General features: G+C 39.2%; 1 long non-coding RNA gene across 1 annotated transcript; it reads right to left on the bottom strand.

The window, feature by feature from the left end:
- Nucleotides 1–25141: 25141 nt before the first annotated feature.
- LOC120229436 lies at nt 25142–32150 on the bottom strand. The gene is made up of 3 exons (XR_005527731.1): nt 32086–32150; nt 28101–28180; nt 25142–25202 (listed from the first exon to the last, which is right to left on the bottom strand). It is a non-coding gene; the product is annotated as an uncharacterized LOC120229436 (long non-coding RNA).
- Between the last annotated feature and the right edge of the window lie 39939 nt (nt 32151–72089).

Here is a 72089-nt window from a genome sequence, read left to right as displayed (position 1 = left end):
GGCTCTAAGTCACAAACCCCGAGATCATGACCTGAGCTGAAGTCAGACTCTTAATCTACTGAGTCACCCAGATGCCCCTGTGGGTCTGATTTTAAATCACATTTCAAGGCTAATACAGTATTCCAGAATTCAGTGTTACCTCAGCTTAATTGTTATCCCATTATTTTAATCATATATTTATTTTCATTTTTAGTAAAATTTCTTTAATTTCTGAAGTTGGAATGCCAATGTTTAGAGGAGTAGATCCCTGACTATATGTTAAATGAAATGGTATACTGATTTTTCCTTTTTTTTTTTTGGACATGGTAGGGGGTGGTGTCTGGCAAAATGCCTTTTTCATTAAATAGATCTATGAGAAGAAAAATTCATTATTGCTAATGAATGCAGGGATTTTACTTGCTGGAAGTAGTCTGGTACACAAATGCGCATTGCATTATGAGCCATAACATTGCAAGGTTTGTAATATAGAAGCTGCTAAATATATTTTGAATATCACAAAGTCTGTGCTTCCCTGAGCATGGTCTTTGTTATACCCTGCTTCTCATATTCTTATCTTTTTCATGAGGACTAAATCTCAATAAAATCTATGGATTGTGTTATGTTTAAAGGCTATTTACTGAACCAATATTTTCACAGATAAGATCAATAATATATGTGTAAACCTTTGAAATTTAGATTGGAGAGGAAGCTGCCTAATAAAACTCTGGTACTGAATTTTATACATCTTACCAGCCTTTTAATTTTATATTTGGGTCCCGAAGGATCAGAAGACAAACTAAACACATCTGCAATTATCTGGATCTAGCCTCGATGGCTTTATGCAAAAACTCTGACTGCATTTAAGGTTTATGTATTGTGAAGGCACTGAGTAATGGTTACTCATTTTATTTCTTTGTTAAGAACCTTTGTCTGATGTTAAAATTTTGAATGAAAGGTTTGACATTTATACCTATTTAGTTGGACCATTAGTTCAAGATATAGACTAAGGAAGTGCTATAGTTCCGAAGCATGTTTCATTCTATGATTTTTTTACAGGGTTGGCATCTAAGGCAGTATTCGTAAGGCCATCAGTTATCAAACCACGTAAGTGTTTAATTCCTTTTGAAGCTTTCAAGAGGCATTTTAATTAAGTTTTCAAAATTGCTTCTGGATCATCTTCACAATTCTTTAGTGCTTTATTTCCATTAACAAAATAGTAATTAAAATTAAATTTTAAAGGAAATAACCACAGTAGGTCAGACTTTTATTAACTTGAGGTAGATAATGAACCTGTCCTATATAAAGACTGAGCTAAATCTGCTGCGAGGCTGGGGATAGTATATTTTAATTAAGGTAATCCTTGTTTGCATCTAACAAACAGCATTGCCACTTAGAAATTTAAGATCTTAGCGATGCATATTAGTACATTACCTCAACAATCTCATAGAGGTTTAATACTTGTGTTTGAAAGAGCAATTTGTCATAAATTAAGAGCATTTGCATAGTAAATTTCAAGGATGTTATTCTTTGCAGAGTTTTCTATAATTAAGGAATGCATTAAACATTAAAATTTCGTAATTTTTGTAGTCCTAGGAAAGCTTGCTTTGTTATTAAACAGCCTTATTTTCAGCTGTGTATAACCCTATGGAAAAGTCCAGCTTTAATAAAGACATAATGAATGTACTGTCACTAAGATTTTTTGCCCTCTTAAATCTTGAGCGAAGGCTTGTGTGTTTAAAGATTGTTTTATCATGCAAAATGCAGCTCTGAAGACATCTATTTACTTGGATTGAGAGTATTTAGTCATTTAAAAAGTAGACCAAAGAGACTTACCTCAACCACACTGCTAAATACTTATAACCTGCATCATATATAAATTAAGCGTTCTCTAATTGGGGGTCTGGGTAGAGTCTTTCTTTAGTTAGCTAAGTGTTTTCAGTATTAATATCTACTTCAGTTAGTTAAAGGAATTAAAAAGTCCGTTTTAATTAAGAATGACAATGTTATTCTCAAGGTTCCTTTGATTTTGATGGTTAACAAGATAACTTTGGCATTTGCATTTTATTGATCCAGAGAGAATGATTTTATAAAATATAGTTTAGGATAAGACTCAGCAGCCTAGTTCACCTGTGGTCATATGGATTTTTGACTTGTGGTGAAAGTCTCTGTCACTTAGACATTTTTACCTGAGGATTACCTTAGGGTATGAAAAGATGTGTTCCTCAGAGAAGAAGGATTTTATATACCTTATTCAGTTTACCTTAGATGGCTGTGTATTCTTACCTCTCGTTACCTTCGGTGAACTACCTGACTTCCCTTTGCTTTTTTTCCAACCAAGAGGAAAGGATGTAGAGGGTCTTTGTCACCAGTATCTACAAAGTTCATTGGCTCTAGCTTATAGTAATTTTTAAAAGTTTCCCTTTGGCAGGGAATACAAATGTTTATTGAACATTCATTCAATGAATGTCTTCTATGGACATGATTCAAGTTACTGATTCAAGTTACGTGGGTGTGGACACTATATGGTTTGTGATTTTTGACTCAGCATTGCATCAATTCTAACAATAATTATAAAATATTCAGATTCTTAGTTTTATTGTATATTGGAGCCAGTATGGAAGATGGTGTTCCAAGCTGTTTGCATAATTTACATATTCTATGCTATTCATATATATATCATCATCATCATCATTATATAATTAGCTAGGAGAGTCTAATAGTTATAATGTGTTAAAATTAGTTAAAACTAAGAAATAATAGTAATGAAAGAGGATGTTTGAATTCTTCCTTTGCTTAGAAGGGCAGGTTGAAGTTGTAGAAATAGGCACCTGAGGACAGTAGTCTGTGAGTTCAAATTGCAAAATTGTAATTACTGGCTGGGTTTTTTGGGCCTGAATTTCTACACTTGTACTTTGGGATGTATGAATTCTGTTCAGTTTCAGCTCCCACTTTCCTCAACTTGCAAAGGCTATGTTAATTTGAAAGCTCTGGTGGTTTCATTGACAACTTTTGTGAAGATCCCTTCTCATCCTGTTTGCACAACCACTTGCCCATCTTTACCCCTCAGTATTCACAAGTTGGGAAAATTAAAGCCCAAAAAGATGAAGTGATTGTTTGAGGTAGAACACTAAATAATACAAAAATGAAAATGAGTAGTGGATACAGATTTGAATGATAAGGTCATTCAGTCCTCTGGTTGAACCAAATGCTCCCTCAGGGGTGGAATGCTGAATTTTACCACTGGGACTTTGGGAGGAATTGCCCAATTGTCCATCATGGCAAAGAATCTACAGCCTAAGGTCTTACATTAAAACCACTTTCAGGCTATTTTGTTGTCTAGGTTGTGTTATGTTCGATGCTCTGTAAAACCTGGTGATTGGAAGCTGGTCAGTGAAGATCCTGAATTGTGGGTGACAAAATCTCCATTCCGTTGTAGCTGTTAAGAGCTGGAGATAGCATCCAACAATATTTAGCACTTTCTATGTCAGGCACCAAGCATTTCACATGTACTTACCTATTTAATTATCACAACAGAGGTTGGCATTATTTGCACTCCCATTTTATTTATGAGAAAAGTGAGGCACAATGAAGAAAAGAAAATTGACTATGCAAAGAAGTCAATTGACTATGCAAGGAAGTAACAAAAAGGACTGGGAAGCTAATCTAGGCAATCTGATGCCATAGTCCAACTGCTAAGTACTTTGCTATTCTATCCTGTGGGCTATCTAGGGAGAATTGGTATAAAGGTATGTTTGGAGCCCAGATCTTTCCTTCAGTGATTGTTTTGAGGTTGGTAGTAGCTCTAGTGGAGGGCACCCATGGGAAAGGGTCTGAGAGAAGAGTAGTGGAATAGAGTAGTTGTGTCACAGGGCTTTGAGGCAGGAGATGTGACTTTGCACATGGGTTCTGCAACTCCCTAGCTTGACCTCCGGATGAGTTACTGAAGCTCTTGGAGTTTCCTGCTCAGTAGAGTAGTGATGCTAATGTCCACATGATGGGCTTGTTGTTCCATGTCACCCATGTGGCAGAAGCCTGGTCCAGAGCAAGGGCTTTCTCCACAGTAGGTATTGTTAGAATTTACCCACTTATCACACCTTAGAGAAATAAGGGATCTCAGTTGTACCCTTTGCCCAAGGGAAAAGGCACTTTTTTTACAGTTAATCTCTAAAATAACACTTTATGGGAGTTAGCACTGTTTATGTTAATTTTGGAAGGATGGCCCTAACATAGTAGGTTTTCATTTGGAAAGAGGAGAGGAAGTTTTATTTTTTCACTTCAAGAAATATTTAGAGAGTACCTACCATGTGCCAGATGCTGTGTCTGGGTAGAATGAATACATTTCATTTAAAAAAGTCAGTGAGCAAGTGATGGAATCTGTTTGTAGTACTGTGTTGAGGTGGATTGTGACCCCTAGCAGACAGGAAAGAGTGCCAGGGGTTGAGAGAGGGGGATGATAGAATTCGACTATGTATTTACTGTGAATAATGTACTACAGCAATATGAGTGGAATCCCAACCCAAGTCATGTTGTATTAGAATCTTCCTATATTGGAGCGCATGGGTCACTCAGTCGGTTAAGTCCAACTCTTGATTTCAGCTCAGGTCACGATCTCTCAATTTCATGGGTTCAAGCCCCACACTGGGCTTCATAATGACTGTAGGAAGCCTGCTTGTGATTCTCTCTCTCCCTCTCTCTCTGTGTGTCTCCCATTTGCATAGTCTCTGTCTCTCTCAAAATAAATAAACTTAAAAAAAAAAAGAATCTTCCTGTATTTATAAAGTGTTTTTCATATGTTGACTATTTTGGGTCTTTTTCTGTTACACATAATTTGTATTATGCATATATCATATGATCATTGGTATATTTTGCTTCACCCATACCATCATTTTATCTTCAGGGAGAAGTTATTAATTATTTTCACGTATATAACAAAGATGTCGACCCTTCTCTTTAGCACTTTAGAGTTTAAACTAGACAGTAGTAAGACCAAAGCATTCTATAAATATCAAACAGGTACTTACATTGAATAAAACATTTTGTATTTCCAGAAATGTCACTTACCTACCTTAATCAGCATGTGTGCTAGTAATTTTTGCTTCTGTTTCTGCAAAAACAGAAAGAAATAATGATTCAATCCTAATGGAGAAAGAGCAAAGATATCACAAAATCATACAGTTCTTTAGGTTTTTTTTTCCTACTTCTTATTAGGATTATGCTCTTTATCCATGATTGCTACTTTAAAATATTAACCTTTAAAAAAATTCATTGCACAGTCGGTTGTAGCTCTGTGATCTGCCCAATTACAGCATTCTGAATGTTTATATATCTTTGGGAATCCCCAGTAGGTCTACCTAAAGTCCCTGAATAGAAAGAAAAATTCCAATCATTGTTCCCCCTTTCCTGCTTTTGTTCCCGGTGAGAACAGACCTGTTCATCAAGAGCAAACACACTGGAGGTGAGAGATCAGTGAAACAAACTGTAGGACAAGGCAGCCGAGTTGTGCTTTGCTGAGCATTATCAGAAAGAGTGAGCCCTACGGTCTCCATGAGGTGTCTCGCCGTCTGCTGAAGATTTGTGTGAACTGTCAGTTGAAAGCATTGACAGTGTTCCATTAGTAATGAATTATGGGAGTAATTTCATTAATTTCTTTACCTCAGTCAGTACATGTTAGTGTAAGTTGCTCAACCAAACATCAAAAGAACCAGTGCATTGTATGTAACCTTTTAGTCTTTTACCGTGTAACCAGGAACAGCAAAGAAATAAATTAGTGTAACGTTCCTTTAAAAAAAAATGACTGGAGATAAGCAGTGGACATAATTTTTCCTGTTTTTAATTTAATAGCAGGTTTATGGTTTTATGCAAAACCATTCACATTACATTTGACCCTCTGGGAGCTGCCTGTTTTTTTTTTTTCCTTCTTCTTCTTCTGTGGGTATAATTTTGAGTCTTTAATAATCTGTTGTTAAATCCGGTCTGAGTTTGATTAATGAATTGTGATGAGCCAGTGCATTAATTTGCAGGTTTGGTCCAATGCCCTAAAAGGCTGCTTTGTTGTGGATGTTATTAATGCTAAACTCCTCAGGAGGAGCCATGGGATGGCAGTGTGCCCCAAATAATGGACACACTACACCTCGGGAAATCCCAATGAGGGAACGATGGCTCTACAAGTGACTACAGAGCTATGTTATTGAAGGAGAAAATCCTGACTGAGCTTCATGTCTTAGAGCAGGGGGCTGCAGCCCAAGGGTTCCCTGGGTGGAATTCAGGGACGCCTGTGGATTTAGATAGTAAAACAATTCTTTACTTTCTTTAAGCTCTAACTGGAATTTCACATTCTGTTCAATTATAAATGTCGGCACGAGACCACAGAATTATTAATAGTTTCTGTGACTTTGTCATCAATAAAAATCACAGATATATTTATGACATAGGGTTACAAGTAGCTCAGCATGCCATTTGTGCTCATCACTGCTTCAAAATTATAGTTGTTCTTGGGACAGCTGCTCGATCTGGTTATTTAATGTGTTAGTAAAGAAATGCACATACCACCTATTGTAAAAATGATAACCATATTTCAGTGTAATTGGTTGCATTTGTACTCTTATTTTAGACATTAAATACATGATTCTGAGAAGGGGGTCTATGGTCTCCAAATGGTTCAGAACTCCCCTTTCTAGAGTGGCTCTTGTCTTTGGTGCCATCTTTCTCTTTGGTAAATTGACACTTTACCTCTTCTCCAGAGGTCTTTTTAGGAGCAGGTCCAAGGTCCAGGCGTGTTACCCATGTGGCCAGATGATAGCAATGACTGCATGGTGCTAACAGTACCAACTTCTCAGTTACTTCCCTACTTTCCTCCTTCTGGGCTCCTGGAAGCTATGGACTGTTTGTCTTTATTTGCTGATAATTTCCCAAGCACATATTGTACTGGTTGACACATAGTAGGCGCTTAGAAGATATTTAATGGATAAATGATAGTTTAGGTGGAAATCATTTTTTCGCCCCGTTGCAATGAATCTGGGTTTTAAAATCATTTTTTAAAATGAAATAGAAGTCTGGTATCCACATTCTAAAGAATTTATTGCATTATAAAAGGTATTTACAAGGCATCAGGAATGCTTATAGGAACTAATATTAGCCAGTTTATTGTCTAGCAGCTCAGCTTATCAGGGAACTGTGGACTCTTGTAACTGATTTTTAAAAAGCATTGTTATCATTAAACAAAGAAAACTGGAATTCTCCAAAGGCAAATATAGCTGCAGAGAGATAAGAAAGTTAGATTAAGGAAAGAGATTAGCATGTGTGTTGGGAGTATGTATAAATGTGTGGATGTGTTTTGTGTGTGTGTGTGTGTGTGTGTGTGTGTGTGTCTGTGTGTCTGTGTGTCTGTGTGTCTGTGTGTAAAAAGACCCAGTCCACATGAGAGAGTCTTTAGAGCTTTAAGTTGCCTGGGAGATTATTTTTCAATTTAATTTAACAAGTATTGAAACTGAAGCACAAAGAGGTTAAATGATCAGTGACCTCCTAATTGCTAAATCCAATAAAGCCTTCCCAGACCTTCTTACTTGACCATGCTACTGTATTTTATGTTGTTTACCTTTTACTTTTTCTTGAAGTCTATGCATATGGTGTTTGTGCCACCCAGAATGCCTTCCTTTCCTGCTCCTTTCTATCTCTGCCCCTTACTCTTCTTCCAGAAGAACACACCTGTCATACCCACCTGGTCTCCATCCCTCAAGTAGAACTTTTCTCTAGTTCCGTGTTTATCAATTTTTTTTTCATTCTGGCTATTCCTAAGTAGGCTTTTTAGACATATTTTAAAAGCTCTTCTCATATTCTCTTCCTCTAACCTCTGGTGTAATTTTAGAATCACAGATATACTATAGATCTGTTTATGTACTATAGCCTTTTGCAGGGTAACAAATCATTATAATATCTAAGATATTCTCTCCTCCAAGAATCAATTTCACCTCTCTGGGGGTTGGATCACCCCTGCTGAGAATGCATGCTCTTGTAGAGCTCACGTGTTGCCAGATTGTGGATTCAAAAGAGATTATGAAGGGCACCAACCTCTGACCATTTTGCTAACAGAAATTCTAGCCTTTTCTATGGGGTTTCTTCACTCCTCCAAATTTTCAAGAGTGTTTACCTGTTTTTTATGAAAGTTGGTTTTGTTCTGTCTGCCTGTTTCTACCTGTGGGAAAACTGGGAACACAGTCACTATCTCAAGGATGAACTGGGCTTGTCCTCCATTTTGTCCTTGGTCATGATAGCCAAACCCAGTGAAATGCAGCTCATGAGCAGTGAATCTCAGAACCCTCTGTTGTTGGGGTGCCTGGATGGCTCAGTCTGTTGAGCCTCCGACTATTGATTTCAGCTCAGGTCATGATCTCAGGGTCGTGGGATCAAGGCTGACATTGAGCTCTGTGCTGAGCATGTAGCCTGCTTAAGATCCTCTCTTTCTCTTCCCCTCTACTCCTCTTCCCTACTCATGCTCTCTTTCTCTTTTTCAAATTAAAAAACAACAACAAACTCTCTATTGTTGCTGCCACAACTGCTTGGTGGACGGGAAGATGGTCCCCCTTGCTGCTCTTGCTTCTGGTGGCAGGTGCCTGTGTTTGCTGCCTTTGCCTAGGTCTCTAGTAGAATAATTGCTCAGACAAGTGTGCTTTTAGAGATATTAACTCTTTTAATTCCTATCTCACACAATTATGTTCTCTAGGGTGCATCTAAGATACCAGGTGAACCATGCAACTTCCCAAGTGTCCCAAGGTCTCTGTCCTCTAAACTTGGCCTGTGTTATTCCATCTTCCTGAAATACTCTTCCCCTTTTCAACTAGATAACTCTACTCTCAGTTACAATATTGCTATATCATTTCTTTCAGGAAACTTCTCAAGTGCTCTTCCACAGTCTATGTGTGATACCCTTCCTGCATGCTCTCATGGTGTTCTGGATTCCTAGAATTAACTATATACAGACTGCTTAATTTCTGTATATCTCATTATCATTTAGGCTCGTTACACACAGAAAAAGCATGAGGGTTGTCAGATTTAGCAAATAAAATACAGGATGCCCAGTTAAATTTGATTTTCAGATAAACAACAAATAATTTTTAGTATAAGTTATGTCCCATAATTGAATATTTGCCTGTGGGGCATATATTTGAATGTGGGACATAACATATACTAAGAATGATTCATTATTTATGTGCCATTCAAATGTAACTGGCCATCCTGTATTTTATCTGGCAACCCTAAGAACATGGAATGTGTTTTGCCACATTCCTGGAGCCTAGCACAGTTCTAATCATCTAGGAGGCACTCCATAAATGCTTATGTAGTAGATGCATTTTTTTCTAGAAGCTGGTAATAAAGCAGTGAACAAAACAAACAAAAGTCTTTGCCTTCTTGGAGATTATATTCTAGTGGGCAAATATAGATAACAAATAAGTCTTAAGTGCATAGTATTTCAGTGTGGATAAGAGCTACAGAGGAAAATGAGGCAGAAAAGGGGTTATAACATGTCTAACATAGAACTGATTTTTTCTCTTCAAACTTGCTCCATGTTCATTCTTTCTCATTTTAGCTGATGGCAACTCCATTCTTACAGTTCTTTGGATCAAACCCCTGGAAAGTTATCTTTCCTCTTTCTGTTACACTCCTCATCCAATCTGTTAGGAAACTACTTGTTCTACCTTCAGAGTATATCTAGAATCTGACCACTTGTTATCGTTTCTACTAAAAAAATCATTGTTCCAAGCCACCATCAGCTCTCGCCTGGATTACTTCAGTGGCATCCACAATGGTTTTCCTTCTTTCACCCTTGTCCATCTATGCCCCATTTTCAACACAGCCACAGAAAGAGTTTTTTAAAAAAAATTCCACTGGCTCCCTGTTTTCCTCATTTATTTATTTAAAAAATTTTTAACATTTAGTTTTGAGAGAGAGAGAGAGCGAGAGCACATGAACAGGGGAGGAGCAGAGAGAGAGACAGAGACAGAGACAGAGAATCTGAAGCAGGCTCCGAGCTGTGAGTGCAAAGCCCGACATGGGGCTTCAGCCCAATAACTGTGAGACTGTGACCTGAGCTGAAGTTGGACATTCAACTGACTGAGCCACTCAGGCACTCCTATTTATTTATTTAAAAAATTTTTAAAGTTTATTTTCATTTATTTTGAGAGAGAGAGAGAGAGAGAGAGTATGTGTTTGTGTGTGTGTGTGCGCGCACACACGCACGCATGCAAGTCAGGGAGGGACAAAGGGAGAGGGAGACAGACTCTCAATCAGGCTCCTGAGATGTCAGTGCAGAGCCGCTTGCAGGGCTTGAACACATGAACTGCGAGATCATGACCTGAGTCAAAATCAAGAGTCAAGTGTTTAACTGACTGAGCCACCCAAGCACCCCTAAATGTTTATTTATTTATTTTGAGAGAAAGTGTGTGAGCAGGAGAGGATCAGAGAGAGAGGAGAGAGAGAATCTCAAGGAGGCTCCACACTGTCAGCACAGAGCCTGATGTGGGGCTCGATCCCACAAACCCTGAGATCATGAGCTGAGCTGAAATCAAGAATCATCTTGGTTAGTCAGTCATCTGACTGAGTCACCCACATGTGCTGCTATTTTCCTCATTTTAACAATCAGGGTCCTTAAAATGACCCTCATAGATCTTCATCATCTAGCCCCATTACTTCTTTGACCTCACTTCCTGCAACTCTTTCTCTCTCGAGTGACTGACCAGCCATCTCACTTTGTTCTGGATGCCCTGAAGTCACACATCTCAGGAAATCTCTGAGTCCCTGGCAGACTTGGACAGTTGCTTACCCTACCCACTGCTCTAACCATATGTGCTTTTTGACTGTCCTGCTGACGTGCCAGGCACATTCCTACTATGGGCTTTTGCACATATTCTCCATTTTCAACATTCTTCTCCCTGTATCCATGTGGCTAATTCCCATTTCCCTCCAAATTTTTGCTCAGATGTTGTTCCTTTCAATAAAGCTTGCTCAAAACACCCTATTTATAATTTAAACTCCTTTCTCATCCCTTAACAGTCTGAGGAACATTCCTTAACCTGCCCCAGTATCCTCTCCAGAGTATTTATTTAACTTTAACTCACTGTATAATTAATGTATCTATGCTTATTGCTTGTCACTTCCTATTTGAATGTAGGGCCCATGAAAGCAGGAATCTTTGTTTACTTATTTGTCCTGAGCACCTAAGTGCCTGGCTTATATTGGCACTGGATAAATATCTGGTGAATTGAACTGAAAAGGGATTGGAAGTTGTTGTTGATGGAAGGAATTGCAATGATAATGGCCAGGGACAAAGGTGATATTTATGCAGAGATCTGAAGAATTGAAGGAATGAGCCTCCTGAATCTAGGTGATGAAAGAACCAGGCAAATTGGAGGAATGAATACAAATGTCATGGGGCAGGAATGTGCCTGGCGGTTGTGCAAAGAGCATGGAAGCAGTAAGGGTAGAACAAAGTGGTCAAGATGTGCAGGTAGGAGATGAAGTAGGTGATGGACTGCCAGTCCAGATGATGTAGTGACATAGTCATGACAATTATTTGGCTTTTATTGCAAGTGAAATGAGAAGCCAATTGGACAATTTTGTGGAGAGTGGTACTGTAATTTGATTCAGCTTTAACAGCTCACCCTAATGACTGTGTTGATAATTAGCTATAGAGAGCAAGGGCAGAAGCAGGAAACAGAGATGAATCAAGAAAGAGATGATGTTGGTTTATACAAGATTAACAGCTGGAGGTAGTGAGGAAGTGGCCAGATTCTGGATTAATTTTGAATTGAAGCTGATAGGAAATGTTGATGATCTGGATGTGAGGAGTGAGGAAAAGAAGAGTCAGGAATAATTTTTTATATTTTTAAAGCAAATCTTATTTTGTAGTTTAATCATGCATACATAAAAATGCCCAAATCATAAGTGTGGAGCATGGTGAATTTTTCTCAAAGGGACAACATTCACATAATCACCTCCTCCAGCAAAACATAGAACATTACCAGGGTCTACTCTACTGCTTCTGAGTAATCATCCCTCCTCAAAGTAACCATTGTCACTGATTTTTCCCCACTAAGTGAAGCTTAACCTGTGTTACTAAGTTTTGATTTCATGTTTTCATTATCATTTAGTTGAAAGTATTTTCTGACTTCTATTTTGACTTCTTCTTTGACCAATTTCCAAATATTTGAGTGATATTCTAGTTTTCATCTGGCTACTAATTTCTTACATAATTCCCCTGGGTCTGAGAATATATTAATGGTTTCAATATTTTGAAATTTGGGGGGACTTGGAGACTCATTCTATGGCCCAGACTATGGTGACTTTTAGTAAATGTCTCATGTTCCCTTATTAGATGGAGAATTTTACATATATCAATTAAGTCAATTAATACAACATTTAGTCTGTTCAGTGAGTAATTTTTGAAAGTTTGTTGAAGTCTCCTACTATAACTGTGGACTAATCTCTTTCTATATTCAGTTCTGTTGATTTGAGAGACTATGTATTTAAAATTGTCACATCTTTCTAGTAGATTAACTTTTTTTTACTATTTAAAAAGTTTTTATATTGTCAGATAAATAATATAAACAAAAGAGAGATAATGTATCACATATATAGTTTAAAGAATAATAGAAAAGTAAGAGTCTATGAATCCACCACACAACTTAAAGATACCCCTGTTCTCATTTATATTCTTGCCTAGTTCTCTCTAATACCACTATCTTAAATTTTTTTGTTAATTGCCCATGCTTTTAAAGAATCTTATGATGAATATTAGCATCCCTAAGTTGTTTAGTTATCATTTTTTCAGCTTCATATCTGGCAGATTAACTTTTAAATATTATTATGAAATGTACCTTTTTATGTTTAACAATAGTATTTACATATCTATTCATTCTTTCTCTGTAATTTCACATGTGCTTATTTAGCAATGTACAGTTGAATTTTGATTTTTAAATTTATTTTAACAAACTTTATCATTCAGTTGAGGTATTTAGTCCATTTACATTTAATGTAATTAATGTAAGGATATATTTTGAATTATATTTACTGGGTATAACAGCATGCATCCTTTACTTAATAGAGTCTAATATAAATGACTACTTCTCAGACAATGTTAAGATTTAATAACATGTTAATTCCATTTATCCCCTTTGGCTATTAGAGTTATTGCTGTCATGAATTTTAATCATGACATGATTAAACTCCAAAGTATATTAATACTGCTCTGTAGCTAATAGTCATTTATATTTATACTCATGTTAACCTTTTTATTGCTCTTCATTCCTTCTTGCATTTCTGCCTCCCTATTTGGGATCGTTTTCCTCCTGTCTAAAAACCCCTTCAGTATTTCTTTTTTTTAATTTTTAAAAATGTTTTTTAATGTTTTATTTATTTCTGAGAGAGAGAGAGAGAGACAGTGTGAGCAACAGGCTTCAGGCTTTGAGCTGGCTGTCAGCACAGAGCCAGATGCGAGGCTCGAACCCACGAACTGTGAGATCATGACCTGAGCCGAAGTCAGATGCTTAACCAACTGAGCCACCCAGGCACCCCAGTATTTCTTTTAATATCATCATGCTTATCTACTGACAACAAGTGCTCTTTCTTTTTTTTTTTTTTTTGATGCCTTTATGTTTGAAGGATGTTTTTACTGTATACAGACTACTAAGTTGTCAAAATTTCTTTCAGCACTTCAAGATGTCATTCTATTTTCTTCTGGCTTCGATGGCTTCTGTTCAGAACTTAGTTGTCATTGTTGTATCTCCTTTGAAGATAATACACTTTTTCATCTGGCTGTTCTCATGGCTTACTCTTTGTCTTTGCCATTTGGCAGTTTTACTATGATGTGACTAATACTCTATTTATCCTGCCTGGAGTTTGATATCTTTCATGTATTTTAGAAAATTCTCAGACATGTCTTCAACTACTGATTTGGCTCCCATTTCCTCTCTAATATACTTCCAGGGTTCCAGTTGCACTTAAATTATACTTTTGCTATCTCTCAAGTATCTCTTGCACTTTTTCTGTATTTCCATTTTTTTCATTCTTCTTTGGTCTGAATATTTTCTGTTGAGCTATCCTACAGTACTAATCCTCTTTTTACCTGTGTTTAATCTGCTAGTAAACCCTTCTGCTGACCTCTTAATTTAATTATTGTACCTTTCAGTTATAGAATTTTCACTTGATTCTTTTTTTTTAATAGATTCCATTTCTCTAGTGAAGATATGTTGTCATCTATTTTTTGAATGTATTTTTCTATGTTTGATAAATTTAATATCTGAATTATCTGTTATTATTATCTGAATAGGATTATTTTCTTTTCTTTCTTTTTCTTTTTCTCTAATTTTTGGGTATATCAGCTAATTTTTTATTAAATGCCAGATAGTTTGTAAAAAAATTGTGAAGGCTCTGGATGAGGCTATTTTTCTCTAGGGATGGTTAACTTTATATAGTGGTAGACAGCTGGAATAGGAGACCAGCAATTCTATCCAACCAGTGTATGACTGAATAGAATCTGGGGTTCAGAATTTGAAAAGTTCTAGAGTCATCTGCCTGGATTCAACTTGTAGGCTGGGTCTTCTTGGGCAAGTTATTTAATATTTCTATTCATCACATTTTTTTATTGATAGTATAGGGAAAATAGTACTTTCCTCACAGGGTGGTTAAGAAAATAAAATGAGTTCATATGTGAATGGTACTTAGATTAGTACCTGATACATAGTAAGTGGTCAATAAACGTTTGCTAGTGTAGCTATTAATTCTTGCCCTGATCAGACAAACATCTAAGGATGAAATCTCTCTCCATTCCTGCATTTAACAAATATTAAGTAGAGTGGCTACTGATAGAGCTCAATATGTGGAGAAAGATTAGACCTTGTCAGAGGATAGGATCCGGAAATAGAGTGGACATATAAACCACTTAAAAGCTTTTGCTATGTTGACAAGTCAAAGATGTAATGAAAGCATGCCGATGCTGGTTCTTTGTTATTCCAGGTAATGTCCTACATGTAATTCAGTTCTCATAATGCTAAGTGGAGTTTCAAGGTGCAGGTCTTCCACTGTGGAGGTTATTTTAAAGACTGGTCAAGTTCCCACTCACTATCTCTGAAGTGGGACTGTGAGGGGTGGTTAGAGAAACAAAGCTCAGAAAAAAGGAGTAAGTTGTTTCTAACATTCTCCCCACTCTATCACTTGGGCTTTGTTTTACTTCCTTTTGGAGTGGTGCATTCTTGATGTAGGCTCCAGGAAAGATGTTCCATCAAACCTTGAATTAGATATCATTTCATTAGAGAAGTTCCCAACTAATGTTTCTTCTTCACTTTTACAAGAATCATCCAAATAGGATCATTCCAGTTTGATCTGATTCAAGGTACATGATTATGCCACAGACACTGTACATGAAGCAATCTGTGTTTTGACTGGTGATAAATTGATAATCACCTAGCCGGATAAGCCAGTCCACAGAGAGGCAGTTAATATTGTGAAACTTCAATAAAGTCGGCTGTCAATGCGATAGATATTACAGGTGAACTCCTTGATCTCTCATTGTAATCCTTTGAATCTCTGTTATCCATCACTCTATAATACATTTGTTTAGGAGGAAAATAAGCTTCTAAAATCTCACCATCAAAGTAAGTCTCCACAATAACATTTCTAAAGCTGACATACAAGTCTCAACAACACTGTCAGAACACTATTTAGCTATCAAATTTAGTGTGGTGATGTAAATTTGCAAGAGGATGGCAAGAGATTGAAAAGTGCTCCCCTTTGTTTTCTTGGACAATAAAAATGTATTAGAAGCATATCCTTTTCCACTCCCCTTACCAATCAACCATTTGAGTAACAGGTGTTGTATTAAGCTTCTGAAATTTTCCTACTGCTATGTGTTAAGTGGTACAGAATTAGATTACAAAAGGTACACTTATTTTTATGAATGGAAACAAAACTCTGAAGAAGCAAATAATATTGACAGATGTTTTTTATTTAGGAAAAAGGATTACGTTTTTTGTTTTAGTTATCTTCTACTTGGTTTCATTGTCAAAATGAGTTATCACCTCAGCAATTCTTCCTGGAGAACTTTTATCCCACAAAGGCCAAAACTCAAGAGTAAAACCAATCATGGCTCCACTTAGCATTTCTAGGGTGTTGCCTTTTATGAAGAAGACATTTACTCTTCCCATGGTATATTTTGAATTTATATGAGCATTCTAGTGAATGATCTTATTGTGTGCAGTTTAGTCTCCAGAGGAAAGAATTTTCTTCTATTTAATCTCAGGAAATAGGATCAGCTTTGCCAAAGTATTATAGAGCCCAAGGAAACACTTCCTGTATTTAAATTAAGCAGATTTAAACTTGCTTAAAGGGGTCTACTAATTAGAATTCCAGTGGAGAAAGCTTGGGAAGGTTTCAGAGTGGTGTATCTGAATCCTCTCCTCTTCTACTCCTGGTGGGAATTTTGAAGGGATTTCACGTAGTTTCCCTAGGAGATCAATTACAGACCTTTTTTCCCCAATAACTTTTGAATTCATTATTCTCAAATATCAAATGCACAAAGGAAAATATAGTCTTTAAGGTATGGTATGAGACATGGTGATTGAATCAAAGGCTTCTTATAGTTTAGAAAAAAAAATTGGTTTTCCTCATCTTTATTCAGATTAGGCTGGGAGAAGTAGGGAATCAAAATCTGAGGAAACGGACTTCATAGCAGCAGGCTCCTTGAGGACAGAGACATGTATGTTCATCCTAACTTTTCTCAGAGTAACATGTACAATATTTTGTGCAAAATTTACATTCAATAAGTGTGTGGTTAAATCTACTGATTCATGGGGTGCTTGGGTGGCTCAGTCGGTTACACATCCAACTTAGGCTTGGGTCATGATCTCACTGCTCATGAGTTCGAGCCCCATGTCTCAGCGCAGAGCCTGGAGCCTGCTTCAGATTCTGTGTCTCCCTCTCTCTCTCTGCTCCTCCCCTGTTGGTGCTCTGTCTCTCTCTCTCTCAAAAATAATAAACATTAAAAAAAATTTTAAAAAGTAATCTACTGATTTATATTGCTTGGAAAAATACTTCTCACTTAGATTTTCTAGAGCAGCCTGATCATTTTGAAAGAGATGGATTGTTTCAAGATGTGTTTCAAGCAGTCTTTAGTGTGTTTTCCTTACAGTTGATCTCTGATGCTAGTTGGACTTGCCTGGTGTCATTAGAATGTTTGTAACTAATAGGATGTTTGCTCTGACTTTTGACCTCGCAACCAAATTTAATAAAAGGGCTGGAAAGCAAGCAAGGCAAGAATAAGATTAAGAAATTTTTACATGTGATACATTATTATTTCCATAAAGAAAATTATACCTAACATTGTAATTAAAGCAAATTTTTACAGATTTGTTGGGGCTTTGTGTAATGCTTTTAATCATAGTAATAAGCAGTAAGTTGAAATGCTCAGAAAAGAAGTAGCATTAATAGCTAAATTTATTGACTAGATGAGCCATGCTCTTAACCTTTAGGAGTAGTGTCTTCCAGAGATGGGTCACATTTTCCTTTTCCTTACTTAACAACAAAGTGGCCAAGTGTATTTTAGGCCCAACTTAATTTCTTTCAGTCTTAGGTGTGTGAAGCTATTCTAATTTTTATAGTTACATTAAAGGTTTTGGATCATTTAATAGCATTTCATCAGATGCTTCTATGGCCCTGATAGAAAATTCTGCACCCCATTCACCTTGTGTCTCTAAGCCACATTCAGGTCTTCATTCTGGGACATGTTTAGTCATTGGACTCTGAGGAATCAGGAGAGCTTGCCACAGCACTTCATTTTGTTAACTGCTCCCAGTAAGCCTTCATGTGGTATGTGGAATTCCACTAATTTGGACCTCAATGTCATTGTATTCAGACAAGGCCAGTCCAGAGGGTAGGGTTTCAGAGGAATTCACAGAAGGGAGGATACTATAATACCCAAAGGAGGAACATAGAGGTAATATACCAATATTTTATTTGCCACACAGATGAGCTTCAAAGAATTTTCAAACCATTTTAAAATTCTTAGTATAAAAAAGCTCATGGATAAATAAATTTAGTGGATTTGGCAAAGGCATATGGTTCCTGCATCCTGACATGCAGTGACAAAACTGTGAGCAGATAAACAAGAGAGCAGAAGAAGTCACTTTCTCTCTCACTACTGTCTGAGACTGGTGAGGCTGGTCCAATTAACTTTTGTGAGTGGATGAAAAAACTTGCTCTAAAGGAAGATTTTTTAGGACATTGGAACAAAATACTGAAAACATGATCATCTCAGAAGAACATTAACTCTGGATTTACTTGTGCAAAGGAGAGGGACAGTGCCAGGACAATGGGGACAAGTGATAAAAAAAATGCTTGCTCCCTCAAGAGCCAGTGTGCCCATTCACTCGCATACTTTATCGTGTACAGGAGGCTGGTATAAATGGGGCCGTGTGGAGCCAATTAAGCTTTTGTTTGAATTTTTAAACTTTTTTGCTTATTGTCTCCTAACTTCAACCGTACCACTATGTGAGGACAGTGGGGTGGGATGATCTTAGATGAGTCACTTGACTTGGGTTTTTCATCTTTAAGGAAATAGGATTGAACAGGTGAGACTTGAAGTCTACACTACTTGAAGTCTACACTACTCCTAAATCTTTTTGATCTATTATCTTGGATTTTTTTCTTTCTTTCCCCTTCTATCTTACTTGCAACTTACCTCCACTCACTTGGTTTTATTTTTTATTTATATTGTAGGGGCTCACCCCCATATTATAAAATCTCTAGGAGAATATACTTATGCTTGTCTTTGCCATTTACCATTTGATTAGAGCCCAGGCACTGTGAGCCTACCCCATTAACTTGTAAATTTCTGACTGATAGAAAAAATAATCTCAAAGATTTAATTAATTACCCTGAGGACATTAACCCATTTTGTACCTAACGTGGCAGTTTTAATCTCTCATTCCTTTAGTAGATTGTCTGTAAACCCCAATTCCTCAAGGGCTCTTTGTTTTTAGTTTTTAATTTTTATTCAAGTATAATTAACATATAGTGTTGTTTTAGTTTCAGGTGTGCAATGTAATGATTCACCAATTATATACAGTTTTCAGTGCTCATTAAGATAAGTGTACTCTTAATGCTCTTTATGAACTAACTGTATTGTCTATATGTTGGTGTACACAGAATTTTTTACTTTAAAAATTACCTGCAAATAGAAAAAGCACAGAAAGAAAATGAAAGATTGATTGGGGTGCGGTGGTGATGTATACAGGGACAGCTGAAGAAAGATCAATTCCCTGTTCCCTTATTTTAAGGAATTTAAAAAGATGAAGAATGGGGGCTCTTGGGTGGCTTGGTTGGTTAAGCGCCTAACTTGGGCTCAGGTCATGATCTCCCAGTTCGGGGGTTTGAGCTCCACATCTGGGTTTGAGCTCCACATCTGGTTCTGTGCTGACAACTTGGACCCTGGAGCCTGCTTCAGATTCTGTCTCCATCTCTCTGCCCCTCCTCTACATGTGCTCTGCCTCTCTCTTTCAAATATAAAATAAAACATTAAATTTTTTTTTTAAAGATGAAGAATAGACTCCCCAACAGGAGAGATGGAGCAATGGATTCCTCTCTGTAGTTGTTACATAATCTTTCTAGAAAGATCTTTGTGAATCTCAGCGCTGGCAGTTCTCAAGCCAGAGGGCTTCCCCCAGCTATCTCCTGTGTCCTACCCTGACTCGCTCACCGGACAGAGCAGCAGCCCACTCCTCCCTGCTAGGAACTGGAACAAGATTCCCAAGGTAAAATGGTCTGGAGAGATCAATAGGCTACCATAGCCTCTCAGCTAACATATGTCTGTATTTGTCTAGGTTGAATAGGGATGTGCTTTTCCTTGTTTTAGGAATTACCTTATTGAGACAAGCAGCTGTTGAGTTATAAGATGGAGAAGAAGGGTTATCAAGTTTATTGGTCTGAATTCTCAGTTTTTCAAAGCAATCTATCCTGTAATTACTTCAGATATCAGTTATAAGTTTCATAAACCTAAGCTTATTGAGTTTCGGGGCATTTTTTCCAGTGAGCCCTGGACTGTGTATGAAAAAATGAATGTAACATCTGAGAAGCAATTCCTTAAAAACATAATGGCACCTTATTGTATGTTAGGAGCTTTTTTAAAAAATGTATTTCCAAAAATTAGATTAAAAATATAAATTAGCTATATCCTCCAGTGAAGTATACTTCACTGTATATCCAAAGAAACTCATGCCTTTGATAATAATACTGTTTACTTGGGACTAATATAGTCAGCCCCCTGTATCCCTATACTTGGATCTTAGTCATCCAGTCATGATAGAATATTAATGGTGCATCCTTAGAATAAGCTCTACCAAAGAATCAGCAACTACAGCTGGGGGTCTAAACAGAAACGCTCAGCTGGTCTCGGTAAAAGAGGTCTTGGCATGCAGGAGATGCTTAATAAACGTTTATCGAGAGAATAAACCTAAGGAAACTGCTCACTGTGTGGTGGAGATGAGGAGGTTTCTGCCCATTTTCTAAGGCCTAGCAAAAGTAAACAATTCTTTCATGCATGCAGGAAACGATAGCATAGCAGGATTGGCATGGGTGAACTAGGTGCCAGAGGTCTAGCTCAGCCTCTGCTACAAACTTGTGTCTGAAGACAAATTATTTTAACCTCTGTGGGCCTCAGTTTCCTCTGTGAGAAAGGAAGTGGTTTCCAAACTGTGGTTTTCCTTTTTCAAACTAAATCTTCTGAAGAATTCTCATATATATACTAGGATGAGCAGACTCTCTTGGGTTGAATCAGGAAAGGCAGACTGTAGCCCTGCGGCTCTACCTCCCCTGTCATCCCCACAGCACACAGTTTGAAAGCAATTGGACTTCATCTGTGAGGTCCTCTCTGGCAATGACATTTGTGGGCAGTGTTAATACTAGTGTTATAAGCAGCTGTCTGGAGGTCAATGGAGGGGACTTGAAGACATATTTTGATAAGTACTACTTTAGAGTATCATCTTCTCACCTCAAACCTATTCTGGCCCCTGTGGTCTCTAAGCCAGTTGCTAGTATCACAATCTACTGTGTCTCTTACACCTAGACCCTGGAAGTTATCTAAGACGGCCCCCTCGGTACCGGTATCTGCTAAGTCACTAACTGCTCTCGGTTTTCACCTGTGACTATTTCTGAAACCTACCGTTTATTCTCCTACCCTGTTACTACCGGCACGATTCAGGTCTCTGTCCTCTTTCTCTTGGACAGTCGTATAAAGCCCTGACCAGTCTTCCAACCTCCAGTCTCAGTCCACTCTCTTTTGTGAAACTCCTTAATAAGTCTTTTCATTACTTTCCCTGGCCTAAAGGACACTCTCAAACCCCTTTGGAGGGCAGGCGGGCCCTTCATGACTGACCTTACCCATGTCCCCACGTTGAATTCCTATTGACCATTTTGCATTTGGTATCAAACTGCCCGAAGTTCTTTAGATCTATTGTGTAATTTTACACCCTCACCCTTGGGTCCTAGTAATTCTCCTCCTGTCTTGGTGTCTACCTCTCTTTTCTGTAGTTCATTTATAATCTTTAAGATTTTGTGTAAGTGTCATCCCTATAGAAAGCAAGCTAAAGATCCCACTTTGTCTGTTAAGACTCTGCATGCTGCTACCACGTTATATTAAAATTATCCAGATAGATATAGTTCCTCTACTAGATTGTAACCCATTGGAGAGCAGTATTATTCCTTTTTCTATGTCTTATTCCCCAGTGTCAAATACAGCACCCATGGGGTTCTCAGTAAACAGCCTGCCATGGAATTATCTCTGGTCTCAACCTATCAGCTCACTGATTTGGTTTCACATGAGATTAATCAAGAGATGTAAGCGACCTCAGGGGCAAGGGAAGGGCTAATGTAAAGTATAATACTTTCAAAATTTAAAAACCACTTTTTAATAGAAATATTATTCTAGTATTTATCATAAAGCTATTTAAAGCTTTCGAAGTTATCTTTGCTTTTCCTTTTAATAAACTGCATCATGTGAGAAGTGAAAAGTCAAGACACACAAGTGAGAGATGGTGAATAAATTTACTCAAGTAAACCTTTGGGTATTTTGAGCAAATCGTCAATGGTTCCTTTTTCCTAACATGAGCCTCGTGGAGGTGAATGCCAAACATATCCCCCAACCCCGCTACACTTGAGACTCAGGAAAGCGTACTTCGTCAGTATAGAATTCTCTTTCCTTGTATAGGACCAAGGCCATCTCTAACCTATATGGCTCACACCATTGTGTGAACGAGGGAAAGGCAACTTCTCTATAGTGCTGCAGCCCCAAAGGTATAGGGCTCAGCAACAGAACCATGACTTTGTGTTAAGACAAAGGTGACTGTCATCTAGGCAGATGGCCCCCTAGGAAGGGAAGCTGGATTATTTGAGCACCTTTACCAGGCACCTTTATGAAGCGCACAGACTTACCCTGCCTAATGCAAAGGACCATCTTTGTCCCCAGAGATGTTCCCATCTCCTCCTCCTCCCCAAATGATAATCTGTAGCTGCCAACTAAGCAGAAAAAGGAATGGTCATGATCTCTCTGAAGAGCATTTGGGTGGGCTTCCTTCTGAGTCTAGCTTGCCACTTTGAGGAGGCTAGATAGTGGCATTCTGTGGTACTTTTGGAGCTGTGACCTAGAGAAATCCCTTCTTTGCATAGAATTGTCATTTTGTATAGCTCATTCTGCTAAGTGACAAAGCTGATTCTGTCACAACATAAGCCAGACAAAATGGTGATCGCTGGCTCATGTGTGAGGATCTCCTCGTTTCGAGGCACTCTGTGGTAAGCATTATTCACGAGCAGTTAATTATTGGTCTTGATGCATAAAATGAATGTGACATTTGAGACAGATGTTTATTGTTTGTTACATATATTTTTTTTTCAAAACTCCAGCTACTGCAATTGGCTACAATTACCATCACAAAGCACAGCTTTTGTACACTTGGGGTTGTATCCTAATCTCTGACCTGTAGGAACAGCATGCAGGTGTGGTGATAGGCACATGGACATACTTTTCTGTTTATTGACAGCAGGGATGGAGTTTCTTCAACAACTGTGCTCAGGCTGAAACAACTGCTGAGTTCCACCAGGGGCTGCTGTTGAACTTCTAAAAAAAATCATATTTTGGAGAAGACGAGGGGTGGTGGTGGATGGGGAGGGAGGGATGGGAAGTGGGGAAGAGGAATAGAAGAAAAATCTTGAAAGAAAACCTGACATTTCCGTCTAAGGTGGAGCATGCTTTGCTGATGCCACACGTGGAGTGTTTCGGAAGTGTCAGTAATAAATACTTCTATCAGAAATCTTCCCATTCTATATCTCTGCATATTATACCCCAAGGAGAGTCATACAAAGACGTAGCTGTCAGGGTCTAATTTTGGATCTGAAAACTATGGCGGTTGTCAGGCATCATTTCCCATGTGTGATATTTATCTCCTCTCACAAACAAACTGAGTGCAGGGTTTTTAATTAATTTCCAAGTGTCTCCCATGATAATTTCCCCCCTTAATATATTAATACAATGATTTAAACCTTCATTCAGAGGCAGACTTTTGGTTGGAAATCACTAAAGGCTTAGACGGTGTTTAGTATTATCAATAAGTTACACGTTCGTTGGTTTGCAGGGAATCAATAAAGTTGCCCTTTCCTCATTTTTATTTTTAGAGGCATCAGTGGGATTGTAATCTCTTTTAAGTATATTAAGGAAATCACGAGTGAACTGATTTTGTTATTCTTCTTGTGATTGGAGGCAGTTCTTAGGCTGCTCTTACTGCTTGTGGTAGAGTTACTTTACGAAAAGTTCTTGATTTGATGATAAGGGAGTGAATTTTCTTCTGTAAAGTATTCCCTTCAGAGAAACTTGATTTTTTTTCAATAAAAGAAACCAGAAATAGACCATGGAAAGGAACATATCCCTGAAATGTACAAATCAATGGAGGACAGCAAGTAAATTCACCCCTTCTTTCACTGCCCAATCTCTCTCTTAATAGAAAATAGCATCATAAAAATTCTAAGGACAGGAATAGGTGTGAGTTATAACATATGTTTCTTAAATAGCATATTGTTAAAAAGAAATGATAATAAAAATTGTGTCTTCCATAGGAAGAATTTTATTTTATTTCTTTTGCCAATGTTTATCTCTTTATTTATTATTATTATACTCTTAGCTAAAAGGTTGCCTCAAATTTCATAGATTTTTTTTTTCTCAGTTCACCTTTAAGATATTTGATTACTGGGGTGATAGGGCAGTCCTTGAAGAAATATTTATCTTTCTCTGAGAAGGACATTCAAACAGCATTGGAAAATCATGGCAATAAAAGGTAAATTCCTAAAGTCTTATATGAGAGTTCTAATTATCAGCAATCAAAATATTAAATTCTTGGAAATGCACAAAACTCCTTCTTCTTACAGGACTGCAGCTTACATTTGTTACTTTTTTCTGTATGAGGGTTTATTGCTTTCCTTCTCTCTCCCAACTCCTAGTACCTGCTATACAAATGCTTTCCCTAGGTCCCTTAGGAAAATTTAATAACCAAATATATATGTAGCGAGAAAGGAATTTTTTAAGGTTCGATTGCTCTGTTAATAATTTGTATTTTTTCCCTGTCTTGTAGTTTCTATGTAAGTGCCACAAAAATCAACCTTTTAAACACAGATTGAGTCTGACAGTTTTTATTTTATGTGATTTCCAAGAATTGGTATAGAAATGCTTCTTAATTGAAATAGTTCTCCTTTTTGGCTTTTATTTTATTGTCCTTTACTTCTTGACATCTTGTACATTAAATCAGAGGCTGTTTTAGAGACATGAAATGACAGCTTTTTCAGAACCTGATTCTGGATCCTGATAGATCTGCACTTCTCAAAGCAGACAGGCTGCTCTCCACAGCCTCCGAGAAGCTTCCTGCGTGATGGGCACGTCACCGGGAAACACAACCATAAACTGCAGGTTAATCACCAAGGACCGACTTGTGTCAATTCCCCACCGCCCTGCTTCCCATCTAAGAAGAATAAAGCCAAGAACTATTTTTTTTTCTCGGCTATTTAATTGAACAGAAACTGGGCTCAACTTTAGTTTGAAATTTCCTCTCCACCATGGTGGAAAGGCTACTCACGTAATTTAATGGCGTGTCGTAAAGAAAAATCAAAGCATCCTCGTGGAATATTTCCCCTATTGTATCTTCCTGTGATGAAAGAACACATAAAGTGAATGAGATGTGACACAGGCATGAACAGAGAACCCATTTGTTACACTGAAATTTCGAGAAAAATGCTATTTATGTTACTATGATGTTTTGGAGTTAGAAAAGGGTTATTTGGGGAAAAATACGTATTTATATCAGAGTCGGTAGGAATGACAATGAGACAGGATGCAAAACTATGATAGCACAGGAAAGAACAGCTCCACACACCAGACCAGTTCTCCTTCAAGGTAGCAAGCAAACGTTTCAGAACGGGAATGCTAACAAGATGAGCATTCTGGATTTGTTTTTCAGTTCCACCTAACTCTTTGTAACTTTACAATGTAAGATTCAGAAATTGGAGCCAATTACCATAATATGTGGTGGTTTGGTGGGAGCATGTTCTACATCAGACAGTTAAAAGGTTTTATTGCTATTAGGAGCATGTTAATGCCCTTGATAATGTCTCTACTTGCTTTGTAATGTCTCTCGTTGAAGTATAGAATTCTTTTATCTTCTTATTACATTATGCAAAAACTTGAATTGAAAAGATATTTGCAGGAACATTTAAAGTAGTGCATCAATCAGCTTCAAAGAAGAGAAAATGTTCTCGGAATAGCTTATAAAAGGATAACTGTCAGTTTTATTTTGGATGAACAAAGGCGGCAACGTAAAAAGCACTTTATTGTAAAAGCATACTGTGCAATTCAATAAATATGCCATATAAATATAAAAGAGAAGAAAGTTCATAATTATCTGATGACTTAAATGTAATTTAAGTAATACTTTTAAAATGCATCTAACAGTGAAGTACTCTTTTTCTTTTGGGTTCCGAGTTCTAGCCTCTAAGCCCTCATTAGGTGATAACTCTTCCCCTCTCTCACTTTCTCTCTGAGAATGTAAGGACTTGAATGGATTAGTCATGGTCCTGTTTTTAATATATCTCAGAATGATACAGAAAGGAGTGTGTGTGTGGAAAGCATTAGCAAAAATTTTAACAGCCACTTAATGGTGCAAGCTTTTCAAAATGGTTTGTTCTTATCTGCACAGTATTCAATGTTTCTCATCCTGTCATTGCTGCGATAAGACAGTTTTTAATTTGAATATTACTGTACTGTCACTTGAAATAGCATTTATGAGTGTTTGGTGTTTGTTAGATAAATTTATTAGCATTGTTATGCCTGGACTTTCTCAATCAGGGGGTCCTTTTTACTCTCTATATGAGGATCCTCGCACCCTTCCTTATATCTAGAAATATATAGATATAGATACATATCTATATATTTTAGAAAGTTGGCTTTTAACTGTAAATGTTAACTACATAACCTTATTTTCAAACATATTTGAAGTAGGTATTTCCCAGGTAATAAACTTTAGCCTGACAAATGTTACAGAGATCATTCTTTCTGACAAGGTTTAAAAATCTACAGTGTGAACTGTCTATTAAAGAAAATGTTCAGATCCAGCACATGGAAAACATATGTAAATTTTCAGAATTAGAAAAGAGCCATCTACAGAACTCAACTCTTCTATAATTTATGCTTCTACACATATCTGTACACATCTAGGCACAGACAGCTCCCTGCATGTACAAGGTGCCTGATAAATATTTGTTGATTAAGATTAAAATATGAAAAGAAAAATATCCCAATCAGTAAAAATCTGTCTTCTGTTTTGTAACCTGACAAAGGGATGCTAATCTCTTATCAAATATAGGAATATACATTTTTTCCCAGACTCAGGCCTTTTTAAGATAAAAAAAACTTCATTTAACGTCAAGTAACTGGGCTAATTCACTCCCCCACACTGTTGTAGCTTGTAAAATTATATTAATGTTTGTGACATTTCTAAGAAATAATCTCCATTTATTTTAAAACTGTAAATATGGCACTTTGTAATAAAAAATCAATTCATAACTTTATTTGTAACATCATTTTGCTAGCAACTTCTTTCCCATCACTATTGTACATGATGCCTAATTCATTAAAATAATGTTCTCATTTCAGTGGGTTTCATCCAGACTCCATAGGAAACAGTCCCCAGTCTGTTGCTACTCTCTGATGTACCCCATTTTCTCATCCCTCCTTTCTCTTGGCCGGTTTCAAAACGCTCTCTCTCATTTTGAAAGTACAAGGAAAATTATCTCATAAAAGAAATTTAATAACAACAGAACTTCTGAGATTTCAAAAATGTAGAATTCTTAAGTTATTGAACTATGGGAAAAGCTGTAATTTATAACCAGCAAGTTAGTATGTTGTACACATCTGTTTACTGTTTCAGAAAATAAAGGTTGTTACTATAGCAACTGCCACATAATATGGAACATACGTTATTTGTGAGATGCCAGCCTTCATGTTAAAAAAAAAAAAACAAAAAAACAACTCCCTCTTCATGGCTGCTCACTGATGTTTCAAGGATTTCCACCTTTTCCTTCACTATTGTAGGGGATTCTCATCTTTAATATTTTGTTGTTTTAAATCTTTTTCCTCTTTTAAGTTTCCTATACTTTTGGAGTTTGTCGGCTAAATTACTAAGTTTGCATAGGACTACAAGATTTGGTGACCACTATGGAAATATTTTCTCAGTCTTTGATTTTAAAGAAATTCTAACTAATGTTTCTGATAGAGCAATAAATGTGTAGGAAGGACATATATAGCTACTGTGAATATACAGGTGATGTATACATAGTAACATGTCACTTGAGTTGGCCCTTCCAGGCTTTTGTAATTCTGTATTGTACAACCCTTGTGGCATTAAAACCTCTTTTTTGAAAAATAAAAATGTCACGAAGTATGCACCTACTTTATGGATATCATATTCCATTTGCAAATATGTCATACTTAATTTCACTTGCAACAGCTGTTTAGACAGTATGGATCATTTTCTGATGAGAAAACTTACCTCCTTGTGAGGGGTAGATTTCCCTTCCGGTCTATCTTGGTCCGTGGTGTGTCAGAGAATAAGAAAGTTGACAAAAAATTCTGAAATTTCAATTTGAGGAGAGATCCTTTTAGTTTTTAGGCAGAATAATGAATCAATAAAAGCAATGAGGTAATGATATAAAATAGGGGCTTCTTTGACATGTCTGGACAAGGCATCACAGTGTCCAACTGGTTTGAAGCAAAAGTCTAAAAACAACCTGACACTTAGAACAATGTTTTTTGACTCTTGTTGGGTCTGCTTTGTGGCTGAGATTTTTTGATACATAGATGTGTCTGATATGTGTGAATTTCCTGTGGATAGTGACTTTTTAGTCCAGATTTCATGTATAATTACAAGCATTGACCTATTTTGTCAAGGTAGAGGTTGATGGGGAGCAGTACCCCCTTTGCATCAGAGAGGGTGCTAGGTACTAGCTCTCCTTAGAGACAACTATCTCTGTATCTTCAGAATGGTCTGTGTCATCAAAACATACCATATCAACCTGGAAAACAAAACACATCTGGTGAAAATGGCAGAATGAATACCTTTCCTTAAAAAAGAAAAACAAAACTAAAACACCCTGATAGTTTAATCAGTAAACATTTATTAAACATCTACCACGTGCCAGGCACAGTTTGGGAGACATAAAGACGAATAAGAACTTCCTTGTTTCCAGGGGACTCACCAGTCTAATCAGGGAGAAAAGTGTGCCACTACCCAGCACGGTGACGTCCACGCTGGGACCCGGTCCTCCATGGGCCTCACCAGTCAACAACAATGACTCAACAACAGAACGATAACGGCCAATATCTAACTGAACACTTACTTTTTGACAGATGCCTCAGGTGCGTTTGTAATTTAACTCACACAGTAGTGGTCTGAGGGTTTTACTGACAAGAAAACTGAGGCTGAAAGCGTTGGAATAGCTTTTGTGCTGTTACACAGCCACGTTGGGATTCTCATGCCTGTTATACCTGAGCTAATACACCTTGACTACTTGTCCCCACCTGCAGGGAGAGCCTCCTCATAACTGGCTTCCCTGCTGCCACTTTGCCCCTGCAGTCCTGCTCCATGCAGCTCCCAGAGTGGAGAACGTGAATCAGATAACGCATCTCTCTTGCTTGCACCCTTCTAGGGGCTTCCCATCACATGTGGACTGTAAGCTGACTTCTCTGCCCGGCAGTTTGCTGCCCCTCGGCACCCCTTAACCTTCAGTTCCTACCGCTTTCACCCTGCTTGTCCTCTAGGTTTTAGTCCAGAGATTGGCACACTTTGTGTAAAGGGCCAGATAGTAAATATTATAGGTTTTGCAGGCCATTCAGCCTCTGTGGCAACTATTCAACTCTGCTATTAGAGCACAAAAGCAGCTATAGATGAATAATGAGTGTGGCTATGTTCTAATAAAACTTTTTTTTTTAATTTTTTTAAATATTTTTATTTATTTCTAGGAGAGAGAGAGAGAGGCAGCGTGAGCAGGGGAGGGTCAGAGAGAGAGGGAGTCACAGACTGAAACAGGCTCCAGGCTCCGAGCTGGCAGTCAGCACAGAGCCCGACGCGGGGCTCGAACCCACGAACTGCAAGATCATGACCTAAGCGAAAGTCGGACGCTTAACCGACTAAGCCACCCAGCTGCCCCTAAAACTTTATTTACATAAACAGGTAGCAGGCTGGGTTTGGCCTCCACACCATAGTTTGCTGACCCTTGTTTTGGACTTACTCTCCTTTTTTTAAAAAAATTTTTAATGTTTATTAATTTTTGAGAGAGAGAGAGAGAGCGTGAGCAGGTGAGGGACAGAGAGAGAGACACACACAGAATCTGAAACAGACTCCAGGCTCTGAGCTGTCAGCACTGAGCCCCATCTGGGGCTCAAACGTAAGAGCAGTGAGATCATGACCTGAGCTGAAGTCAGACGCTTAACTGACTGAGCCACCCAGGTGCCCCTGGACTTACCTATCCTTCTTTATGTTCCTCAAATATGCCAAGTCTCCCTAACTTAAGGCCCCACACTCTGTCCGCAGTTCTTCCCAGAGCTGCCTCTTCCTGGCTATTAGACCTCACTAGCCAGGAAAGACTGGATGGAGAGACTTTACCTGGCTGCCATATGTCAGCAGCTCTCTCCACCCCATCTGTACACCATATCATCTATTTTATTGCCTTCGTAGGTCTTAAACACGCAAGATCCCATTAATTTGTTTTCTTAACTTGATTTTTGTCGGTGTCCCCTCTCTAAGGTAGCTCTTTGTGAGGAGGAATCCTATTTGCCTTGTTCACTGTGATATTTCCACCGGCTAGAACAGAGCCTGAGGCATAGAATAGATGCTTAGTAAATACTTTGAGTTGAAGTACAAGCCTGTCTGAAACCAAAGCTTGTGCTGTTAATGATGTCTCAGTATTCCCTTTCTGTAAAAATAAAGCCACACCAATGATAATTTGAGAAATTGATCACATTGGACCCTAGAGGATCTCTGCACCCTGGCAAAAGCCCTCCTCCCAAGTATTTTTGGTTGACCCAGGAAATATTTCCATGTGGGTAAGTCTGATGTCTCACCCCATGGTGTCCAAGGAGTATTGACACCTCTTATGCTGCCATCGCTGTCTTGGTTGACAAGTGTCCAGTGGGTGGCTTCACTTGAACCCAGTTACTCTACCACTTACATTGCTCTGCACTCAGTGAACACCTTGGATGTCTTGCAGCATCAGCTCTGGGTACCACAAAGACCACACAGTGATGGCCATCATTCCTGATGGACACTGCTTCTGTCTCTGTCGAGAATCGACCGCTCTGAACACAGCTGCCCCTGTCAAACACGGGAGCCCTCTATTCCTAGTCCCAATAGATGCTACCAATTCAAAGCACCATGCTGCTTCTGGCCAATGGTGGAATTGGAAAGAACACCTATTTTTTGTTTACTTTCGCCTTAGTGGTTCCAAGTTAGTGCTGCATATGCCCTAAGGCCTTATAGACTTCAGATTTTTACTGAACTGTCATCTCTCTTCCTAAGTATAATAGCTGGTGCTTATTATATGATGCTGATTGTGTGACAAGCACTGTTGGGGAGCTTTGTATTCATTAACTTGTATAATTCTCATGACAGAACCATGAGGCAGGAGTGCTATTATTACCATCTCCGCTGAAGCTAGAGAGGTTAACTGACTCACTCAAGGCAACTAGTATGTACAACTGAAATTTGAATCCAGACACTGAGCTTTGGAATTCACACTCTCACTCCCAGTCTCTGTGACCTAGGCATATGCCCATGGGGTAGACTGGGGACAGATGCAGGAGACCAACACCACACTGTACCAAATTCTCCCTTCCCTTGTCATCCTGGGCCTTACTACCTATTCAGTTAGCCCTCTTAGGGCCCCATGTGCGCAATTCCTGTGTGCAAACCATTGTTTTCTAGATTCATGCAGATATATCTAACCATAGGCCAAGGGAGAACTGCTCTCTCAATACCCTTGTTCAAATAAGGTGCTAAAGTAGATGCTTGAATTATGTTTGTAACACACAAAGGAGAAATCACAAACTCTCAGGGAAGGAAATGTAATTTGAACTGGATTCTGAAAGATGAATATGATTTTGCCATTCAGAGACGGTGGATAAAAGGGTATAACTAGCCTTAGCACAGACCTCATAATGTATAAGGGAACAGGCTAAGACACAATGAGAGGTAAGCTGGGAAAAGGAGAATGGGGTAGATCTTGAAGGCCTTTAATGCATGCTAAGAAATTTGGACATTATTTTGTAGGCAAGGACGGGGTGGAAAGACAGGAGAAGTAGCAATAGCTTTAACACCTGAGTGCTAGAGAAAAGAGCTCTCTAATGTTCCTGTGGAGTGGAAGGTTTCAATTTATGGTTTAAAGCCTACTTGATGTCTGCTTGGTCTGTGGATTAACTTTTATAATATTGATTGAGACAAGACCGTATCTTCATGGTTCTAATGTGACCTGAATACTTACAATGCCCTTTATCAAAATCAGTTCCATTTTGCTCATTCCTTGTGTTAGTTTCCTCTCACTGTGCCTGTTCCCACCCCGTGCTCAGTGGGAATGGGGGTGATTTCTGAGTATTCTATTCTACTAGAATGGCCCCAAGAAGTTCTAGAACTGCTGCTCCAGAGGACTTCAACCATGTGAATGATGTCACACCTGATTGTCTTGAGTGGCTTCGTCCAGGTTAACCGGTCTTCTGGAGACCTTTGCGGAATCTTCCAGCCTCCTTCCCTCTGTGAAGGTTATGAAAGCACTAATTCTTAGTCTAAGAAGCTGCCTGCCATGTACCGTCATCTCTAATGACTTTGGAGGCTCTTCAGTTATTCATGGACACCTAATTAGGCAGTTATTTACATTTCGTTTTACTTACTCTCATGACTCCCTTCTAAGCGGTGCACTAATGAAGTTTCTCTGTGACATCACAACGCTCCAACTGATGAAGTTTGTCTTCCCTTTGGGAATCAAACGCCCATTTGAAATTAATGAGTCTCTTGTACCCAGACTACTTTTGAATTTTGTCAGCTCTGTCTGTAAGAAATATTTAGACTTGCCTGACTCCTGTCAGAATAGGGATCTTATTTCTTTGGCAAATTTACATAAAACTGTAGGGAGAATAACCTAGTCAGTCTCCTCTGTGTGTCCCTTCCACCCTACAAGGAGCAGGGGGTATGGAGAGTGGAAAATTATTTCTAAGGTCACAGAGGAGCAGGATATAACTTAATGAGCCTTCCAAGGAATTAAAAAGAAATGATCGGTCTGGGGCGCCTGGGTGGCTTAGTCGGTTAAGCGTCCGACTTTCACTTAGGTCATGATCTCACGGTTCGTGGGTTCGAGCCCCGCGTCGGGCTCTGTGCTGACTGCCAGCTCGGAGCCTGGAGCCTGTTTCAGTCTGTGACTCCCTCTCACTCTGACCCTCCCCTGCTCACGCTGTGTCTCTCTCTCTCTCTCCTAGAAATAAATAAAACATTTAAAAAAAAAAAAAAAGAAATGATCGGTCTGAAGAAACATTCACCATCCTTATAAAATTGATTCTGTTTTTCCAGGGTCAACCCAGGAACATGAATTTTTCTATTCCCATGATTTTCCAAATTTTAAAAACATGTATCACTGTTATTGGGGAAAAATGGAATCTTCAGTGATTCCCATCAATCAAGCAGGTAACAGTGGAGTTAACAGTGGTCAGAGGGGTAGTGCAGTCCTGAGAGCTTGTCAAATAATGTCTCTTGCTCCTTACCCTATAGCTCCTCACCCCAGCCTCCAACTGCTTCAGAGCTGTGAAGAATTTGACATGAAAATCCCAGCTCTCTTCCATCCATTCATTCTAACATTTATTCTAGGAGGCATAGCTCATATGGAAAAGGGTGTAAAGAAACATTTTAAGAATGATCTATTTTCTCTTCATAGTGAATTACCCTAGATTTCCCTTGATTACCATTTGAAATGTCATGACTTCTTCAAATTACTACAAAGAACACCAAAATACAATCGTTCTCAGAAGCATCCCTCTGAAGGTCTTTGTCTTCTTCCAATCCATTAATTATTCTTGTATTACATGTATACTCTTCCCACCAAGAGGAGGAAAAGGGTCCATTTGCTTCAGCACTAATTATTGCTCTGTTTTCAGTGTTAGGGGTGGGAGGGGCACTGAATCGTACAAAATATATATCCTAGAACCATATATAAGTGAAAAACAACTTAGGGCTATTTTTAGACTAATTCTAACCTTTTTGGATAACTGGAAATATAAAACTTTAAAATTATCTACATTTAAAATTCAGAAGAAAAAATGAAAAACTTTATAGAAAGACAGTAAGCAATGAAAAACTAGATTTCTATGCCCCTATTGTCATTTCAGTTGATGAAAGACAGGAAGAGGGAAGAAGGGCAGAGAGGAGGATGGCCGGAAAGCATAAGATGTGGAGTGGCATGGAGCATGCGGAGAAGAGGATGGCCGGTCTGTCTATTCAGGAACCTTCATTTGCTTCCACCTCTGGGACTCCATCCAGAGTCTCCTTTCTGGGTGGCCCTCACCTCATGGTCAGTATCACCCCAGTCCTGCCCTGATGGGACCTGCTGAGCTACTAAGAACAACCTGTACATTGTTTACAACTTGGCCAAGGTTCTTTGTCCCTGCTTCTCTTGGCTTCTTGTGAAGTGCCTTCTGGAAAAATTTCTGAATCTTCCTGAGAGTGTTTGCTCCCAATCTACTCTCTGCGTTCAAGGGAAATCACAATGCTGTAGTGCTTTTACTCTTTTTGAGAAGTGTTTTCCATGAATCCAGGAGAAAAATTAAAATTAAAATAGTTTATTCTTTCTTGAGATTTTCATTTTCCTTGAAAATTTTTTGAGAAATGCCCTTTTTGTTAAAAAAAAATTAAAGCTTCAGGGTGCCTGGGTGGCTCAGTTGTTTGAGTCCAACTGAAGCTCAGGTCACAATCTAGAGGTCTGTGAGTTCGAGTCCCACATCAGGCTCTGTGCTCATAGCTCAGAGCCTGGAGCCTGCTTTGGATTCTGTGTCTCCCTCTCTCTCTGCCCCTCCCCTGCTCGTGCTCTGTCTTTCTCTTTCACAAAAATAAATAAACATTAAAAAATAATTTTTTTAAATTAGGAACTCAGCCCTAATAGAGAAGTGATTTTCTAGGATACTGTCTCTTTAACATAAGTCATTTCTATAACTCTTTTATGACTTTGCTGTGATGCATACCATCTGTGATATTTTTCTCAACATTTTTCTTTAAGTCAATTTAATTTTTTAAATGTTCATTTATCTTTGAGAGAGAGAGAGAGAGAGCGAGTGCAAGCTGGGCGGGATGGAAAGAGGAGACAGAGAATCTAAAGCAGGCTCCAAGCTCTGAGTGTCAGCAAAGAACGTGAGGTGCGGCTCGAACTCATGAACTGCCAAATTATGATTTGAGGTGAAGTTCGATGCTTAACCAACTGAGCCACCCAGACACCAGACATTTAAATTGATTTTAAATCAGTTTAAAAGGGAGCAATTCTAAGTAATAAAATTGGTGAAATCAAGAGTATGATGTGATGTTATACTTAAGAAAAAATAATAATGAAAATATTTGGATATGTGGCAACTAAAATTATCCCCCCAGCAGTAAATGTTCTACCATTTGGGAAATATCATTCATTATAGTAAATAGTCTGCTTCTGGCTTATGACTTTGAGTATAAACTTAGGGTTTATGCACCGAGTAGAAAAGAAATGGGAAAGTTGTCGGACTAGGAGACTGCTAGGAGCCTATAGGTCCCAGTATACAATTTATTAAAATCCTGGCGTTTTTACAGTATAAATAAAATACATGTGTGATCAACATAAATAAAATATATATATGCATATGTATTTTTCAGTTTGTACCCTACTTTGGTGTGATAAAATTATTCCAAGTCTGGGGCACAGAAGATGACTCTGCACCAGAGCATCGTTTAGGTAATTTCCCTTGTTAGTTTCAGCCAGTCATTCCAAGTCGCAGCGCATTGTCCTGAAGGTGGTGTGGTGGTCCTCTCATTGTCCTGTAGTTGTTATTCCATAAATAGACAGGGTTTCTGTGATTTAAAAAAAATCATGCTACTTAACAATACTCTGAATCAACCAAGCGCCTTTGTGGTTTCTCAGGAAAAAGATAAAATAAGGTTGTGTTATTACTTTATATTTGCCTCTTGCCATAGAATTTCTTTTTCAGATTCCAGGGCAAATAGAACAAAGATGGGTTTTTATAACTTGTTTTTTTCCAAGAGTATGTTCTGGTGTCTCATTATTTGGAAGATTGCTATGAAAAGAAGGATCAAAAACATAGAAAGGCATAGTTAATTGTGTAATTCATAATAACAGCAATTTTTCCTGTTCATATGTCTTTTTGGATGCATTTTTTTTCTGAGAAAGACTGAATGGAATAATTTTCTCCTTTTTCTCTCTTTTTTTCAAAACAATTGATGTGACACAATGCATGTTACATAATAATCACGGTTATCGTGACTTGGGGATGCAGGGTTTCAAGTACACATGCTGTACAAAGTATTTTATGAAAATTTTGATTCTCACGTTTGAGGATAATGAAAGGATTCCTTTGCTTCTTAGAAAGAAACCCTGAAAACAAACGAACAAACGGACTCAGTGCACGGACACCTAGCCGAGCCTCCGTCTGGGAAGAATGACATGCCTTCAGCATGAAGTAGCTATAAGAAAAAGACATGTAATTAAGGAGGGGGAAAAATCAGAAACTGGGGCCATTAAAGAGACTGTGATATGAAGAACACATTGTACAGGAGATGTGACCACAGATTTCAGATCTGAGAGCTGAAAGGAAATGAAACTAGTTAAAATTCCACTGCTCATTCAGTCCACAAGAGAAATAACACTCCTGTTCGATGCCACTTGCCACTTCTGTTTTAGAAACAATTAAAAGATGCAAATATTTGTGAATTGCTGGGTATGTTGCAATCCTGTTTTGAAAACAAACAGTGCCTTGTACCTTAGGTTCTCACTACTGGTTATGTCGGGATTCAGGGGCTAAAGCAAACCCTTCAGAATGAGTTCACTACTGCTACTCAGACAAAGGGCCGCAGCTCTGAGACTGTGTTCTGTTTGCCTGCAAGCTGTTGCCTATGCCAAATGAGCATTTTACAAACCATTCAAATTAAGTTGAAAATTTGTAATTATATTTTCCCTTTTAATTGTAACTTATGCAAATGTTATATTCCAGCTGTACAAATAATTTTCACTTCAGACTACAACATCCACATCAAATCTAGCATGTAACACCCCGATACAAGATTCTTCCCAAGCTGTAGTTGCAGATTTAGAAGGCTGGAGTTGGCGCTGTTAGTTATGGCTTCCATTGCTGTTACCCTGCAGTTAAGTATAAATTGCAAAGTGGCAATAGAGAAGAGAGACACCTTTGCTATAATTTGCTGGAGACAATTTATGAATAGAGCATGTAGAAAGAGAATAGAAGGCAAACAAACAGTCACAAAGTCTAAGAAACCTGGATGTTTGGTAAAGTGAATATTGTATCTTTTCTGTAATTGATGAATCTGGCTTGCAGTGCATTAGATACAGGAAGAGGCTGCTTGTGACTCATTTGTTAATTGTCATGCATTTTAAACCACTTAGTGTGAACAGAAATTGACTATTTTCAATTTTCAATGGAAATTTCACTTGAGGAAATCATGTATAATACCATTAAAATTTTTAACCATGAGTGAAAGAAGCACTCTTTTAAACACACACACACACACACACACACACACACACACACACGATGACATATATGTGAGAAATAAAAGAGAAAAATCCCCCCAACTGCAGTATAGTGTTCTGATTACTCAAGTGCTTTCTTTACATAAATTTGGAAAGGTTTTCATATTCTTGATAGGCAAACATGTGGAACCTTGATTTACTACAATCCAGTTGACTAAATAATTAGCTTTTTGTGTTTAACTGTTCTGGAAGCAATGAAAGAGATGGAAGAAGAAAGTTTACTTCACATCCTCAAATAATTCACAATATTGTTAATAAACAAGGCACTATAATAAATGACAGTTACGTGTTTATAGAATTAGTAGAGAGCTCATCACTTCATCTCTCAGTGGGGCAAACAGATCTAGTGTGGCTTAGTGATTTGTTCAAGGTCATACCTACTAGTGGTGAAAACGTTTCAAACTTAGGAGGTCTAACTTCTTATCCTTCATTTTTTCTTTTTTTCATCATTAAGGCATCTGTTAATTGAAAGCTGTACAACTAAAGAATCTATTGCTAAATATGGGTCCTTCCTATACTTGCCCATGAAATGAACTTCGACTCAGTTGGAAATTGTATAGGTTTTAAAATACTTTCATAGGTCCTAGATAGAGATTGGAAGGTTTTGTTGATCTCTAATTAGCTCTGATTAGTTAAGATTGATTTTTAAACTGGGAAAATCCAAGATAAAGATCCCATGGCCCTGAAAAGGATGCTGTAAATCCATATGCTTTAGGTCAAAGAGGAAATGATTAAAAGTCCAGATTGATTCTTGTGTAAAAGGACAGCGCAAGGAAATGCTAAAAAAGAATGTCCATGGACAAAAACCCTGGTGGTGTGTGTCATTAGCCTGGGAATGCTAGTGGCCTAAGCCCCATTTATTACTGCTTTTGGCACCATCTGTTACATAAGCAGCTCTGACGGTGACTATACTCATGTAGAGATTAGGGACCAATGTCTACAAAAAGGACTGATGGTGGTAGGGCTGGTGTTTTGGTCACTATGCCAGGATTTCCTACAGAGAAGTATGGTTGTGCTTCATTCTTTATAAACAAATTCATTCATTTTAGCAGTTCATGTATTTACCGATTCATTCATCATGCATTTATGGGGCATTTACTATGTGCCGGGCAATGTTATGTTTAACGGTGGGGATACAGGTTGGCCAAATAAAAATTAAATAAGTTATTTAATGACTGTCTACTAACTCCATGTAAGTTACAATCTGATAGACCCAGAAAGTCTTGAATTCCGGTCTCAGTTCTCATCCAGAAAGTCAGCTGTGCTGCCTATGTCCAAAGGCAGGTTAGTTTCCCTAGATGTTCCAGCATCTCTCCTCTAGCCAAACTGACTGTAGACCCAAAGGTGGAGACTCTTCCTCCTGTGTATCTTACCAGAAGGGCAATTTTCAAGTCTAACCCACTGAAGGGATCCAGCATCTTCTGTATGATTGTGGGTAAAAGCATGGCCTTTGGAGTTAGATATGTACGGCTGGCTCCACTAGTCACAAGATGAATGTCCTTACCACATATTTAGTTTTCTCCTCACTAAAATGAGTGTAATCTGGAAAGGTTGCAGTGAGGATTAAATTTAAATAAATTAATGCGTGACACTTAATAAGACCTGACAAATGGCGGCTAACGAGTAACATTTTGCTAAAATTTGTTCTCCTCTCAATACTCATTTCCATTTGCAAATGATGTCTCTTGCCTGCCATGTATTAGCTTCATGTGCTCATGACATTTTGCTGGGTGAGTAGTGACTCAGACATCTGGAGTTTGCAAGAATTTTTCTAGCTCCCTTTGGCTACTTTGATATGCTGCTAATTGATTTTCTAGTGGTCACCGTGAGTGGGACTACTGAGCTCATCTATGGATACTTCCTGGAGGGCATCTGGAAGTGCAGCTTGAAGAAGACTGACCTTCCTTCCACAGGATGACAGTGATTTGTGGTGTGTCAATTGCTTCGGAGTTCCTCAATCTGTTCTCCTCCCCTCCCCCACCTTCACTTTCTACTTTTCTTTTTTTAAATTTTTTAATGTTTATTTATTTTTGAGAGGGAAAGAGAGCACGCACAAGCAGGGGAGGGGCAGAGAAAGAGGGGGACAGAGGATTTGAAGTGGGCTTTGCACTGAAAACAGAGAGCCCGATATGACACTTGAACTCAGGAACTGTGAGATTATGACCTGAGCTGAAATCAAAGTCGGAGGCTTAACCGACTGAGCCACCCAGCTCCCCTTCACTTTCTACTTTCATTTCTCTCTTCCTCCTCTTTCCATCTAGTCTCTGAGACATTTACAAATACACATTAACTCCCCAGCTCCTGACTAGGGCATTATCTGTGTTAACGTTTGCAATTTGTGTGGATTATAGATCTTTCACGACCTCTGCAGTGCCCCAGGATATGCCACTGTCATTTATGTGTATAGTCTTCTACTTTGATGAAATGCAGATAAATTGAAAAATCTGCCAAGAATCGTTGTCCTCAGGATATTGGGAAACAAGCACTTCCACAGTTAATTGCGTGTGCGTTTTTAATCGTGGCCTAATAAATTGGCTTTTCCTTTTTATGCTTTTAAATTTGCTCTCAGAAAAATCTCAGAATGTTAACATTTTTGCTTCACATGTGGTCAAATGTTCATCCTCAGAGTACATGCTGAACTGGGCAGAGCAAACAACAAAATCAGGCAGAGGGGCCAGAGACTTTTTGTAAGGAGGAAGTAGGAGAAATTCCTTCAAGCCTTGAAACTCTACCAGGCTTTGGGGTAAGGTAAATTCACAACATAATATTTTCCCCATCTTGCTAGCCATTTTTTTTTTTTTTTTTTATTTCTAGGAGAGAGAGAGATAGCGTGAGCAGGGGAGGGTCAGAGAGAGAGGGAGATACAGACTCTGAAACAGGCTCCAGGCTCTGAGCTGGCAGTCAGCACAGAGCCCGACGCAGGGCTCGAACCCACAAACCGCGAGATCATGACCTAAGCGAAAGTCGGACGCTTAACCGACTAAGCCACCCAGGCGCCCCTCTAGCCTTTTTTTTTTTTAAGTCTTTAGGGCACATAAGAATCACTGGGGTGGCTATTAAAATGCTGATTCCCAGGCACCACCATCCAGAGATTCTGAGTCACTGGATGACTTGGGTCCTGGCATCCTGCAGTTGTTATTTTTTAATTTTTTAAAATGTTTATTTATTTATTTTGAGAGAGAGTGAGAGAGAGTGAGTGGGAAAGGGGCAGAGAGAGAGGAAGACTGAGCATCCCAAGCAGGCTCTGCACTGTCACCACAGAACCTGATGTGAGGCTCGAGCTCACCAACTGTGAGATCATGACTTGAGCCCAAACCAAGAAATGCTTCACCCACGAGCCACCCAGGTGCCCCTGGCAACCTACGTGTAAAACCACTACGATGCGCAGGGACTGTTTTACTCACTCCTTTGGTTTCTACTCTTGGCTCTGCCCCTTTTTGCAGGCTTGGCTAAGAAAGCCTGGCGCAAGAGGATGTGCCTGGCGAAACACATGCAAGCCATGTCAGAGCTGTTTATTCAGAGCTCACAGCACCGCCTAATAATGCAATGCCATCAGGTTGTTGCTCAGGGAGACACCTATGATTCCATTAATTATTTAGGGATCCAAAGTAGCCACCATTAATGAATTTGAATGTATTACAATGATCCTAATCAGAGTAACAGATGCAAAATGACAATATGATACACACAATTTTCCCCCAGCGAGTTACACACTATTAAGGTCTGTTGCAGTCAATGAATCCAGATGCTTCCACCCTCTTACTGACCATGAAAGATCCTGGTTTCATTACATGAAAGAAAATAAGTTCATCCTGTCATCTTGCAGAGTTAAAGCGGGATCCAATTCAGCAGCTGGTAAGGCATCATAAGTTGGTTTGCAATAATCCTGCTTCCATTTCAGGATTGACTGAGTGGAAGAATTCTATTGCATCTGGGCTTATCATTCCCTTTACATTATTTTTATGCTTTCCCAGATGAGATGGTTTACTCTAGCTAAGAAAGCCTCCGATGGACTAAACAAGTTTTATACACACACTGAGTGAGAAGAAAGTGAACTATTTTTATCGAGGGTAAATTCATTAAAATCAGAGTAACAAAACCAAAGTCAGCCATGATAAAATGGGAAGCATAAAGCTGCTCAAGAGTATATCCCTAATAATGTCGTCAGACTCCTGGTATGCACGAGGCTGTGTGTGACAGCACTTCCCCCCCTCGTCTTAGGGATCATACAAAAGGAAAAGAAAAAAGAAACAGAAAAGGAAGAGGCTCTGTCATTTTCAACGAGGAGACAAATATAAACCACAGACTCGGCAACACCTGTGAGAGCTGCCAAGAGAAGCTGAAACTGTAGTAGCTGTAGAGGAGGAAACAAAAAGAAGCAGCCCAGATGGTAGTGAGACATCCCGGAGATGCGGAACGCAGGGGATGCCAGCAAAAACTACTCTTCCTGAAGGGGAAGGGCTCACTCCAAGTGCTAATGTGAACAGAATTGCGCAGGAATTCAGGTTAGCAGGGCTGGTGTGGGAGTGCTCCTCTCCTGCTTTGGCTCTGAGAAATACAGTAAAGGGCTCAATAAAGAATCCAAAGCTGAGCTGTATTTGCAGGGAATAGCCTAATTCTAGGGCAGCAGAGAAGGAGAATGGAGTCTGGAAGGCTACCCTGGCCCCTCCCCAGTAAAAGAACTTCTTGAAAGTGGCTGATTTGGAAAACTGTAACTCATTCACTGATGAAAAGTTGTTTTTTTTTTAAAAGACATTGCTAGAAAGATCCTGTCATGAAAAAAAAAAAAAGTGGGAAAAAGCAACAAAACTAACCAGCAGATGGAGAACACTCCTAAGTAGATAAAAATCTTGTCCTAACAATTTTCCATGAATTAAATAAAAATATACTCAATGAAGCAATTACCTTGATGAATGAAGATCACAAAGCAGAAATAGAAGAACACAGAAGGGAGGTGGGAGTCAAAAGAAAATATGAAAGATGAGTTGAAATGCAGAGTAAGCTTGCTGAGTCCTCATAGGTAATAACTGACAAATTATTTAAAGCTGAGAGATAAAGTAATAAAAATGAAATGTTTATTTAGCAGTACAAAGATAGCAATTAGAAAATAATAATATACCACTGGGTGATGAAGTGGAGAGAGAAATGAGGAGGAAGAAAAAGAAAGAGGGAGAGTAAGAAAACAGCACAGGTGACTTATCTCTGCTGCACAATATCTGGGGTCTCATCTGAATGCCTGGGTGCTAGAAACATCTGGGAGACTCTTCACTCACATGGTCGGTGCATGGGCTGAGATGACCAAAGCCTGGGTTCAGCTGGAACTCAACCAGAGCCCCAAGGTGTGATATCTCCATATTGCCTGGACTTCCTCACTGCATGGTGGCTTCAGGACCACCAGACTTTTTACACTGGCAATCTAAGAGCAAGTGTTCTCAGAAAAAAGGAGAAAGCCATGTGGCCCTTTATTAAGTAACCCCAGACTCATGTAGTATCACTTCTGCTGTGGCCTACTGGATGAAGTACTGGTCCACCCAGACTCAAGGCAGGAAGCAGAGACACCCCACTTCTCTAGAAGACGGCATGTCAAAGAATTTGTGTTCATGTTTCAAATCTGCCACAGTGTTAAAGGATTGAAATTTTAGTCTAAAAAGGCATTTGTAGATATTTATGTACTCAATAATATAGGGATAGATGAATATTTCCTTAATATGATAAAATGTATCTGCCTCAATGGAAATGCCAGAATCAAGTTGATGGGCAGAAACGGAGGCATTCCCTTTAAAGACCAGTAAAAGTTAAGGATGTCCGTTATTGCTAATTATACTTAACATTGCTTGAGAAGTACTAGCCAAAGCAGGTACCTAAAAAGAAGGAAGTAAAAACACCATTATTTGTAGATAATATATAGTCTTTACCTGGTATTCTCAAGAGAATTAGTTGAAAAAATGCTACAGAGAATTTAGTAATTAGTGGGAACAAAATTAGTACAAAGAAAATAGTTTTCACATGCAAACAGAAAGTAGGATGGGAAAAAATACCCTAGATATAGTAGCAACTCATAATATTAAATACCTAAGAATACATGTTAAAATGAGCTATTTAAACAATAGTAAAAGTAACAACAAACTTTAAAACACCCCTTAGGAACATGAAAGAAGTCTACTGGAAAACCTTGAACAAATCAATAGAAATGCTTAACATCATGAAGATGTCCTTTTTTTCTAACCTAATTCTAATAAAAATAAGAATTTGGGTTTTTGAAATTAGTTTAATTACAAAGTTCATACTGAAAATTAAGAATATCCAACAAAACGCTGAGAAGGAAGGGCATGGTGGTAGACTTGGTGGAAGGGAAATGAGACAGGCAATATATATCAAATCATATTTTAAAGCTTAAGTAGATGAAACCATGTGGTAGGTAAATGGGTAGAAATAGATTAATGAAACAAAGTAGAAAATCTAGAAGTAGTCAAATATACACAAAAATAGACCTCAGTATATTGGAATTTAGTACATGGTGACAGTGGGTTATTCAAAAATTAGTGTTAGGCCAACTGTTTAGACATTTGAAAAAAAGGATCTTCTCAACCATTATAGTAGAATACATTCCAAACGTATCAAAGATTTAAGTTAAGAAAGGAAGTCTTGACAGTACTGGAAGAAAACACGGAGGTGAAATAAATTGTGGGGAATTTTCTGACACAATGTGAAATCTAAAAGAAAAGCGTGATAAATTCAACTACACTAAAAAAATCCTGTTGCATGTAAAAAACACGATAATCAAAGTCAAAAGATAATGTAAGTTGCAACAATTTTCAACTTTTTTTTTTAAAGTTTATTTTCAGAGAGAGAGAGAGAGAGAGAGAAAGAGAGAGCTGGGGAATGGCAGGGAGAGGGAGAGAAATAGAATCTCAAGCAGGCTCCACACTGTCAGCACAGAGCGTGACTGGAGGGAGGCTCAGTCTCAAGAACCATCAGATCATGACCAAGAGTCAGAGTTTTAGCTGACTGAGCCACCCAGGCACCCCCCAAAGTTTAAACTTCTAAAGGGTTAATCACTCTAATATATACGGGTAAGAAATGGATAAGAAACAGGCCAATAATATAGAAGAAAATGAAAAAAAAAAGATACATCTACATTACAGAAAAAGAAATCCCAATGGCTTTTCAACATATAAAAAAATCCTAGACTTCATGAAAAGAAAAATGTAAATTAAATCTACTCTGAGATGACATTTTTTAACCTACAGACTGGCAAAAATCCATGTTTGATGACACAGTGTTGATGAAGTTGTAGGGAATCTCATTGATTGCTGGTGGAAGATGAATACAAACATTGTAACTTATATTTGATTCTCATTTCAATGGCTAAGAAACGAAGAAAAGAAACTACATACCTTCCTCTTGATTTATTTTAGTATTTTGAAGCCAGGAGAATTCCAAAGTTTTTATTAGCTCTTCTGTATGATGATGAGTTGCTAACTTAGTCATTGTACCAGAGTGGATGAAAACCCTAGATTAGTGGAGTGAATATTACCCTTGCAAATTATTTAACTACTCTGACCTCAGTTTTCTCATTCAGGAAATGGACATGGTGACTACTTCATAAATTTTGTGTTGAGAATCAGCAAGAGTTTTGACACATGGTAAGGATGAAATAAATGCTAGCTAATAATATTATGATTTCAAACTGTATTTTCATGAAAGAGTGGCATATTTTGGAGGAAAGAGCAAATTGGAAACCTTCCCAAAAATACCACTTAGAACATTTTCTTATCAATATGGACAAGTCTGTTTTTAAAATTATATGAGAAAGTTTTATGTGAAGTTACGGGCACATTTAAAGGGCAATGGCAGAAAAAAAATAGAGTGATAAAAATACTCTTTTCTTCCTCCTTAGCTGCTCTACCAATGGGTTATGTTGGGATTGGGCAGACTAGAGGAAATGAATACTTTTCCATCAGGTATCCTTTTTACCATTTTCGATCTCATTCTCTTCTCTCCACTTGGTCAAAAGCAATCATAATGATCATGTCTTCCTTACCTTGAACAACATCTTCCTTTGGTCTCATTGTCTCATGGAACTTTCTTTCTGACCTCACTAGCAAATTTTTGGTGGAGGATGCTACCTTTGTTGCCAAAGGACCATCTTCTTACTTCTTACTGCCTGTGTTCTGGCTCCTCTTTTCACACTCCCACTGCATCTGTTGACTCTAAGGACACAACCACCTAATGACCAAATAAAAAATTCCTGGGGGTGGTCTTCCTCCTATACTGCACCTGCATTTAGCAGTTGATTATCCTTTTTTTGGTGCACACTTCATCCTCTTACTTCTCCCACTGTTCTGCTCATTTGTTTCCTGTCTTCATCTGATTTTACTTTCTTCTCATTCTTTACTCATCAGTATATGCACATCCCAAAGTTTACTCTATCTTTCTGTTCTTTTTCGCCATTTTCTTCCTTGGAGATTTTATTCAGTCTCACAATTTCAACTCCTGGAATACTACAGACTATTCTGTACAAGGAGTCAGCCTCTCTCTTTAAAACTATAAATCTTCTGGGGGGTGGCTCAGTTGGTTAAGTGTTCAACTTCGGCTCAGATCATGATCTCACGGTGTGTGAATTTGAGCCTCACATCTGACTCTGCTGTCAGCGCAGAGTCCCCTTCTGATTCTCTGTCCCCCTCTCTCTCTCTCTCTCTGCCCCTCCCTGCTTGTCCCCCCCCTCTCTCCCTCTCTCCCCTCCCACCTCTCAAAAATAAATGAACATATAAAAAACAAAACAAAAAAAAAACTATAAACCTTCCAAGTTAGAGGCAGGGAGAAGAACTCTAAAAGGTGACTTTCTTTTGAGGCAGGGGAGCTATATATGTATCCCAGACACTTGTTCCTCTTTCCCTATTTTTCTTCTCTTAAGGTTTCTCTAAGTGTTTTCTTGTTCCTTAATTGTATCTATGCCTGAGTTTTCCACAATAGGGACAATTTAAAAAAAAAAATTTGGAAAATTCCAAAAAGAAAAAAACATTTGAAACTGTATGCATTAAGAATAATTTTAAAAAGACAGATTTCCAAATTTGATAGTATATAAAAGAAATGTAGCCTTATTTAGATAGGTAGCCTTGGTTGAAATGATGAGGACTGGCCTCAAGGCAGGAAAGAGGGACTAGAGAAGTAAGGGTGGATTTGTGAGATATTTATTGCAGGCAGGGCTGTGATTGACTTGGTATGCCAGTGAAGGCGAAGGAGTTGAAGGTGACTCCAAGGTGACTCACTTGGGCAGCTAAGTGAATAGTGATGATATTAATCAAAATAGAGGCACAGTCAAAGGAACTCACTTTGTAGGGAGGATAAGGAGTTAGATGTAGAACATTTTTAATTGAAAAATTTTTTTAAATTTATTTCTGAGAGAGACAGAGTGAGCAGGGGAGGGTCAGAGAGAGAGGGAGACACAGAATCTGAAGCAGACTCCAGGCTCTGAGCTAACTGTCAGCACAGAGCCTGACGGAGCTCGAACCTACAAACTGTGAGATCATGACCTGAGCCGAAGTTGGATGCTTAAGGGACTGAGCCACAGGCGCCCCAGAACATCGTGAGTTTAAGCTACCAGTCAGGGCTTTGGAAATATGAGTATAGAGGCCATATTATTAATGTGTGTTTTGTAATTTTTTTCCTCCCTGGGAGTAGAAGATCCCATTTATCCTCATAGCTTCAACTGTTGTCTACAGGAGAGTGATTCCTTTGGCAGTCATCAGTGCTGGTTATCCAATATTTTGGGTTTCTGCTTCCCAGACAGGTGGTAGGATGTACTTGCTGCCTTTTTGAAATTAGGTGTGATGACAGGGCCTGGGTTGTTAATAAAATACAAGAAGTGATGTGTGTAACTTCAGTGTGGAAGCTTGAAACCCAATACATTATGGTCCACATTTCCTCAGTGACACTGGGATTGTGAAAGTCCTTTTTTAGGCACAGCCTCCCTCAGCCAAGAGCCCTAGTAAGTATGACAAAGAGCACTTGGGCATGTCGTGATTTTGAAAAGTAAACCTTTGTGATTTTAAGCTAGGTGTTTGTTACCACACCACAGCCTACTCTTCCAATGAATATAATTCCCAAATCTTTATCTCCACCCCCTCCTCTCCCGAGTGATCATAAATCCACTAATTTTTCAGAGTGGACCTCATTTTGGGTAAATTTATCCTTCCAAAAAGGGTCAATTACTAAATGTAAAAGTAGATGTGACTTGTTTTTTATATACCTTTACAAGTTCTTAGAACAATGGCTTTAAAATTCTTTCAACCGTGATATATAGTAAGAAATAACTTTACATTGGGACCTAGTAGGCCCACCAATCAGAAATAACTTCATGAAACAATACTTAGTGTGGAGCATGATAGTTTATTCTATTTTATTTCACTTAAAAATACTTATTGCAAGCCTAGCCTAAGGAGATGTTATGACCCAGTACTGGGTCTTAACCTATAGTTTGCAAAACCTCAACTTAGGGATGTAAGCTTTGGGGCTGGAATGTCAAAGTTCAGTCCTGGCTCCTCCTATTACTGCTATGTAACATTCAATAAAATGTATGTTTTTTTGTTTTGGGTTTTTTTTTTTTTTTTTTTTAGTTTTATTTTATAGTAAAGTGTATGTTACCAGTGAGAGGCACCTGGGTGGTTCACTTGGTCGAACTCCTGACTCTTGATTCTTGCTCTTGTCATGATCCCAGGGATGTGGGATTGAGCCCTGCACCAGGCTCCACGCTGAGAGTGAATCATGTTTAAGATTCTGCCTCCCTCTGTGCTTCTCTCCCCAGGCGTTCTCTCTCTCTTAAAAAAAAATGTATAACCAGTGAGCCTCAGTTATGTCTTCTATAAGATGGGATACTAATTTATACCTAATTACTTGTTTTGTATTTAATTGGATTAAATGAAAACACATATAAATATATAAGCATTTGAATACATATATAAATATAGAAATCAAATTATGTATATGTGTATATATATATATAAACTTAAATTGCTAGGCATATTTCCTGAAACATTTTAAGTGGTCATAAGACCCAAACCTTATTTTTAGTTGAGAAGGTAAGTCCTGGCAAGACTCACAGACCTCAGGATTCAACTTTTCCAGACTGTGGTGGAACAGACATATCCCTTGCTGACATATCAAACCTCCCTGGCCTACCTGTACCCGTGGCCATTGACCTCCCATGTATGTGCTCAGATAACATTCCTTCTATGCAAGTTCAGCTCACACCAGCTACCTATGAATGTGGGGCTTGTATACAGGGATCCCATGCATGTTAGGGACCAGAGTTTGCAGTGCCTGGGGATACTCTGCTCTTATGACCATATCATGTTTTCTCAGCCTTCTTTTTGCCAGTCTCAGTGACTTTGTTAAAAAGAACACCTCCTTGGGGTGCCTGGGTGGCTTAGTCGGTTAAGCATCCGACTTTGACTCAGGTCATGATCTCGTGGTTCATGGATTTGAGCCCCATGTTGGGCTCTGTACTGACAGCTCGGAGCCTGGAGCGGGCTTCGAATTCTCTCTCTCTCAATCTCTCTCTCTCTGTCTCTCCCCTGTTTGCACTCTCTCTGATTCTGTCTCTCAAAAATAAATAAACATTAAAAAAAAAAAACAAACACCTCCCTGCCTCAGGACCTAGCTCAAATTATTGACCTTGATACCACATGATCAATATCATGTGTGGGTCTTTTTTGATGGCCTAGTGGCCTTATCTCCCCACATGATTATAAGCTGATAGAAGTTGCTCAATAGGTGTTTCTGAGGAGGTCTTCCTGTAATTGTCTTTACCTCCTTTGTTTTCCTGGATATCTACTAATCCAGTTCTCTGCTTAAAAACCACCTCTCTGTGTGCTCCTGTCTTGAGCTTCTAAGGTCCCCCTTCATTTTCTTATCTTTTAATACTTTCCAAGCAATTATGAAATTCCTTGTTTAATTGTCTGTCTTTCCTGCTGGAGTATGAGTTTTGAGAGGGTAGGGGCTGTTGTTATCGGTTGTAACCTAGGACCAGCCACAGTACTTTTTATTAAAGAACATTTCAGTATAGATCATTCTAGACCAAGTGTCACACTCTTGAATGTTTATATAGATGTGACAGCTCATATATGTGAGTCAAGTCAGCAGGTGGGATTTGGGGAAAGTGGAGATTGGGGGCCTCACCTAAAGGGACAGCCACTACTTCATATCAGCAGAACATTACCCAGAGGAAGTAGCCGCTTGTTGCTAAAAGTTCTGATTTTTTTTTTCTTAAATTTGAAATACCCTGGGCTTTAAATGTTGACAGCTAATTTTTTTAATTTTTATTTTTTTAAGTTTATTTTTCTTTATTTTGAGAGAGAGATAGAGAGCAAGTGGGGGAGTGGCAGAGAGCGAGGGAGACAGAGTCCTACGCAGGCTCCCCGCCAGCAGCACAGAGTCCAACACAGGGCTGAACTCATAAATGCGAAATCATGACCTGAGCCGAAGTTCAGAGTTGGATGCTTAGCTAGCTGAGCCACCCAGGTGCCCCTAATGTTTTTCTTTAATTAAAAATAAGTCTGTATACACTGCTAGATAATAATCTTTACATTATATACAAGGAATATATGCATATATTTATAAATACATATTTATAATCTGATGTTTTAACTTTATCTTTCTTAGTTTTACATATACTTTTCAGTTCTCTTATTTGTCAGGTGGGGATAATAAGGTATTATTTCACAGGATTGTGTGAGGATGAAGTGAAATCGTGCACGCAAAGCCCGGCGAGCAAAGGTAGGCCCGCTGTGGGTGAGCCACGAATTGGGTCCCTCTTCCTTCTCTTGTTGAGTCTTCATGTTAGAGAATGAGCAGCTCGAGAAGTGGCTAAAGAGAGCATGCTCCCTAGAATACTCTGTAAGGTGTTCATAGATAGTGAGGTGGAGGGGGTTCTATAGGCAAATAAACTTGGAGATTGTGACCTAAGCCAATTTAAGCGTACATCTTTACAGCTTCTTAGAAACTTTAATATGCTAATGTGCCTCATGACTCTTCAGAAAGAGAACAGAGATGCAATATTCCTGAAATTTAGTTGGCCTGAATGAGTGTCTGAAGAAGCACACTTTGTAAAATGCTGAATCCTAATGCCCGAATCCACTGAAGTCTGACTTCAAAGTTTCCTCGGATGCGGTGGTCAGAGCCCAGGACACAGGCTTCCACCATGCGGGCCTTTGTTGCCCAGCTGCCTACCTTGCTAGCCTGCATGGGGTTAGCACTAGTAGTTCTACAGAGTAAGAAATGCAGGGCCCCCAAACAACTTCATTGATCCTGCAATGCTTTTGTAGCAAAGCCATAAACAAATGTACCCACTGAACAGCAGTAAGTTGATGCTGGCTAACGAAGCCACCTCTCTTGCTCACATTGATTTTTATCTTTAACTAGCTATTCTCCCAGAAGAACCAAAGGAGGCGATTTTATTTCTGTTGATTCCATTCTTGAGATCGTTATGTTGATTATGTGTATTCTCTTTCTTCGTGTAGATGTTTGAAATTTCCCTAGGAAACATTTTCTTCTGCCTAAGATTGCATAGAGCATCATTTTAACACATAGTAAATGTTGCTGAGTAGAAAAATGCATGCATTACCATGTATTTTTGCAAAGTAAGAGGTTTATATCTTTGTAATTATTTTCAATGTGTGTTTATTGATTTTTATAATACAGGGATATTAACTTGAAAGGGAACAAATTACATACAACAAATTAAGCACTTGCATGGATTAGAAAATCGAGGTAGTGCACTCAAGGCATGACTAACACGAAGAGTGTTGCGCGATAGAAGAACGGCGTGGTTTTACATCACATCTGGGAGAATTTCATCCAGCCACTTGTCTAAAAGGATCTTTAACTGAAATGCAGGTGCAGGATGGCATTCCTTTATAGAACCGTGGTATTTTAGAACTGGAAGAGAACCGTAGCTAGGGAAACTGAGGACAAGATGAGTTAAGAACCATACACAAGGTCAGGGGCGCCTGGGTGGCTTAGTCGGTTAAGCGTCCGACTGTCGCTCAGGTCATGATCTCGCGGTTCGTGGGTTCGAGCCCCGCGTCGGGCTCTGTGCTGACTGCCAGCTCGGAGCCTGGAGCCTGTTTCAGTCTGTGATTCCCTCTCTCTCTGGCCCTCCCCTGCTCACGCTGTCTCTCTCTCTCTCTCTCTCTCTCCTAGAAATAAATAAAAAAAAATATTAAAAAAAAAAAAAAAAAAGAACCATACACAAGGTCATAGAATGTTGTCGGCATGGCCAGGACGAGAACCTGGGTTGATGGACACTGGCCCTGTGCCAACTTCCCAGCCACACAGAGTGTCTCCCTGTAGCCATTTATCACCTGTGTGTCCTTGGGCAAGTAACTCTTCCCTCATGCATATTATAAGAGCAATATCTATGTGATGAAATAATGAACATGGACGTGGCATTAGTTTAGCATATTCATGATGAATAACGTTTCATGCATTTATTTGAGATGTATATACTGAGTCTCTACAACGTTTCAGGCATTAGTTTCTTGGAGAATAGAATTTTCCTTCCAGTACAGATACTTATTATGAGTTTTAACATAATTTATGTGGCATATTTTTAAATATTAGGCATAATACTTCACATTTGAATGAAAAAAACCTATAAAGAAGGTAAATTGAATAAAACAAAAATTCTAAAATCCAAGCCCTTGTAATATGATCCTAGAACTCATTAGACTAAAGTTGCTATATAAACTACCTTATTAATGTTATTAACCTTACCATCTTCTGATGTCTTTTTAAAAAGGACAGTGATGAGTGATTCTCACCCTCTTAAATAATGGATCAAAAGTTCCAGGGAGGTTGAAGTGCAGCTATCCCAGGGGAGTGTTGCTTTCAAATGACTTAAACATCTCCTGTTTGTCCTATGTCACAGGATTTTCCCTTCAACTTGTTTTCTTCCCAGTTCAGTGATCTTGTTTGATTTATTTTTGAGGTTTGGGGGAAAGATGATTTCAAAATGGAGGATAAAAATTCATCAGAATTCCTGGAACGATTCAGTTTGTGGTGCCCATACCCTGGGTCTGCTTCTTTGGAGAGGTTGGAGTTGACCTTTGTAGAAATAGAAGACATGATGAGTAGTGATCATGTGGGTCACGTATCATTTGTTGAACAGTGCTGGGCACTCCACCAAAGATAACCTTAGATCCGTTAGTAGTTTCTTAGAAGTTGAAGGTGGGGTTGGAAGGAGTAGGGTGTGGGAAACAGGAGTAGATTTATTTGAACATCCTCTTCATCAGGCCCTGATGTATATGACATATCTTGGCTAACTCCGGGCAGGGGAAGTTCTGTTCCAGGACTCTAAGAGACTGGAAGTCCTTGGAATTACCTTACAGTTTTGGGGGATTCCAAGCAGATGACTTCTACTCTTTAGGGGAAAGTCATCTCTTGATAGCTCTGGTTGATTTCATTTTGGTTGACTGTCCTTCTTGGTTTCTAAATGCCACAGAAATAGCGTTGGCTCCTAGAACACTTTTTTTTGTAAGTTGTTTGGAGCAAGTGTCAACTTTTCTAAAAAGGTAGACAGATTTATTCTTCCATTCGTATTGGCAACCCTAGTACTGCAGTAAGGTTTTTCACTTTCATGGAAAGTCAATTATACACTGGTACTTGCTATCACCCAATTCTTGGATATGTCTTCCTCTGTTTCATTAATTTGAAAATACATTTTTCTGAATTTTATTATATTGCCTCAAATCTTACATATTATGTTGGTAAATGTGATGTCACCTAAGGATAGTCTTCAATTTACAGATTATTTATTCCTTATAAGTTTATTTATTTTTTAAATGCTTCTTTGGAACTCTGAAAGCACTTTTCCCAAATAAATTTGGTGAGTTTTCCATACAACTCTTTTCATCCGTAATGCACCTGAAATACTATACATTTATATTGAAAAGTAGAGAAAAAAACAATCACTAAAGTAGCAAAGAAGACTACAAATGTAAAGATTGAAAAATAACTAAACCAATATTTATTTATATTAATTGCTCCATATTGGGAAAAACAATTTTAATCAGGGAAGAATTTTTAAACTTTTAGAAGAACACCTAAAAGGGGTTTTCAGAATCATTAAAAGGGTTAATTATATGGGCTCTTTAATATGTCAGCTTTTGTTTTTTGACTCTTTTATACAAGTGTACTAGCAGCATTATTCTTATATAACCTCAGCTATGACCAGGTCAACTCTTTGGCTTTATATATAAATTTAAGAAATGGGGCATGATAGGTATTAGTAAAAGAATTCCTGTTGAGCCCTGAAGGTCCTGAAGAGGATATACATCAAGAATTAGAAATAGGTCTGCTATGGATTCAGTTGTGTCCCCTGCCTTCCCCCGCTCCATTTGTAGGTTGGAGCCCTTGCCTCCAATATGATGGTATTTAGAGATGGGGCCTTTGGGCAGTACTTAGGTTTAGATGAGGTCATGAGGCTTTACTGTGATATTCATATTTGGAATTTGAAACTTTATGTTTTGCTTTTTATAAAAATAAAACCCATGGCTTTTCATTTCTCTACCTTTTACATTAGTATACTATGAAATAGTTTTCGAGATCTCATAATAAAGCACTGTGTGATGTGCAGTTCTTTTGTTTAATGGTATTTCTAAGCTTTGGTTCCTCTCCCTGAATAATTTTCATATTTGGTGCTTAAATGAGGCATCACAGAGTCTTGCGTGGTTGTCTAATAAACTAGCCTTATTTAATTAATTTAATAAACTATTTGTATTACAAGGAAAAAAGTCAAAGCCATGAAATATCCATTAAAGTCACAAGTGAAGATGTTGAATCCAGGGCAAGATGTAGCTGAAATGTGTCCTTCCCACACCTCCCTCCCAGTTTTGAAGGGGAGTGGATGTGGATGGGTTTTCAGAATTTTTTCTCAACATTTTATAGATGTTTCCAAATATCTTTTGCTACTATAACACATGGATGCTTTTTCCCATTTGTCTCCTGAGGTTCCTTTAAGGATCAAGTGAGATAATGCTCATGTAAGCACCTTGTAAATGGTCAAGTTCTATGCATCTGTTAATTCTTCTCTGCCTTGCTACTTAGATACAATGACTGTACTCAAACAAATGCACTAAGGGCAACTTCCAGGACCGTGAGCTATAGCTCCGCACTCTTTCCTGCTACACTCCTGGGCTTACTTCTTAGTGAATGCTAAATGCATGTGGCAGGATCCTGACCCCAAATCATTACAATGGATAGACTGTGCGCGCAGAGCTTAAACTATACGTGTGCTTGCTGCAACATGATGGATATAACTGCTTGCTGAGAATTTGATTTATTTTCCAATAGTTTAGCATCCCTCTGCTTTTATCTGATATGACTATTTTACAAGCGTGTGTACCAAGCATGGCTTCAAAATTGCAGGTTATGAAATACAGAAAATGGAACAATTGCCGTGCATAGCAGAAATCTTCCTGTTCAGTCTGTGTGCTGTATATTTTAAAGTAAGATGGACTGCTGAATGGTGATGGGGGCTTGCCTTGGGCTTCATCATTTTTCCCCCTACGGGTAAAAGGAAATGCAAGACTTTCTTCTTCATTTTCAACTTCATATTGTTAGTTGGTTTTTCACAGGTTGGTTTGTGATGATGGGTTTTTGCCTTATCATTTGTTGGCATAATAAAAATGACATGATGATGGGGAAGAGAGCAGTTCCCTTTTAGGATGGAACAGAAAAGCAGGAGACCAGAGATGAAAATGGAGCAGACTGATGGGGATGCCTCCCCCTTTCCCATTTCACCCTGACCCAAATCTCTATTTTTTTTAATAATACACTTGCTCGCCAAGAAATGCCCATCAGAAACGCACTGCTATTATGTATATGCATATGTTTGTGTGTAGAATAGCCTGGCTAGTTGGCAGTCTGTGTAGCTGATGTACCAGAGTAGGGACCCAGTGTCTACCAGGACAGCTTGCTTCATTGGAAGTTGTATTTATTTCAGGGTTCTTCCCTCAAATATCCTTCCTTTCCCCCGGGGTCAAAATTGACTCTGAGTTGTGAGTAATTGGTATCTAAGAACAGAGCAAATCAAGAGCTCGTTTCGACTCTGATAATACCTCTACTCTGCTGGAGGTTTCCTTTAGGTCATCTGTGCAGAAGGGATTGCCGGGCAGCATGGGACCGTGATTGGCATCATTTGGAGCAGACTTCAGCAGAAGCCAAGCGTGACAGACCTGGGAGTTTGTGCTAGTGTGGTGGAGGAAGGTACATTAATGGACAGTGCAGAGGCTGTGGTGATGAAGCGTGTACCTTCTCATTGGGTGTATCTGGGATGTCAGTCATCTGGGACCTGGCCTGGGTCTTCATCTGTGCATTACAGTGCTTGCTAGAAAATGCAGATTCGGACCTTATGGATAAGTACTTTCATGGTTAGGCAGCATCCTGCCAACTTGCGTTCCTCCCATGCTATGTCACTCCTGAGTTTTTCCATTTGAGGACACACTGCATTTGCATCTCTTTCCATGGCTCCACTGTCATCTTGGATGATTGATTGCTTGATTATTTTAAGTAAGTTAAGTCTGTATAGAATTTAGCGGTTATTTTGGAGGAGCAGATGGTTTCCTATTTCTTTTTGATAATAGTTCCTTAAGTGGCTTTTCATTTAAAATACATGCCCGAACTTTATTGAGCATTTGCTATGTTTAGACACTGTGCTAAGTATTTTATGTGGTCCTCATAGCACTCTTATAAAGTAGATGCAATAATTATGTCCATTTACAGAAAGGAAACTAAGCTGTAGAGAAGTTCAGTGACTTGTCTAAAGTCATATGGCTGTGAATGGGAGAGAGGGGTTTAAATCCAAGCATTTCGATTTTGGGGTCTGGATGTTTAAGCCCAACCTGATGTTCCTTTGCAGGGCATCTGTCAGGCACAACAAAAATTCAGTGAAGGCTTCCAGTGTACTAGATTCTGATGTAGGTGTTCAAGTTGTACCCAGAATAGGTTAAATATCTCACGGAGCTTTCATTCTAGTGATACGGGGGAGGTCAGACATCAAATGAACAAGTAAGATCATTTTAAATAGGAATAAGGAAGTATGAAAACCCAGGATCAGGTACTTGAGTGACTGGTGGAAAAGAAAATGAGTGGTTGGGGTAGTTAGAGAAGGTCTCTCTTAAGAGATGGCATTTGAACTTGGACCTTAATGAGAAGGGGTCAGACATGCCTATTTTGTGGGAAGAAGGAGCTGACTGCAAAGGCAAAGGCCATGTGGTAGGAACATGTGCTGTGTTCAAATGCCACAAAGCAGGTCACTGAGTGTACTGAGCGGAGGGAAAGCAATGAGAAATGTGAGCGGGAGATGAGAAGGAACAGATGTCTTTGTGGCATAAAGTGACTTCAGGAATGACGCATCCCATCTCCCCTGGCTCCATAGGCAGGGCTTTGCACTTGACACAATGCTTAACTGCTTGTGATTCCCTGGCCCCCATGCAATTTCACTCCTCTGTGCCTTGACCTTTGCTTCTCCTGCCTGGAACATCTTTTCCCCACATTTATTCCTGGTCAACTTTCATTCTTCCCTTGACACTCTTCTCAGGGTTCATTTCCTGTGGTGGAGCTTCTCAAATTGGGCCTGATTTTTGCCCCTCCTCTGGATTTCCCTTCATTTCTGTCTGAATGTTTAACATGCCTTTATAATTCTTCATTTACATGCTACTCTGTAAGAATAAGAGCTACCTGAGGGCAAAGAGTACGTCTTGCTCATCCGTGTATCCGCAGTACCCAGGCCTGCGTGTGACTTACAGAAGGTAGTACATGTGTGGTGAACTGACCTGAAGGCAAGTTAAAGAATCACAAATGGAAGCACAGCAGGTTCAGTGGCACTTAGAGTTCTCAGGGGGTGGGTGTTAGATGCGTTTCGCTCATCTGTCCCTGCTTCATTCTAAGGGTTGGCCAGGGCTTTCTCACTTCTTCATTACGAGAATGATCTAGTCATTATGGCCAAGGGAACATCTCCATTATCCCATTTAATTGTCACAATAACTCATGAGTAAGGCACTCCTCCTGTCCATTTGACAGTTGAGGAAACTGAGGACGAAGGAGATTTGGCAATGTCCCTGAGGATGCTCAGCCTTTTAGAGGTGGGCCTGGGATTCAAGCTGAACTTTGACTCTCAAGTCATTCTGTTGACCAGGACAGAAAAGCTGATTCGGCTAGTGTTTTCATCATGCCCGATGGCTCTGGAGGACCCTAAGATCACCCAGAGGCTTCAAATGGAGGCAAAAGTGCTCAACACCATCCATCACTTTGAAGGGCAAAGGATTCTGGCCCCCTGGTCACCTCTTCCCTGCAGCCAGATCACCCTCGCCCTGCTTCCCCATACACGCTGTGTACATCCCTGCCTCAGCACTCCTGCTCAGAGGGCCTCCCTTCCACGTGCCTTCCCTATCGCCTCCTCCAAGGCTTTGCTCCCTTGTGGATTAAACTTCATGTGGCAAAGATAATAATAACAGTCTAAAAAGAGCTAACATTTACAGAGTTCTTACTACATGCCAGACATTATCTCATTTAATTCTGCAGTACTTTGGGAAGTTGGTACTACGACTATCTCTATGTTACACGGGTGGTGGAAACAACGCAAAGAGATGATATGCAGGAATAATGACTACAGTGTGATGGAGGGTTTTTTTTCTCCTTTCCTCTTTTCTCCTCTTCCCTTTTCTTTCTGTCCCTCCCTCCCACCTTCCTTCCTTTTCATTTTCTCCTTTTCTCCTCCCTTCTTCCCTTTCTCCTCTTTCTCTCTCTCTCCCATCCTCCTCCTCCTCTCTCTCTTCTCTTCTCTACTAAGCACCATTGCCCTTTTCTGTAGCTATTAGTTATTTCCCTGATGGCGTTTGGAATTACCTGCCCCACGCTGGGTGCAGTCTTGGTGAAATAGTCGATCAAGGTGACTTCTACCCCTTCCCCTGTACTGCCAACTTGCTCCAGTCAGGTAGTGATGTGTGACCCAATCTGGGCCAATCAGTTTTTCTCTTGAGATACTAAACTCCGGCAGAATGGTACCTGGATGGAAAAGCAGCTGGAGATGATTTATCTGAGCTGTACCCTGTCAGGATATCAATTTGCTGCTGCTACCTTGATCCCTGGAGCAACCTTTACTTTTGCCCCTTCCGCATCCATTTTTAAGCTACTCTTTCAAGTCCGTGAGCCACATTGTAGCTTTGCGATAAATCCCCTTTTTGGTTGAGCTAGCCAGAGTGAATTTCAATAGTTTGTAACCAATGGATCCTATCAGATATAACTAATAACACTGACATCCATCCCAAATTGTGTGACAGACCTTCCTGGATCACCTTAAGCACCCCCAAAATATCTCTTCCTTCATGATTGCCTAAGGTACCTGGAATATTCACCAGAATTGCTGGATCTGTTTTCTGTCAATTTAGGCTTGGATCTCTTAATAACTATTCAATAAGTATATAGTTGGAATTATATTTTGATTCTTTTTTTATTCAGTAAGTGGTGGACATTGGGGCCATCCCCCACAGAATGTGGAACATCACATCATCTCAAGGAGACATAATATCTGGAGCAAACTGAAGTGTTTCTTTCTGGTTCCCCCAATTTTATAGAGTGAGACTTCTGGCTTATCGGTTGAGCTTTGATCTTTGCTCCAGTGCTGCTGTATTTAATAATTTGTTTTGACACGACTGATTTTAGATGTTTATTGTATAGTTCCAAGTTTAAAATTCAGTTAGTTATTGGTGTGGCTGAGCTTGCCTGTGGTCTTGTTGACCCACCATCAGTAATGAGGAGATTTACGTTAAAACACTGTTAGATTTAGATGATCATCAAGTACCACATGGGAGGGAAAAGAAAGTAGCAAGAAAAAAGCCCTATTCTACAGCCTTAGGGGGAGGAAGGTGGGCTGGAAGAGGAAGAATAGTCCCTCACTAAGTTTTCTAGGAATGGCGGTGGGCTTTGGGCCTGGCTGTGTGATCATGCCCCTCAACAAGGAAAATCCACCCTTTTCTAGCACAGCTGGGTAGTGCACCCTGTTTCCTTCCTCTCTGTACCATCTGATTGTGCAGATCCCCTGAAACACTGAGTGTGGGGAACTTCACAGATTCTAGGGTCAGGTGGAAGCGAGTAAATGCTTGTGGATGGGCTGATTGTCCACCTTCATTCATCTCCCTTATAGGGAATTATTGTCTTTGGCCAGCACTTGCTCACTTCTTTTCTGCTAACAATAACTTGATTTCATTTGTGACCATTTCTCCCATGAGTCACAGTTTATATGGCTCTGTCTATACCCTTACTGTCAGCTCCTGGGTGGGCTTGTGCTCTAGCTATTTTACTCCCTAGGGTCATGGCAATGATGTACAATTCTAAGACTTGCTTCTGAACTTCTTGGAGGAATCCTTCCTTCCAGTTGGCTTTATGGGATGATAGGAAATGGACGTGGAGATGCTGTTGGCCTGCTTTCCATGCAGTGCACGGGGATGGTATTGAAAGAGTCAGCTTTCTTTTTTGTGTTCAAAGTTATTTATGTATGTATGTATGTATTTATAGGAAGTGAGAGCATGGGCAAGGGAGGGGCAGAGAGAGAGAATCCCAAGCAGGCTCCATGCTGTCAGCACAGGGCCCAACACAGAGCTTGATCTCAAGAACTGTGAGGTCATGACCTGAGCTGTGATCAAGAGTCAGACGCCTAACTGACTGAATCCCTCAGGCACCTCAAGAGGCCCCTTCTGATGACAGTGTTGGAGCACCTGGACCCAGCCTTGCCATTCTTTGTAGCTTTTGACCGACATGAACCCATACATTTCCTTTTTGTCTCAAGCATTTTGGTTCCTGACAGATCCACCTAACCAGGACTCCTGATTAGCTTCAAGATCACTGCATCTCACAGAATAGGCTAGTAAATTTGGGAGACAGGAACTCTCTGAGCCTCCGAGTGCTTTCAGTGTCTTTCACAGTGTGGCTCCAGTGGAGAATGGTTAGAGAAGGGATATAATAACTCCTCTGTCAACTTAAACTAGAAAAGATCTGTGCAGGTGGTTGAGGTGACAGCCCCTACAGAAATGTCCCCATGGTGTGGGAGGAGCTTCAGGAGTTGGATTGTTACAGCAGAGAAATACCTAGATTGTCAAAAACAGTTGTATGAAAGGAAAGAAGAACATGTTTTTTCTCCTTCTCCCAATTACTTCCTTAAAATTTTTTGTTGTTGTTGCACATATTAACGGGGGAAACTTAAACCATCAAAAACAGATTTCCGCCCCCAAAGAACAGGCATCAAAGTTTCTATAAGACTTTGTGCTTTTATTTGAGTGGCTATGAATAACCAGGAGCTAGCCTAGGAAGCAAAAGGGATGCCTCCTTCTCAATTACCGTGAATAATGCCCCCCGTCTGTCCTTGATGAAGTCTCCTCCATCCATCCTGACAAGCTTCTCCAGAACAGGGTCACAGTGTGCAACAGAGTGAGTGCCCCAGAATATGACATGATTTGATCCATCCTAAGAAATCAACTTGTCACAAACCTAAATCTTGGTTAACTAGGGCAACACACTGTAGAACACTTGTGTGTGCCCACTTGATTTCCTCCGGACTCTCAACATCAAAGAAGCAGAGAAAAGTTTGTCTGATTAAAGGGTGAGTCACATAGAGAGGGGTCTAAAGACTGGATGGAAATGCAGATATAACCAAGAAAATGGAAATGCAGAGAAGGCTTGGTATGGAGGTGGATGGAGCCAGATGTGCTGACTGTGAGCAAAATGGAAGATATCAGGATGTTATTGGTGAGAGAGGAAGATAACGGAGAAGGGGAAAAACTCCAGGGAAATAAGACTTGACTTCCTTTCAGAACTCCTCGGGTGCTGGGAGTTGATTGGCTAAGGTCAGTCTAACACCTCAGTGACTTTTAAAATAAGTTGTATTTGTAGCTTTCTTAGGGGAAAGAAAAACAGGAGAACATGCTGATCCTTTAGAGTTGTCTTAGGAAACTGGTTTATGTATTTAAAATGGAATGATATTTAAATTTAGGAATAAGGCAGAAGAAGCAAGTGAGGTGTTTCATATGCTACAATTTCCTTTTACTTATTAACTCTTCTGCACTTCTGTTTTTTATTCAGATCTATGTGAACACATTCATACACATTTGCATTACCCAGGGTTCTGTGCTTAAAAATTAATGGAATCTTTCTTCCTTCCTTTCTTTTTTTTTTGGTCTTCACTGCTCTACTGTAGGTGGAGGAGTGTAGTTCAAACGTGGCAGTGAGGCACTGCATGTAGAGGACCCTCTTTAGTACTCATTTCATGGAAGCAGAGGATATATGGAATTAGACAGGATTTGGAGGTTGGAATAAGCTGAATCTCATACTGATTCCACCTAATTATTAGACACATGATAACTGGGACAAATGATGTTTTCTCAGGGTGTCAGTTTCCTCATCTGTAAGGCAGGGATAATAATGCCTTTCTTCCAGGAGCGTTGTGAAGATGAAATGAGATGATGTATGATGTATGAGTGTCCCCCACAAAGCTGCCATCTTTGACGCAGATTGTGATGTGAATGGTGCCCTCTAGAGGTGTGCAGTGAGATTCTAGTCCCTACACCCTCTAGTTATCTGAGATAGTTTACTTACCTTAACTTTAAGGTAAACATAAAATGACTAGAGTCACCATCTTTTGGGTTGAGGCAAGACCGACTCCTTTCTCACTTTCTTAGGATTCTGTCAGGTGTGGGTGGTGGGGGCTCATGTTTACCTGGTTGTCTCTTGCTTTCAACTCTGGTTCCTGCTAAGACCTTGTTTGTCATCTTGTTTTCCACAGATGCTGTTGCAGATGTGGTCCTTTCTCCTTCTTGCCCTAAAGATAATACCACGTGCCTTCAAATTTTACTGAAGGTTTTGATAATGAAGCAGAGCTAGAGCATGAAATAGGAAATATATTCAAAATGAAATATTTTTAAAAAGGAGATCACCTGCATGTCTCAGTCTGTTGAGCATCCAGCTTTGATTTCAGCTCAGGTCATGATCTCATAGTTTGTGAGATTGAGCCCTACGTCAGGCTCTGTGCCAACATCCAGAAGCCTGCTTGGGATTTTGTCTCCCTCACTCTCTGTCCTCCCCTGCTCATTCTCTCTCTCTCAAAATAAATAAACATTTAAAAGAGATAAAATGAAATGCTTATTTTCACTGGTCTTGAACTCCATGCCCATTCTGGCCCAGGGGATTCCCATTTGCTGTCTTGCCTCTTCAACTTTGGCTGCCCCTCATTCTCTTGGGATTCACCTCCACAGTCCCTTCAACCTTTCTTCGGATGCTCATATTTCCAGGTCTCCTAAATCCCCATCTCCACATCTGCCACTGGAAAGCAGAAGCATTTTCTCATTTGATTATGTAGTGCATTTAATACTCCCATTTCACATGAGGTTTCCGGAGTCCACTGTTGTTGAATCTAAAAATGCACCTAGGCATCCATCTATTCTGTAATGAATGTCTGGTCCTCCTTTACTATATGAAAGTGCTGTAGTCCTTTCTCCTGTGAAACTGTAATTGTTCCTCTACTCATTAAAACTGCAAAATACTAAGCCTGTGATAGATGCAAACAAGAGTTAATGATAGAATGAAAACAATAACAGTAACAATAAAAACAAGGTGGGCATGGAATTTGTTGCTAGCCTGTAGAGTGTGTGGCTCCTATGCTAACATTGACGGAAAGTTGCTGGGTCCTGGGGTTGGCGGAAGAGGAGCTCATTCAACAACCAGACACTGCCCCAGACACCTCAGTAAACAACATGTGCTCAGAGAGGGTGCTCACACGGCTCGAGTTTGTGCCTTTGTGGTCCCCATGTCACAGGTGGTACTTGGCTGACTAAGTGATCTAAGAAGGTAGAAATATTAACAAATAAGGAAAACCCTGCAAATATTCCAGATCACAGATGTGTAATGACCAAGTACGCCCAAAATTGGTCTGAACAAGGTGGCAGGTAGACTTCATCCCTTCCTTCAGGTTTTCGGTCAAATTCACCTTCTCACTGAGGAGAAGGCCTGGCCACCCTTCCTCTGATTTGTAACCCCCTGTCTCAATGTTCCCTCTGCTCATTTTCTCTTCTTTATTTTTCTCTCATGCATTTATCACCATTTGACAAACTATATTTATTTATTTGTAGTGCCCTATGTTCTCTGTGCTCCCATACTAGATGTAAGTGCCACATGGGTGTGATTTTATTCTGTGTTATTCATTGCTGTGTCCTGGAGCCTAGCACAGAGCTAGGCATGTTCCGTCTCAGTACACATCCATTGACTGTTTATCGACTCCCTGACTGGGAAACTGGATATGATAACAATGTCCTATTCTCTTATGTGCTACTTTATATTTTACAGACAGCTTTCGTGCAGGACATCCTGCTTAACCTGCCACCAATTTGGAGGGCAGAGAAGGCAGGCAGGCTAGCATGGTGATGTGAGCTCTCAGGGTCATCTAGGTTATAAGCAGTCCAACTGGGGGCTGGGTCCCTCCTCTTGTGACTCCAAATCCTACTGTTTTCCCCACTGCATATACCAAGTTGCAGCAAACAAGTGTTGTTTGCATAAAACACAACAAATACTTTGGGGCAGAGAGAGTGATGGAAGCATTTGGGGCTAAGCATCCCACAGCATCTCTGCTGTCCCATTATCCTAGTCTGAAATGCTTGGCTGACTGGGTCTTGTCTGCCAAAGTGAGGCCAGGTACCATATACATCATAATGGCACCACACCAGCTGCAGTCTCAAATGTTGAGGCTCCAAGCCAAGTTTAGCAAAACCAGACCAGACTCACTGAAAGCCTTTCACGCAAACATCTTAACCAGCCCAACAGCATGGGGGGTGGGGGTGGCGGTGTGTGTGTGTGTGTGGAGGGGGGGGGAACAGGAAAGAGCAAATTCTTGAGTGCTGATGGGCCTGGGGACTCATGTTCATAATAATAAAGACTCACATTTGTCAAAAGATTTACAGTCACCACATTTCTTGAACATTTACCCTCAAATTTGATTTAAAAAAAAATTCAGAGGAAGTCTCTTGGTTAAAGGGGAGACAGACATAAACTTGTCTGCTTTACAGATGAGGAAGCGGAGGCCTGGACAGACGGTGCAATTAGTCTATTGTTAGATGATTCCTAAAGGACAGAATTCAATTTTCAGGAGTTTTGAAACTAAGGTTGGTGGGTTCTTCTTTTTATTAGAGTGTTTCTCAAGGTTTAGCATAAGTGAGAATCATGTGGAGAGTTCAAGTTCCCCCACCTATTTTGGTTCAGTAGATCTGGGTGACTTCAGGGAATTTGCATTTCTTATAAACTCCCAGTGGAAGCTGCTGTTGTGGATCTGCTGATCACACTTTGAGTAGCATTGACATAGACATTAGAGCAGACTTTACAATCTCCCATCCAACTGGGCTTCCTTCTAGTCACCTCTCCTCATACCTTGTATTACACATTTGATATTATAATTCCTGCTACACATCCCTTGTTTACTATACTCCAGCCATGCTGGCCTCTTCGCCATTTTTTGAGCTCGCCCTGCATGATCTTGCCTCAGGGACTTTACCCTTGCTTTCTCTTCTGCCCAGAATGTTTTTAACCCTAGATAGCCACCTGACTCACACCTTCTTTTCTTTCAACCTGCTCAGATGTTACCTTTGTAGTGATGCCTTTCTGACCACCCCAACCCCTAACTCTCTGTATCTGTTACTTTCCATAGTATTTACTACCTTGTAATATACCAGCCAATTATTTATTTAATTTCGTCATTGTCTCTTTACCCAGCCTTTTATAAAAGTGTCAACTCTGAGGATGGGTCTTCTTTTTTCACCACTATATCCCCAGCATCTAGGACAGTGCCTGACATAAAACAGGCTCTTAAAAAAAAAGTAGTTTCTGAAGGAATAGAGGGAAGGGGGAAGCAAAATCAAGGATGCTGCCATCTTTTAAATCCAGATTTTCTTTTTTAAATAATAAATCCAGATTTTCTTATAAAAAGAAGATTTGTTTTTATTTAAGCGAGAAAATAAGAATATATTTTCAAACCCTTAATATATTTACTTAGTTTTGAGAAGTTAAAAAGTGGTAGAAAATCACAAGGAAATCACCTAGGTATACCTCACACACAATTAACAATTGTTGCCATTTTGTCAGATTTACTTCACTATTTAATACATAAATAAAATTACAAAGTTCACATGCCTGTTGTTTCATTTATTTCCTCAGTTCCCCAGAAAAAACCTCTGTTGTGAATGTTGAATATTTTCTTCCAGTGCAAATAGATTTACCTATATGCATATGCATCTCAAAAATCAGACCTTGATGCAAAAGGAAAGTTGCCGAATGGATTTTTATAGTATAATGTGCTTAATTGAAATACACGCCTACCCACAAAAAAGTGCTATATTGTTCAGGCATTAAATTAAAATTCCTTTAAGTAGAAGAAAGCACTTGGATAAAGTTTCAGAAAGATTGTGCTATTTAAGAATAACTCTCCATAAAGAAAATCTTTATAAAGGAGGGAAAATAATGATCTAATACTGTTTAAGATAATGTCATTTTCATTTTACACGTTGTGTTGAGTCTGTGAAGATTTTTTAAAACTTTATGGTGATAAGGTCTAGAGAAATACTAACACAGGTGGGTTTGATTTTATTCATTGATATAATTGTACAGTTGAAAGAAGTCCTGGGAATGAATTAGATGCATGATTGATTAATGATGAGCTTCATTCATTCTTGGTGTATGGTACTTGGGGATAAAGCTCTCCATACTGTGTTTGTTTGCAGAACTCTATTTAGCAAACCTTTGGTCTTGGTGACTATATAAATTGGCAATTACATGCACGTTAAACAGAGGAATATTGTGTTGAATTAAATTGTACAGTGGTTTGGCTTGAACTTGGTTCATGCTAGCAAGTCTTTTGCTTATTAAATCTGTGCAGTAGCTATAAAATCTTTATATTATGTGAAGAGTTTTACTCTTTTACAAAACAAGCACATTATCAGATGGTTTCTCAGAGTGTGAAAAGAATAAGAAATTAAAATGTATTTGAATTGTGAATCACATCTGATAGCATATGTTCTTTTCTCTTTGCTTCGTTTACACACAGGGCTCAGTACGGGGCAGTGCATTTGAGGGCCACTGTCAATGCACCCTTCCTGTCAGAGGAAGGAGAAAGATGCTTCAAGGGCTCTGGGGTTTTGTTCAATGCCGCCTCCTGCAGGCAGGAAACATTTCTTTGAATGGTCATGTTTCTCTTTACATTTCTTTAAATCAAATTGCATTCAATTCTGAAATAGTTCCATTTAAAAGATACATATATTTGGGGCGCCTGGGTGGCTTAGTCGGTTAAGCATACAACTTTCACTTAGGTCATGATCTCGCAGTTCGTGGGTTTGAGCCCCGCGTCGGGCTCTGTGCTGACTGCCAGCTCAGAGCCTGGAGCCTGTTTCAGAGTCTGTGACTCCCTCTCTCTCTGACCCTCCCCTGCTCACGCTGTCTCTCTCTCTCTCTCTCTCCTAGAAATAAATAAAACTTTTAAAAAAATAAAAGATACATATATTTAAAATTACTTGTTAAATTAGTTCACTTTTTTTATCCCCAAATCGTGACACAAAATGGCAACTCCAGAGAAAATGAACCCTGTTTACCCTGGCATTCTGTCACATTTCCCTGGGTTTGATGGGAATACCAGGGTGGTAAACATGGCTGTAAAGTATTATGTTAAATTTGAGGACAAGCTATATTGTCATTGTTTGTAATTTTCATTGCCTTACTATTGCTTAAAGTCATCTTACTGGCAGTGGATTTTTGGTGTTTTTTGTTTTGTTTTTCAAGCCAATTTTTTTTCTCTCTCTGCCTTGGTTTGTCCATTTATAACATGGAATAAGAAAAATATTGAGTTCCTTAGATTAAGGTAACTTCACACAAAATTATATGAGCAATAGCTAACATTCACTGCCTGTTGATCTTGCATCAGGCACTGCTCAATGGTTCCTTGTGCTGCCTGTGGATTTGTTTCTTTTCACAACTGTCCCGTGGGGCAGCCACTTTGATCATATTCATGTTCAGAATAAGAGTCCACAGTGCTAGGAGGTCAAGATATCGCTTTACTAAAGGACAGAATTTTTCAGAAATTCTCATAATTATGATCACATAAGTTTTGGAAATCCTGCTTGTAATACCGGAGAGTCACAATGACAACATAGCATAAGCCCTGAAACATGTTGCAGTGGGGGGAAAAAGCCCAAAATAGTATTTCCTTGACTTTGTTTAATCAAAAACTTCCGAAACGAATTTGATCCCAGGGTCTTTTTCTCCTGTCCCGTCCTGCAGACCAGCATCACTACCTCCCAGAGTTAGCATCCTCAGAACGAACTTGGAGAATTAGCAGACAGAGCTCCAAGGTTCTGGGAAGAAACATGGGGCTTCTGTGATTGGGAACAAGAATTCTTAACTGTGATTCTCCGTTGGATCTTTGACATCGCTCTTTGGAGAGAAAGACAGTTAATTCAACACAGATGAGAATCTATCCATAAATTAATGATGGCTGAGAATTAGTAAAGATTTTTCAATTTAATCAAATAAATGTCGAGTACTTACCAGGTGCCAGATGCTGTTCTAGATGTTTGGAATATAACAATGAGTAAAACAGACATGTATCCCTGCCCTTATGGAGGAGATAAGCAATAAACAAAATAATTAAGTAAATTACCTATTACATGAGAAAGAGAATTATCCGAAACCCAACTCTTTAAATGTCTGATAAAATGCTTCCAGAATACTTCGTTAGATGAGAGCTGAGGAGGCATGGCAAGAGGAAGACAATGGGAACATCCACCCCAGTGCAAGCAAAAAGGGCTTGCACTGTCTGGAGGGTAACAAAACAGCCATGAAACTGACACAAAATTGGTCTGCCTGTAATTGTCACCACAGACTGATACTTATAAACAATGTCAGTGACAGAGTATTCTTCCTTGAGAAAATCTTTTGTTGATCTAATTTCTAAACAATTGTTATGGTTACTGTTCAGTTTTAATATACGTGTAAACTCTAAATATCTCATGTGCATTGCCTACTTAATAAGCATTATGTTGTACAGGAAAATTCATGTAGATAATTCCTACTAATAAAGTGTCCTCCCCCACTGCCTGGCAAAGTAGATGCGGTATTATTAGGGTTTGCTTCAGGAGCGGTACATGTCTTCCATCCCCAGCTTAGCATCCGTGCTTGCGTGTAAATAGTAGGTTCTATGTAACCAACAAGAGCTGAGTGATTGGTGAGACAAAGAAATAGAACTCAGGTTGTACCATTTCTGTCATTCTTTATGACCACTTGAAGATTTTATCTGTGTTTGCAATTTAAAACAATGAAACAGAGGGTGAATAGTGAAGTGACATATTTTTGCTTGGTAAGTGAAAATTTCAGTTCATCCATGAGATATGCTACTACTGCATTTGAATAATATCTTTAAAATAGAAATTTGTTTTTAGAAAATTCTCATTTTTTCCCTGTCTTTCATCTTTCTTGGCTGGTGACCCAAAGTGTTGCAGGAAGGATCCTGTGCTTTGGTCTTAGTCAATGATGGACAGGAAGCCCAGGTCAGTACCCCAGGGCCAGAGGCACAGAAGGTGAGGGTTAACGGGCATGCCCCTCACCTGAGAAGGCCGTCACTGCACTCAGGACGATTTCCAACACCCACATCATTCTCAGAAAATTCTTATTTTCTAATATTATTAAACTGAAATGTATTCATTTCTGAGGCAAACATTATGTAGGCATAACTTTTTCTCTTCCCCCCCCCAAAATACATTAATGTGATGAAAATTATCAACCTATTGCTTTTATTCCTTTTTTGTACTATGATATTTATTTTTTCTTTGTTCAGTGTTAAATTGTATTACTGGCATGCATATGTATAGAAAGATCAATGAAAGAAAATGTCTACAGTTTCTGATTCTCCTCTGGCCATTATTATTGCTAATTTCATGATTATTCCTAAAACTAATTCTTTTGTAGGGGGGAGAGAGAAAATATGATCTGCTCTGGGTGTTAAATATGCTAGTTATGTCATTACACTTGAATGAGATTAAGGTTCCTTTTTTGGGAAGTTAGATTTTTCTTCTCGGCTAATCATCTGTCTTGTGACAGGCCTAATAACTTTTAACCAGACATCCTTTATTGTACCTAGTCTAACAATATTATCTAACCACTTTCCCCCTGCTAGAAATGTGTCTAACAAGAAAAAAATCTGGGAATTGGTTTCTCAGGACCTTTTTCCCTGTGGCGAGTTGAAATAAAACTTGGGCACGAGTTTACAATTAGGTAGTTTAAAAAGTTGCTTTAGCGTACATTTAATAAGACCTATCGTTTAAAAAAAGACAAACCAAAGCAGAGGAGGATAGAAGCATTGGCAGCAGGGATAGGGTGGTGGTGGGTTTCACTTCAGAGCAAAGTGGTTAGAGCAGTAACACTGAAGCGAAGATGTGAAGAAAGTGAGGGAGTTCACCAGGCAAGTATCTGCAAAAAGGCGCACCTGGTGGCTCAGTTGTTGCGTGTCTGACTTCAACTCAGGTATGATCTCATGTCTTGTGGGTTCAAGCCCCACGTCGGGCTCTGTGCTGACAGCTCAGAGCCTGGAGTCTGCTTCAGATTCTGTGTCTCCCTCTCTCTCTGCCCCTCCCTCACCTGTACTTTGTCTCTCTCTCTCTCTCTCTCTCAAAAATAAACACTAAAAAATTTTTTTAAAAAAAGATCCTGTTTAAAGCCTCATGTTTTTCTTTCCCTCCTGGGATGGCTTCTTCATTTAAAATCATATAGAGTTTTAGTTGCACGTTTTAATATACTGCTTTGTCCTAAATCTTTGGTTTCTAGGCTTATCCACCTTTCTAGGTTTTTGGCAGTTTAAGGGCATGACTGTACTTTATCTCCCTTTGTAATTTCACTCATTCACTTATCCATTAGAAATTTATTGAGCACTTACTATGTGCCAGAAATTGTGCTAGACCCCTGTTAAATTCATAACATAACCTTAAAAGTTATGTTATCCTGAAACATGCCACTCCAAAATATGTTACTTGGGCATATTGGTTATATTAAGCTGTGGGTACTTGAGAAGTGGAAAATGCAGGAAGGGGCTTTCTATGAATATGCCTTATCTGCCCAAAGACAGATCCTCCAAAAGGAACTCAGTTGTCATACATGCCCTGCCGGAGGCCGGCTCCAGCAAGTCCAGGGGTCCCTGAAGGATGGATGGTGTTGGCGAGAGAGAGAGTGAGAGAGCCCCGAGTTTCTTTCTGATCACCAGGCAGGCATTCAGTTTTGGTGTCTTTATTTATAGGTCAAACGATAACTTGACATCAGAAAAAGGAATTTTTACAATGGATAACTCTTTGTGATAAGATGCTTTGGAAAGTGTACAGAAGCAGGTTTTACAGAAATATTCTTGCAGAGCTAGTCCTATCATAGTGAGGTTAAGTAAATCTTATAACTAAGGAATTAGCAGGGTGTTCTTTGTAAAAGGCAGGATACATATTTGTTCTAAGTTAATAACGCTAAGGTTAGGTCATAGGTTAAGTGTATAGATGGGCGAAGAGTCATTCTGTCTGGCTCACGAGAGGACGAATGTTTTTGAGCTGGTTAATACGTTGTTTGTGGAAACCTTTTTGACTTGATGCTGAATGTGTAAACACCAGGGAGGCTCTAAATGTGTCAGCCTTTGTTTTTGGGTTATGTTTTAGCTACTCTTATCTATCCTCATCCCAGCCGCCCCTGTAAGGGAGGGTGTTTGTGGAAAGTAGGCCTTGGGGAAGGGACTGCCATGCATCACCAGTTAGAAAAGGTGTAAGTATTAACTTAAGTTTTGCCCTTATCTGTTCCTTAACTCTAAATTAGGCTCTTTGTCTTGGGGCCAGGCTCAATTGTAACTCTTATGTTCTTAACCCCCTTTATTATCTAAGTCTTGGATCTGCAAGGCCCATAGGAAGAGCCTTTTGACAATCATCCACAGAGCTTTCATCTAAAATCTCTTTTGAAAAGGCAGGAATATGCTTTTCCTTATGAGGTATCTGTGTGCAGAATATCGGTATGATTTGTAATATTGTGAGGCCTGGTCAATACCAGCAGGCTCATTTCCAACATGAGCCAGCAGTAGCAGAAAGAGACACTAGTTTTCGTTTCTCATGGCAGGAGGTGTGCATACACTGCCATTTCTTGTTGTGACTGCCATCCAAAGAGACGGGTGCAGCTCCCAGCAATGCCCCCTTAAAAGTTTTATCAACCAGAGAAGATCGTCTCTTATAGGAGAGAAGGCTGGACGTTAACAGCACAGCCGGACAAACTTTGTCACAAGCTATCACACCTCCTATCTATTTTTCTGAGGGCCCATTCATTTTCCCTAAAAACCATTCACTCTCCTCTAAGTTGCCCATATCCCTTCTCCCCTTTTCTTATTTTTTTTAATGTTTATTTATTTTTGAGAGAGAGAGAGAGAGACTGAGGGGGGGAGGGACCGATTGGGAGACAGAGGATCTGAAGCAGGCTCTGTGCTGACAACAGAGAGCCCTATGCAGGATTTAAACCCATGAATCATGAGATCATGACCTGAACTGAAGGTGGATGCTTAACCAACTGAGCCACCCAGGTGCCCCTCCCCTTTCCTTATTAAGATGTTTTTTTAA

The sequence above is a fragment of the Hyaena hyaena genome, unplaced genomic scaffold (assembly GCF_003009895.1).
Source record: "Hyaena hyaena isolate Hyena2069 unplaced genomic scaffold, ASM300989v1 scaffold_32, whole genome shotgun sequence".
NCBI classification, from domain to species: Eukaryota; Metazoa; Chordata; class Mammalia; order Carnivora; family Hyaenidae; genus Hyaena; species Hyaena hyaena.
Note: the sequence above shows the minus strand (reverse complement) of the source record. Positions and strands in the feature narration are given on the sequence as shown.